The sequence below is a fragment of the Carex rostrata genome, chromosome 23, assembly GCF_964058835.1.
Source record: "Carex rostrata chromosome 23, lpCarRost1.2, whole genome shotgun sequence".
NCBI lineage: Eukaryota > Viridiplantae > Streptophyta > Magnoliopsida > Poales > Cyperaceae > Carex > Carex rostrata.
The window spans coordinates 5851514-5923602 of record NC_135940.1 but is presented as its reverse complement, the minus strand read 5'-3'; the positions used below and the strand labels follow the sequence as shown (position 1 = coordinate 5923602).

The 72089-nt window shown below is 33.8% G+C and overlaps 3 protein-coding genes, 1 long non-coding RNA gene, 1 other non-coding gene and 1 pseudogene across 8 annotated transcripts; 2 read left to right on the top strand and 4 right to left on the bottom strand.

The window, feature by feature from the left end:
• The first annotated feature begins 16714 nt into the window (after positions 1 to 16714).
• LOC144575094 (flavanone 3-dioxygenase F3H2-like) lies at positions 16715 to 19783 on the top strand. Its single transcript, XM_078325213.1, has 4 exons — positions 16715 to 17080; positions 18326 to 18631; positions 19130 to 19234; positions 19382 to 19783. Exons 1-4 carry the CDS (start codon positions 16715 to 16717, stop codon positions 19679 to 19681), a joined length of 1077 nt encoding a protein of 358 aa, XP_078181339.1. The 3' UTR covers positions 19682 to 19783.
• Positions 19784 to 19938: 155 nt separating this feature from the next.
• LOC144575093 (DEAD-box ATP-dependent RNA helicase 1-like) lies at positions 19939 to 31513 on the bottom strand (annotated as a pseudogene). Its single transcript, XR_013518353.1, has 8 exons — positions 31302 to 31513; positions 22694 to 22951; positions 22421 to 22574; positions 22156 to 22333; positions 21223 to 21418; positions 20905 to 21109; positions 20531 to 20636; positions 19939 to 20238 (listed from the first exon to the last, which is right to left on the bottom strand). The product of XR_013518353.1 is annotated as a DEAD-box ATP-dependent RNA helicase 1-like (transcript).
• LOC144575095 (uncharacterized) lies at positions 23736 to 26012 on the bottom strand. Its single transcript, XR_013518354.1, has 5 exons — positions 25797 to 26012; positions 25485 to 25541; positions 25194 to 25245; positions 23967 to 24447; positions 23736 to 23879 (listed from the first exon to the last, which is right to left on the bottom strand). It is a non-coding gene; the product is annotated as an uncharacterized LOC144575095 (long non-coding RNA).
• A 7682-nt stretch (positions 31514 to 39195) lies between the features above and the next one.
• LOC144574716 (putative protein phosphatase 2C 62) lies at positions 39196 to 42435 on the bottom strand. Its single transcript, XM_078324755.1, has 5 exons — positions 42278 to 42435; positions 41712 to 41963; positions 41022 to 41298; positions 40245 to 40399; positions 39196 to 39593 (listed from the first exon to the last, which is right to left on the bottom strand). Exons 1-5 carry the CDS (start codon positions 42311 to 42313, stop codon positions 39456 to 39458), a joined length of 858 nt encoding a protein of 285 aa, XP_078180881.1. The 5' UTR covers positions 42314 to 42435; the 3' UTR covers positions 39196 to 39455.
• Positions 42436 to 49199: 6764 nt separating this feature from the next.
• LOC144574961 (uncharacterized) lies at positions 49200 to 63002 on the top strand. 3 transcript variants are annotated; one of them, XM_078325074.1, is made up of 5 exons: positions 60618 to 60671; positions 61431 to 61773; positions 62315 to 62434; positions 62557 to 62596; positions 62657 to 63002. In XM_078325074.1, the coding sequence occupies exons 2-5, from the start codon at positions 61435 to 61437 to the stop codon at positions 62752 to 62754; spliced, it is 597 nt and encodes a 198-aa protein (XP_078181200.1). In that variant the 5' UTR covers positions 60618 to 60671; positions 61431 to 61434; the 3' UTR covers positions 62755 to 63002. The 3 variants fall into 3 exon arrangements, with proteins under 3 accessions (XP_078181198.1, XP_078181199.1, XP_078181200.1); XM_078325072.1 differs by lacking the exons at positions 60618 to 60671; positions 61431 to 61773; positions 62315 to 62434 and adding exons at positions 49200 to 49690; positions 52117 to 52456; positions 52929 to 53048 and having other exon boundaries at positions 62557 to 63002; XM_078325073.1 differs by having other exon boundaries at positions 60612 to 60671; positions 62557 to 63002.
• Positions 63003 to 70985: 7983 nt separating this feature from the next.
• On the bottom strand, positions 70986 to 71182 carry LOC144575246 (U2 spliceosomal RNA). The gene has a single exon (XR_013518383.1). It is a non-coding gene; the product is annotated as a U2 spliceosomal RNA (small nuclear RNA).
• Between the last annotated feature and the right edge of the window lie 907 nt (positions 71183 to 72089).

Below are 72089 nucleotides of genomic sequence, written 5' to 3'. Positions count from 1 at the left end.
ACTGGGTTGAATCTTGCATACTGTAAAATTGAAATTTGTATACTGTAAAATTGTATCTTGTATACTGTAAAATTGAACCTTGTATACTGCAAAATTGAATCTTGTATACTGTAAAATTGAATTTTGTACACAGTAAAATTTTCATTTGAAACTTGTATACTGCAAAATTGAATCTTCTATACAGTAAAATATTCAATTGTATCTTGTATACTGTAAAATTGAATCTAACCAGTAAAATTTATCATTGAATCTTGTATACTGTAAAATTTAATTAGTACAACTGTAAAATTGCATATTGTATAAAGTAGAATTTTCAATTAAATCTTGTATATCGCAAAAATGATAAAATAAAATGTAAACAAAATACTGCAACAATTCAGCTTAAACAACAACCTGGAAAAGAATCCTGAATACTGTAAACTTTCTACTTCTAAGCCATAAGATAATACCATGTATGCTGTAAAACGTCTAAAATTATACATCCATTCATCATCTGTTCAACAATCACCACACACGAGAACTGTTCGAAACAAACAATAATATCCACCTCAAAATCATCCAATACAAACCCCAACCCCAATATTCACCACAAAAATACAATACAAAACTATATCATTCAACATTCAGACTAAAAACTTTCGGTGTGCATTGTTGGGATGAGTAAGAAGCCTCATCACAAGAACCACGCGCTCTTTTGATATATCATCTTGCATAACAATAAAATAAAATAAACAATTAAACAAAAAGAAATTGCATTTGTCATCAAATAAGAATTAGAAAATAATATTACAAGTTATTTACCTGGGTAAAAATCATATGACTGTTTCTGATAATGTTGTACACAAAACGCAACACGAAGATAACACAATCCTTTGAATTTTCTCCCTGTTTTGGGCACTCCTTAGAATCCACACAAACATCTACCCAGTCAGGTTTGGCTGAAAGATAAATTAATATCAGCAATATTGTAAAAAGTTCAATTATTAAAACTGCAGTTAATTCCCACAAATAAAGGAAAACTAGTACAACAATACTGTAAAATTTAAGAAGAAGAAAGTATAATAAAATAAAAAACACTCACAAGTTCTCCATGCAAGAAAAGTCTTGAGCCAACTGATCGTATGCCAATGAAATTCCATATAAGCCCCATCTTCACCAGCAGCCTCGTTATTTCCATCCGCCTCCTCTTCTACCTGAATGTTTCCAGCAGCCTCGTCATCTTCCTCATTCTGCTCTTGACTTACAATCAAGCTTCTAAATAGCGTTTATAGCGGTGTAGCGGGGAGACAAAAAAAAGCTTTAGCGAATAGCGGAGCTATAGCGAAAGCTATTATAAATAGCGTTTTTTTATTTCAAAAATTATATTTTATATTTCTACTAATAGTAAAAAGAGTGATGCTTCTATGGACATAAGGGCCTATTTGTAAAATGAATATATTTTTATTTTCAAAGTTCAAACAGCCGATCCGAACCGTTCATCTTGTTCTCCGTATTAATATATCTCTGGAGACCAAATTTTACATTTTTCTGAATTTATTTACTATTTATTAAGATGGGTATAAAAAATATCAAATTCAGACCATTGAATTTTGTACCCATCTTAATAAATAGTAAAAAAAATCAGAAAAATGTAAAATTTGGTCTCCAAGCACATATTAATATGGAGAACAAGATGAACGGTTCGGATCGACTGTTTGAACTTTAAAAATAAAAATATGTTCATTTTACAAATAGGTCCTTATGTCCATAGAAGGCTTTGCCTAGTAAAAATGTCTCATCAAGAAAAAAAATATCAAATTAATTAAGAAGTTCTAATATTATTCATATTAAACCAATACAAAGTTCAAATTGTCATTCAAAATATCCCTAATTCAAAAACTATCGATATATTTTATATTCAAAATATACCACTACCATATATTAATGCATGATACAAAATTTAATTGATATAGCGGTATAGCCCGCACATGTTCCATTGTATTGATATAGCTTAATAAAGTAAAAAAAAAAAATCAATCTAGATATTAAGGCCCATTAAAATTGCAAAATCATGTTTTCAGAAAAAAAAAATTGCAAAATTATAACCCATGTAGCATAGCGGACCGCTATTGCCGCTATTGCCGCTACGCGCTACGCGCTATAGCGGACCGCTATTACCGCTATAGCGGTCGTAGCTTAATTAGCGCAGTTTTAGCCCGTAGCTTAGCTTTTTGGGTCCAAAACCGCTATAGCTTAGCTATAGCTAGCTATTTAGAAGCTTGCTTACAATAATTTGCTGCTCTTCACCTTGCTCCTCTTCCTCTTCCTCATCCTCATCCTGTGTAAGTCCGATCCCAAGGCTAAAAGAAGGATGCAATGCATCATTATCTTTCTTTGATCGCTTCTCTCTTATTCTGCCTTCTTTTGTAATTGCACTATCTTCAAGGACCAACTTCCTTTTACTTGCTGAATACATAAACAACTCATATCAGAAAGTCAATACTATATACTAAGTAGTTTAATACTGTAAATTAAGTAACTTAATGCTGCACAAATACAGATGAACTTTCATATATATATATCTATCCCATGAAAATGACAGTAAAAAAAACTGCAAAATAACTAAAAAAATCATGTAACACTTACAATAATCCACAGCAACAAATTTTTTTTATAGAATAGCATAATAGCAACAAAAAAACTATGAACAAATAACTTTTACATTAGAAACCTCTTGTGTTCATTATTCGGATGAGTAAAAAGCGTCTCTATCTTCTCTTTTCTCCAGATTTTCACAAGATGAATAATGTAAAATTACAAGATGAATACTGTAAAATTACAAGATAAATACTGTCAAATTAACAAATCATCTCTTTCTTTCAGATTTTCTCAAGATGAATGCTGTAAAATGACAAGATGAATACTGTAAAATTAACAAGGTAATACTGTAAAATTAACAGATTAATACTCCATATCGTCTCTCTATCATCTATTTCCTCCAAATTTCCACAAGATGAATACTGTAAAATGACAAGATGAATACTGTAAAATTAACGGGGCAATATAGTAAAATTAATAGATCAATACTCCATGTCGCCTCTCTATCATCTCTTTCATCCAGATTTCATTTGAAATGCTAGATCTGTTACTGCATACAACGAAAACAACAAATTCAATAGAAAACTTACTAGATTTGAATTTTGTCGTGCTCTTCAATAAAAACAACTTCTATTCGATCGCGCTCCACGATTGAAGGTTCCATTGCGATCATGTATAAAAAATGAGATCGAGTCAGTAATCTCAATTAAAATCGACATTGCAAAGGAAAAATGAATCAGAGAAGGTAAATCCAGTAAAATTCCTAATTCAAAACTGTAACTTATGTAAAATAATCTAATAACAATTTTCAAACATAAAGAAAAAGTGTCATTTCACTTGCACCAATCCTGTAAAATTCATCATTCAATGCTGTAACTTAAATAACAAATCTTATAAAAAATGTCATTCAAATTTTCAAACATCCAGAAACTTTCAATATGCACCAATACTATAAAATTCATCATTCAATGATGTAACTTAAATAACAAATCCTACAAAAAATGTACTTCACATTTTTAAAAATATCAAAATCGCAAATCTAAACTGGAAAAGGGGAAGGAGAGATCGGAAAGGAAAAATGAATCAGAGAAGGTAAATCGACATTGTAAAAAAAGAAAATCAACATATATAGAAGAGACGACATGGTTCATATTTCATACAAAATAACTTCAAACAAGTCAAAGTGTCAAGTAAGATCAAATTTCAACATTTATTTTTACAAAAACCAGTTACTTAAAGTACGACAATGTGAATCTATTGAACAAAGATTGAATCAAGTTGATTTTACCTTTGACATTATGCCAAGGGAAGCACGAGTCTCCATAGAAGGGGGTTGGATCTGTCACTTGCCCAGTTCTAGTGGCACAGATTCAAGGGGTCGGATCTGGCACTCAAGTAAAAGAGATACACAAGGGAATCATGCTCGATCATGTCATACGGCGATATATTACAGATTGTCTCTCTCCACTAGGTCGCGGCCGTCGCTGTCGTCGCTGCCGTTGCCGCTGTCACGACCGTCGCTGCCGTTGCGGCCGTCGCTACCGTCGCTGCCGGAGCAGAAGAGAAGAGAGAGAGAGAGCCTCGCCAGGATTTTCACAAGAGAGAGAGAGAAAAGCTGCTAGAGTGAGAGACAGAGCCTCACCAGGATTTTCAAAAGAGAGAAAAAAAATAGAAAGACGAAGGATTGAGAAAGAGGGATCTGATTTATAAAAGGAAAGTAAAGTTGTTAAAATCAGTTAGAGTGGATAAGGTGGTGGACAATTTGTGGACAAACATTAGTGGACAAAGAACATTTCTCTAAATTTTATTCAAGTTGTAATTTATTTAAGTTTTATTTATTAGTGACAATGTTCTAAATAGCGCGCTATAGCGTTTTTGGACCCTAAATGCTAATCTATGGCATCAAAACGCGTTATTTGAGCTACGGACGCTATAGCGATAATAGCGGTCTGCTATAGCGCATAGTGTGTAGTGCAAATAGTGCGCGCTATGCAACATGAGCTCTTTTATTTTTCTTTTCAATTTATATGAGCTTTAAATAAAGACTCAAATTGGATTTTAACTGTGATTTTTTTTTTTTTGCAATTGACGTACTAAGTTTTATATTAAACTATTAATTATTAAATGAGAGATTCATCAAACGAAATCAAATAAGGAAGCTATAACGCGCTATACAACATGAGCTGTTTTTTTTTTTCAATTTATATGAGCTTTAAATAAAGGCTCAGATTGAATATATTAAGATATTTCTTGAAGTAACAAAATGATACTTACTATATGGTAGTTTGAATATTTTGAATAGATTAAGATAGTTAATCATGCCATGATGTTTAGGTTATTTTAAAATTTAAATAGAAAAAAAGATAGATTATGTCATGATATTAAATATATTTTGAATAAAAAAATATCAATAGTTTATGATATTAGTATTAATATGGATATTTTGAGTCGCAATTTGGACTTTGTATTGGTTCAATATGAATATTATAATTTTTTAATCAATTTGATGTTATTTATTGTTCTATGAAACTTATATAATGTTGATATTTAGTACAAATATATGATTTTATAAAAATAAAAAATGTTATGTAGCATAGCTTTCGCTATAGCGACGCTATTCACTATAGTTTTTTTTGCAGGCTTCCCGCTATGACGCGATAAACGCTATTTAGAACCTTGATTAGCGATGATGTTGTAGTTTACTTATCATATTGTGGCATGCTCTATTTACTTAATTTTAATTTTAATTAAGAGAGTGCTATTTTGAGCTAGGGTATTACAATATTGAGCGGTGAGAGAAATATTTGTCACCAAATACCTATTTTATATAGTGAATAAAGGAAGGTATTAATGTGCCATATTTAGAAATTCACTATGCTAGGTTTTGCTCAAGTTATACTAATGCAATTCTTACAGTAGCCAAATTTGGATGAAAAATTAATATTTTATACACAACATTTAGAATTTTTTTTTAATCATTAATGCCCTTAGGCATTCCTTTCATTTGAACCTGTAAGTAATTTATATGGTACATAAATTTCAAGTGAAAACCTATTCCTGCAATTTCCCTAAGAAATAAATAAATACCAGTAAAAAATAACAGTATTCACTTAATAGATTTTTATCCTGATACACTGGCACCTTTTTAGTTTTCAAGTACATAACTCTTTTTCAATCTATTTATTATGAATACATGTAATCCTTTAATATATTCTACCTAGGTTTCTAATTAATTCTTTTAAGACCCATATACCCCTTACATCATATACGCCTTGCATACTTTATAATTGTGCGCACATGACTACCACTTATTATGAGCTTTTTGCTTGAATCATATCAATGATGATAATTCTTAAAATTCTTAAATTTGATCAAAAAAAAAGATGAGAATTCTTAAATATATAAAAAAAAAGTAATAATTATTCAGAACAACATTAATTGTAGGTAGTGACAGAGCTTGTCTTTAGTCAACCTTTTCATCTTGTTCCCTCGCTTAAAGAATGATATTTTAAACTTATTTGCATCGAGAATTTTAGCGTAAGTGAAAATCGTATAATTTGATTTGGGATATGAGAATTGGGAAGGAGCAGCAGAAAGATAAGGAGATGTACGCACTGGTTGAATCATTATACCCTTTTAAACTTATTTGATACTGGAGAGATATGTGTACTGGTTGAATCACTTATTTTCTATGATATGTATACTAATTGAATAGAAAGGGAATATGAAAAGGAGTAGGAAGATACGAAGATAGACAGAGATGTTTGATTCATACACATATATATTTTCTTATCTATGAGTAGTTCTTTCCTTTATTAATATTTTTTTTATTAACTTTGTATTAATTGAGGTAGATAATGAAGAGGGAATAGAAGGGTAAAATAGATATTTGGTGACAAAAATTTATCTCAGCTCTCAATATTGTAATACCCTAGCTTAAAATAGCACTCCCCTTTTAATTAAGCTGGATTTTTTATTAAATTGAACATGTACGTTGTCTATTTACTGAATTAGTTTTCTACAACAAAAATTATAAGGTTCTATAATTTCGTTATTTTGTTCATTTTTTCACAACTAATAAAAATCGTTTAGAACATATCAAAATCTAAAATAAAATACACAACCTATACAGCCTACATACAGCCTACACAGCCTGGAGCTGCGTGAGTGGTATAATTTAAATTTTTTATGTTTCAATGATAAGATCAGAATTTTGAAATATCTAATTGGTAACTAAATAATTTTGGTATTTTTAGATAGTCTGCAAATTCCGTATTTAAAGATTTTGGACGAAAGTAGTTATTTTGTACATATTTAGAAAATAGTATTTTTTTCCCTCTAAAAATATAAAAAATTGATCGATAAATATGAATATTATGTTCAATGGATCAGATTGAGTTGTATTTTGAAAACGAAAACATAAATTCATATTACTGACCGTTCTGCATATTGCAATTTACCATTATAATCTCACTCGTTGACGTGCTTTGCATAGACCTTAGAGAACAAATCTATAGAAAATTTGTCTCTAATGCGCAGGGAGTAAACGAATAAAGGAGAAAAGAACTTTATTAAGTTTTTTTTTTCTATGGTAAACACTTTATTAAGTTTGCTTTTGTCTTCTACTATGGGACCCAATAATCCAGCAAATCTGTTTCATTCTCTCCATTTTTTTATCATTGGAGAGGTCCTACAGCACCAGAAGAGACTGTCGGATCTAATGCTACCATTTTTTTGTTTTATTTTAATTCATTTATATTTTGTTAGCAAACTGATAATGATAATACAATTCTTTTCTATACAAAATACATGATTGAATATTAATATAATATTTTTTGAGCAGCAGCAGAACTAGAGAATAACAAATTGAAGAGGCTGAAATATAAAATATATAACTTGTGGCATGTGAGAGATTTGACTCAACTATCTGCTTTATGAAGCTCTAACTGCTAAACTACGTTCACATATTTAATATTTTATGAGAAATACGTTCAACTAGGAGTGGCACGTTCACATATTTAATATTTTATGAGAAATACGCAAGGCCGGTCCTAAAGATTTTGGGGTCCGGGGCGGAAGAAAATTTGGGACCCTTTATATATACAAAATTTTTATGAGACCGGCCAATACATTTCGATAAGTACTTCAACACTATATGCTTTAAGTCATTTTTGTATTTTTAAAATTCAAATAGTCGATCCGAACCGTTCAATATGATATCCATATTAAAACGTGCTTGGAGACCAAATTTTACATTTTTTTTGGATCTTTTTTACTTTTTTTAAGGTAGGTAGAAAATCCATTAATTTAGAAGATTCTGAACCATAAAAAAAATTCTACTTACCTTAAAAAATAATAAAATTTAAAAAAAAAAATGTAAAATTAGGTCTCCAAGCACGTTTTAATATGGATATTAGGTTGAATGGTTTGGATCGACTATTTGAACTTTTAAAACACAAAAACTACTTATAAACATATGGTGTTGAAGTACTTATGGAAGCAATTAGGGGTGTTCATCGGTTCGGTTCGGTTTCAATTGAACCAAACTAGGCAACCAAAGTTATAATTTGGTTTTAAAAATAGAACCGAACTGAACCGAACCGAACTGAACTAAAGTTTTATTTCGGTTTCTTCAGTTTCTTCGGTTCAAATCGAAAGATATTAATTTTTTTATTTAAAGCAATTGATTTATAATAAACCAAAGTATATTAAGAAATAAACCAGGGTATTAAGAAATAAACCAAAATATTTAAAGCAATTGATTAAGAAATAAACTGGGGGTAGTCCGGACCAAATTCATAATATATAAAAATTCGACCGGTTCGGTTTTTTCGATTTTGAAAATTTCCAAACCGAACCGAACCGAAGTTATAATTCGATTTTAAAAAGCAAACTGAACCAAATCATTAAACCGAATAAATCAAACTGTTTAGTCCAAACTAATTTGATTTGGTTCAAAACCGACTAAACCAGACCCAATAAACACCCCTAGAAGCAATTAGCCGATCAGATTTTTTTATTGATATGCCAATAAATCATATTTATTTATAGAAAAATTTGAACCATTTATATATACAAAATTTGAGCTCTAATAGTTTATTTATTTTTAATATATACAATTTTTTTATATATATACAAACTAATTTTTTTTTTTGAGGCCCCTAGAATTTTGGGGCCTGGGGCTGTCGCCCTGGTTGCACAGCCCCAGGGCCGGGCCTGGAAATACATTCAACTAGGAGTGGTAACGAGCTGTTAATGAGCGAGTTAGATTTCACTCGTAATCAATTAGTTTATGGATTAAGCTGAGCAAGTGAGTTTGAATTTTAGATCCCGAGCTGAAACTGCTACTTAAGACTAACTCGTGACTTGTCCGAACGAGCCGAGCTAGCTCGTTACTAGCTTGATAGATTTATGAATTTATATATTTTCTTTTCAGCTATATCTTAAATTTTCATAGCACATCTTATTAATTATGGTTAAAACAAGATAACATTTACATGACTAATTATTGAGGAATATTCTTAATTCTAGTGCAATAAAGCAAATCAACTATTATAAATTAAGATTGCAGCTAAATTCATACATATAAAAATATCAAATCTCTAAATTGATACAAACATAGCTCACAGAATAAATTCATTCATATCAAATCAAACAAATTCATACAAATTAACTTAATTAGTTGCTTATAATTAATTCACACATATTTCATACAAAATTACCAATCAACTTAAGTACAGTCCAAAGTGCAATTATCATAACATTGGCTATAACATCCATAGCATAGTGTCCCCAACATGAATTGAACATATCCGATTAAACTATTAAACTATGTGTATTAAATAAGTTGTTAATGACAGAGCTGGCTCGTGTCGAGCCAGGCCAAACTCAAACTCATTAATTCTGGCTCGAGTCTGTAGTGAGCGAGCTAATTTTAACTCGATCTACTAACGAACAAGTTGTTACCGATCGAGCCACGGACGAATACCAAGCGGGCCAGGAGCCACGAGCTTTTTTGCCAGTCCTATGTTAAACTATATAATCATTTTCATAAATTATTGAACCTGCGCGGATGATCTAGACTCGTGTTTAGTGCAAAAATCCGACATTAATTTGTTAAGATTTGAAACTTGCGTTCACTGATCAGTGATTGTCGAAGGTTTCGAAAATGGTAGAAAAATTTCCGATTCTACTGTTTGCTCATGCAAACTGTAGTTTTTTCTATAACTGAAGTCTTAACGGATAAAAACGGATACCGTTACTAGTTAATTTGCTGATAAAATATATATGAGTTACTAATAAAAAAAAGAAGCTAGTGTTTGGACAGGATATGTCAGTGATTATTTTTGTTTTCCTTTTCATACTTTAATAATAGGATATTAATTTAGTGTATTAGATCAACTGATTTGTATGCTATTTTTTTACTGAGGAAATCTTTATTTTTTTTACTTCCATCGTACTTTCATTTTTTTTTAAATTTCAATAAAAGATTTCTAATTCAAGTATCTTACTAAAACCGTTAGATGTTAGATGTAATCTATATTTTTCGATTTTATTTTTATACAACCAATAAGTTGAAAAATTGAAGTCCATAAACTTTTAACAAAAAATATTATCATTTTGTTTTTACTTGTAATTTTATCGATGTCAATTAAAATTAAGTCAAAATACCGTAATTGATAAAATTATGGTTGGTTAGTGGTTACTCCCACCGTCCCACGCTTTCTCATGGGATTCCATAAAAACATACCTAATGAAATAAAAGGCCACATAAAATTATTGTCCTAGTCTTATAGACTGGGCCTATAGCTAATATAGGGATGGACAATCCTATACTTGCTCATAGATGTTGTCACATATGGGCCATGAATCAGACAGAGCCTGTGCTGGTATTCTTGCCAAAAGGAGGGGGTTACTTTTTAGAGGAATTAAGTTTTTTTTTTTTTGTGTGTAAATATACTCTTTAAACTTTTAATAAAACAGGTTAAAAAATTCTTATAGCAAAATATAATCGTTAGATTGATCTAGCTTGCATGCAAACTTGGGTAGAATTTTGACTCTGGTTTTTCAACGAGCTTGAAGAACTCTGTTAACATCATTAACTTTGACGGGTTTTATTATTATGGGGCTCTCCGTAATAGTAATAATAGCAAGTACAGAAACAAATATGCGCTAAAATATAATATTAATTATTGTGGGTCTATTTGTCCTTTTACAAATAAGTGTTTCAAATTTTAGATATATATGATTTTGTATATATATATATATTTTTTATATCAATATATTTGTTAACGGTAAAACCGTCAACCGTAAAAAAAAATATTATGATGATGGAAACACATATATCATAAGAAAATTAATTAACAAGGAGAACACAGCAAGCAAGAACTCTTCATTTGATTGCACACAACTTGCAAGTATTGATTTGTTATGTATTATCAATGCATGTCTATCAAAATAAACTAAAATGCCAAAATATTTTTTGCATTCATGTAAAAAAAAATAGGCATAAATATAAAAAGTACTAACTGTTTTGTTTTTTTATGATTCTTTTTTGTTACTAGGAATCTAAAAATTTAGAGGCATGAAGAAACATGAAAAATAAAAAATAAAAATTTAACCATCCCAATTTTTGAAACAACGTTAAAGTTAACCGAATATATACCTTATCGATCAATGCCTAACATACAGATCTTTTGTATGTTTAATTGCTGATGATGTTTTTCAAATACTGAAACAGTCAATTTCTAGCCCCACACATCTTTTGTCTTTGATTTTTAAAGCCTCCATTTGTTCACGTGCAGACTGTCCGATTGTCTCAAAAAGAAAAGAAAAAGGAGGATAAAAACAGTAAAGCGACAATACAGAGAGGGTTCAAATGCCTTAATTTTTTGTGCCTTCATCGTGCTTTTATTTTTTAAAACTTTAATTACTCAAAATTTAAAACTTAAAAATTAAAATAAAACTGTTAGATGTGATCTATGTTATTTTCTGTGTTTATAAAAAAATTATCACATTTCAATTTTGTTTTTATGTGAATCAATAAGTTCAAAAATTAACGTCTAGAAATCATCCAAATTAGTACATTTTTTACAAGCTCTTGAAGACAATCAAAATAAAATTGAAATGTCATAATTTTTTAGATGTGCATAGATAAAATGATGTAGATCATATCCAACGGTTTTATTTTGATTTTTAAGTTTTAAATTTTGAATTATTAAAGTTTTAAAAAATGGAAGCATAGTGGAGGCACAAAAAATGAAGGTATTTGAACCCTCCTCTTTATATATATACAGAACGACAGAATTAAGCAGATTTAATGATTTAAACATAAAATAGTAAGCAAGCAAAAAAGAACAATTAATGTTTGCATTTTGCTCATTCAAATTGATCTATTGTGCCACTCCTCCATGTGGAAAAAAGCATAAAAGATCCTAATTGTTTAAATTGGGGTCCGATAGATATATCAGGTATGTACATAAAAAAGCATAAAAGATCCTAACTGTTTAAATGGATGAATTGGGATTTGTATCAAGTGAACCAATGAAGCTGTTTTGGGATAACAAAGCTGCCATTAGTATTTCACATATTCCAGTTCAGCACGATCGGACAAAATATGTGGAGATAGATCGACATTTCATAAAGGAGAAGATTGAGTCAAGAGTTATTCGGATTCCACATGTACGATATGAAGAATAGTTGGCTGATATACTCACAAAGGCTGTTTCAAGCAAAGACTTCATTGCCATACTTGACAAGTTGGCCATGACAAATTTGTATTTGCCAACTTGAGAGGGAGTATTGGCGTATATGGCAATAAGGTCTGGCTGTATCTCTGATATCTCCAGAAGAAGAAGGATATCTTAGGCTAGCTGTGTGTGATATTACTTGTACTAATTAGAAATATGAATATAGTATGAAATATAGAAGAATAGAGAAAGATAGCATTTGAGATATTATGCTAGGGCTATTTAGAGAGCACCTCCCCGTTGTAACAGTGCTGGAAAATTAGAATTGTAAAAGTGTTTCACCAGATGAAATATATTCTGGGGGGAAAGGAGTTTTCTTAGGAGTCGTGTGTTTTTATCCTTTGATTTTATATCTCTATTATTTGATTTCATGGTATCAGAGCATGGTTCGAATCTTGATCAGATAGTTGGGTGAAACAAAGTCTTCCTCCTCTCCAATGATTACATTGTTTTCTCAGCAATGAAAGAACCCGAAAAAATTGAGAAGAATAATGGAGAGAAATATGTTCCTCCTGAATTCATTAAAGAACTGACAGTTACACTAACCGAATTGTTTTTACATAAACAATAGAGATCTCAACCGAGTAGCCCTGCAGTTGCAGATGGATCAAACTCACCGATCATTGTGAAGTTTGATGGACGGAACTACGGGCTGTGGTCTCAGATGGTGGAAGTCCACTTCAAGTCCAAGAACAAACTCGGCCATGTGTCGGGTAGCCGAATTGCCCCTCAACCAGAAGCGCCTGGGTACAAACAGTGGGAAATAGACGATAACACAGTAAAAGCCTGGATTCTCAAATCTCAACTCTCTTGATTCCAGTTTGATCGGTAATTTTATGTTCTTTCCTACTACGTACTAAGGAGGTGTGGGATGCCATTAAAATCATTATTTTTATGAGAGTGATGGTACCCAAGTTTATATTGTTGCCAAGATGACATAGTCAATAATATAAAGATTTATATTATTGCCAAGATGACATAGATCCTCTATACGGTCACACCAACTGAAGAGAAACAACAAGTATTTTACATTTCATAATGATGTATAAGATAAAATACATGTGATGAAATGCTAAAATAAAATGTCATAATATGACATGCTTAGACTATAAATAAATTTATGAAGTTATGCAAATATTATTTGGTATAATGTTTGAATACATTATAAGAATAATATAAATATTGTATAATAGAATAATATGAATAATATTATTTGCTCATAAATTAATTTATTAAACCAACCATAAGATGAGATTAAAGAGAGCATGAGATGGCTAAACAAGGCTAGTGGCATTTGTGTAATTGATTCAAACCTTACACAAAGGGTTGCCCTAACCCTTGCCTATTTAAGGGGGGCTCATTTGGGAGAAAAATAAGCTAATTTTCTGCCTATAACACTTGCCAAAATCAGCCCCTTTGTGCAGCCACGTTTTTCCTTTCCCTTTGGCCGAAACTTTGAAGGGAGGCTTTCATCTCTCATCTCTTATTGCTAGGTGGTTGAATCTAAGCTCTAAACTTCACATCCATATATCTAAGAGGTGTGCTAGTTTGTTGTTTAGGTTTAAGGTGAACCAAGAGGTGGAGAGGCGCTTCAATCGAAGAGGTTGTTTCCAAGAGATCTAGAAGGGAAATCGACTTCCCTCTAATCAAGAGATTTGACAATCTCTTTAGGTATAAATTATTATCTCCTCTTGTATAAGAAATGAATAAATTTATTTATTTTTATTTAGTACACATTAGGTGCTTAATGAAACTATTAAGAAGTTTCTTGTTTGCTATTGTCATATAAATAACGTCATTTGTGTATTGAGTCAAGTGGTGATAGGAAAAATTTTAAATTCTCACCACATAGGCATACACATGAAATCCCTACAGTCACCCCCGTGCATTCGAAACATCAAAATTTCAAAAAAACCTGAAAATATCTTAGCATTACTAAAACTTCAAAATATCTTAGCATTATTAAAACCTAAAAATCTGATTAAACCACAGGTCTCAACAAAACAACTGGTATGAGTTCAGCGCCATTCATAACTGAAAGGTACTAAAAACTGGTGTTTAAATTGAGTGTACCTGCAAAGCAAGGTCACGAGTAGGCAGCACAACTAAGGCGCGCAGGCATATGATTTTACGAGTGCACAGCGATTGCACGATAGGTAAAGCATAAGCTAGGGTCTTGCCACTTCAAGTAGGAGAATTCACACAGATGTCTCTCTCGAAGCCACCTAGACCAATTGTTTCAAGCAATACTGCCAGCTGTATCGGTAATAGGGATTCAATTTGCATCGTACGCAATGCCTCCACAATCTATAAGTCCATGCGGAATGGTAAGGAAATAAATTCAATGCAAATTTGCTCTTGTGAGGAAACTTAATCGAAGGGTACAAAGGTTACCTGGGATCGAGATAGTTAACATGATCGAGGGATTCTTCTTCAAATTGGTCGATGTCGACCGGATATCTCATCCATGGCAGATGTTCAACTCTCTTTTGAGCCACCTCCATTTCTCTCCAGTTGGAAGATGGTTAGGGTTCAGAGGGTTTTAGTGTTTTTCAGAAAGAGAAAGGAAGGGGTGGAAAGAGGGAGACTGGACTCCAGCCGTGCCCGTCTAATCTGACGGAACCCGAACCTGAACGCGCTGAGTCTGAAGTGAACTATTTTCTGGGTGCTACTTTACCCCGTTAGGACGTTACACGGTCACCCAAACTGTGCAGAGTTGCGAACTCGAGAAGTGGGATCCAAATCTGCTCCTCCATGCTTGTCCCGCTCTTATTCTCTCGTTTCTCTCTCTCTCTAAAAGCAAGGCCTGCTGATCTGGATCCAGAGAAGAGAAAGAGCGGAACAATTTTGGGTTATTGGGTATCGCTTATCGGAGTCGGCTACGCAAGAAAAGAATAAAATTAATTGGGCTACGCGAAAAGAATAGGCAACAAATAACCTTGAGTAGGACGAAATTCAAAATATACATTATTTAATTATATTTTTCAAAATTTTCTCTGTCTACTTATGAATTCATGTAGCTCTCTGCACTAAATAGTTTAGGATATTGAGATCAAACTGCAGAAGTGATTACACCAGCATGTAGAGCATTCAAAAATACATAGAAATGACACAAATTTCAATTTATTTGAATTTTTCTATAACTAGTTATGAATTTTCAAAGTTCAGCTTTTGAAAAAACTTTAAACAGCCATAACTTTGGCTAAGAAAGTCGGATTTGCGCGTATGACCACTTTTCGGAAAGGGTAAGATGAGACGAATCTGAATATCGCCTAGGGGTCACCCGCCGGGCATCCGAAGCATCAGAATTAAAAAAAACCTGAAAATATCTTAGCATTACTAAAACCTGAAAATACCTTATCATTACTAAAATATGAAAATATGATTAAATCACAGGTCTCAACAAAACAACTGGTATGAGTTCAGCGCCATTCATAACTGAAAGGTACTAAAAACTAGTGTTTAAATTGAGTGTACCTGCAAAGCAAGGTCACGAGTAGGCAGCACAACTAAGGTGCGGAGGCATCTGATTTTGCGGGAGCACAGGGATTGCACGATAAGTAAAGCATAAGCTAGGGTCATGCCACTTCCAGTAGGAGAATTCACACAGATGTCTCTCTCGAAGCTACCTGGACCAATTGTTTCAAGTAATACTGCCAGTTGTACCAGGAATAGGGACTCAATTTGCATCGTACACAATGCCTCCACCAATCTACAAATCCATGCGAAATCGTAAGGAAATAAATTCAATGCAAATTTGCTCCTGTCAGGAAACATAATCGAAGGGTACAAAGGTTACCTGGGATCGAGACAGTTAACATGGTCGAGGGATTCTTCTTCGAATTGGTCAATGTCAACCGGATATCTCATCCATGGTAGATGAGCAACTCTCTTTCGAGCCACCTCCATTTCACTCCAGTTGGAAGATGGTTAGGGTTCAGAGTGTTGTAGTGTTTTTCAGAAAGAGAAAGGAAGGGGTGGAAAGAGGGAGACTGGACTCCATCCCTGCCCGTCTAATTTGACGGAATCCGAACCCGAACGCGCCAAGTCTGAAGTGAACTGTTTTCTGGGTACTACCCTGTTAGGACGTTACACGATCACCCGAACCGTGCAAAGTTGCAGACTCCAGAAGTGGGATCCAAATCCGCTCCTCCGTGCTTCTCTCTCTCTCTCTCTCTCTAAAAGCAAGGACTGCTAATCTGGATCCGAAGAAGAGAGAGCGGAACAATTTTGGGTTATTGGGTATCGCTTATCGGACTCGGCTGTGCAAAAAAAGAATAAACTTAATTGGGCTACGCGAAAAGAATAGGCAACAAATAACCTTGAGTAGGACGAAATTCAAAATCTGCATTATTTAATTATATTTTTCAAAATTCTCTGTCTACCAAATGGCTCCAGGTACACCTTTTGTCCCCACAATTTCAGACGAAAAGACACTGAGGGATTTATTTGTGCGTGACGAAGATGAGAGGCCGAAGGTAGCATACAACCAGTTCAGCAATGACATCCCTGTCATTTCTCTCGAGGGAATAGACCAAGAGGGTGAAGCAAGCGGCGAAATATGCAAGAAGATCGTGGAGGCGTGCGAAGACGGGGGCATTTTTCAGGTGGTTGATCATGGGGTCGACACCGCGCTGATTTATGATATGACTCGCTATGCCAGAGAGTTCTTTACACTGCCTCCAGAGGAGAAGTTGAGGTTTGATATGACCAGTGGAAAGAAGGGCAGGTTCATCATGTCTAGCCACCTTCAGGTATAGCTTTCATTTTTCATCTTATTTGTTTTTTCTAGCTCTTCTTTCGAGCTTAAATAATATTAGAGTACATATAATGTATCAAATCCCTTTTAAGTGTCTCCGCCACACGATGAGATGAGGGAAATAAATCTGCTGTTATTGCAAAGGGATAACAGGACCCTGTTATTCCGATCCCAAATCTTTGTCGAGATTCAGGTTCGAATTTCTTTTCCTTGAGATTCGTGCATGAAAAACTTTGAAAGGTTGAAATAGAAATAACAGGGTCTGTAATCCCTTTGGAATAACGGTTGAGATGAGTTCAATTTTGCGTTTACAAGTTCCCTACTGATACTTTTAGAGACATTTTGTTGAAGTCCTACTTAAATTATAAATTTTCCATTTTCATTTTTTTTCACCTGATATGGTTAAAACTTCAGATTGATCTCAATAGCTCTAAACTTATTGAATCAAACCACATTTTGATGTAATTGTAATGAAATAAGTAACCTTTGGGCATATAGCTATCCATTAGTACAAAGAAAATTAAACAAGAAATATTAATTTTCTCACTATTGAGTCCACTTTTTCTCTGAATAATTAAACAAGAAGTATTAATATTTTAAGTTCAATAAAATATTTGGTATTGTTGGTTCTTAATATATCATGTATGTTATAAACTTGCTTTTATAAATCAAATTTAGTTTGACTAGAGCAGATTGAAATCACAGTTGAATACAAAGTATAGACTGACTGCTAAATAATAATATAAAAAAAAACATAACATTGTTTCTTTGTAATTATAATTAACTGCCCTAGCCCTGTCATTGCAGCATTGATTTTGTGAATTAAATTTGGATTCAAGAAACAACACATAATTGGAATTCCTTCAAAAATTAAAGCAGAATAAACAGAGACATATACCAACTCCTCCCTGTGTAAATTTTCAATTTCAAGTTTTGAATCACCTTTTGCTCTACTTATAGACAAAAACCAACCATGACTCCATGAGTAGACCGGAAGAAAGAAACATATATATCTTCATGTTGTTATATTTGGATAACATTCAATCTCTCCTTTTCTCATCTATTAATGAAGTCAGCCCTCCCATGTTTCAGTTCAGAGCATCACCTATCTCTGTCATTATTTCCTGACACGCCTAGACATGCAAGTAATAACTCACGTGGGTGTCTAATTCAACATGTTTATTGTATCTCAGATTTTTGAGTAGATGATAATTTGACCACCTCAAATTTGGAAATGCAGGGTGAGGCAGTGCAAGACTGGAGGGAGATAGTAACCTACTTCTCGTGCCCACTTGCAGCCCGTGACTACAGCCGCTGGTCCGACAAGCCTGAGAGCTGGAGGTCTGTTGTGGAGAGCTACAGTGAGAAGCTCATGGGCCTGGCCAACAAGCTACTCGGGGTCTTGTCAGAGGCCTTGACCAAGGCCTGTGTCGACATGGACCAGAAAGTTGTTGTCAACTTCTACCCCAAGTGCCCCCAGCCTGACCTAGCGCTTGGGCTGAAGAGGCACACCGATCCCGGCACGATCACTTTGCTTTTGTGCAGCGTTCTCAATTCACAGCCAAACAATCACAGAAATGAGCAAACAAACAAGCTCAATTTTACTGGTAAAAGCGAAATAATCGCTGAAGATACAATGGAAAATAAGCAAAACTCATTCAAAATTGTTCAGATATTCGATAAATTGGATTCGCAGATCCCTTTGCCTTATATAGGCGATACTAAATTAGAGAGTACCAAATAAAAACACTCCTTGTTTACTACTAATTCTTACTGGTATGACACCTCAGCTGTTGAGACAAAGCGGCCGCTTTAGCCAACTAATTCTCTAACCGCTTGCAGAATTGTCGCTCTCCTCTTCTCCATTTAGTAACATCTGCATTTAGTCCAGTTATGACTTCTGGGCCCTCTCTTCAGACACACATGTAAAATACTCGGGCTGCCCATATTCTCTGACTGCCCCATCTTCTCTTCTTCTTCAAATACAAATTGAGTTGCCCCAACGGTAACTCCCAAATCAAAAGGACCTCGTTGCATTTTGCAGGATCAGGTTGGAGGGCTTCAGGCAACCAAGGATGGTGGGAAGACGCGGATCACTGTACAACCCGTTGAGGGGGCCTTTGTGGTTAACCTCGGTGACCATAGCCATGTGAGTGTTGTTTTTCGAGTTCTGCTGATGTTGTTTGATTGTCAAAATTTCGACTTAATTCCTTTACTTTTTTTAATTGGTATAATAATATTTGCTTTTAAAGACATTTTTATTTAAAATAATAATACGGTGGATTGCATAATGCAGTATCTCAGCAATGGGCGATTCAAGAACGCAGATCACCAGGCCATGGTGAACTCCAGCACCAGCAAGCTTTCAATTGCAACCTTCCAAAACCCCGCACCAGATGCTGTCATGTACCCGTTGGCCATTCGGGAAGGTGAGAAGCCCATTTTGGATGAGCCGATAACCTTCACTGAGATGTACCGGAGCAAGATGGCTCGTGACCTGGAGCTAGCTAAGAAGAAAAAATTGGCCAAGACTGAGCAGAAGGTCACTGAAATGGCAATTGACAAGCCCAAATCTCTCACCGAAATCTTGGCTTAAGTATTGGGTTAACAGATGTTGGAGTTATAGTTGTATTTCTTGGTTGTTTACTTAATTTTATATCATTAGAATGGCTTCTAAATAAATCAGGTCATCAGTGGAGCTTTCGATTGTGTTGTAGATTCTGGGAGTCAATGTACCTTTTCAAGTTCTCAAAATCTGTTATTATGAGAGTGTTTGCTAATAATTAGCCTAGTTTACTTCAGTCGAAATGCATGTGAATAAAGTGAACAAAGGAAAAAGAAAGTATCTCCAAATTTTCATATTGAACATATCTCCAAATATGGATAAATACCGTCCCACTGGCTCGTTACCTTTAACTAAGCAATTGAATTGAAAAAATAAAATATTACATAAAAAACAAATGTAACAGAGAATCAACAAATGTAAGAACAATTCTTACTACATATGACAGGAACAAAAATACTCGTGTCTTCTTATTTCCCCTTCTTGTGTGGTTTTCTTTCTTTTACTCTATTTTGCTGCGGACTTAATACCTCTTCCATATTTTCTCCTTGTAGCCTCTGACTGGATCTTTTCTTTTAATTTCTCCAAAGCTGTGTTCATCAGAAAGCAAAAAAAAAAAAAAGACTCAATCAGAAACAGGACAGCATGGCTAAATGCGTTTGGAATAAACAAGTAATAGAGCAAGAATAGAGCTAATTCCAAGTTTGAGAATAGTAGCTAACCCAACTTTTAGTTGGATTAGTAGAATAGTGAGCTAATCCATATAAAACAAACAAATAATAGTGGATTAGTGCTATTCTTGCTCCATCCAAACATCGAATAGCTCAAAAGAATAGTGTTATTCTTGCTTCATCCATTATAGGAAGGTCCAAGAATATATACCAATAGAATAAACTGGAAGAAGGCTGTCTATAGACTGCTTGGGCAGCATGCGAAGAGTGCAAGTTTTATTCTCAGCTTTTTGAAGCACCGAGTCAAAATGCTTCACCTAGAGATATTTGTCCGAAATTAAATAAAGCTCAACTGTAAAAACTGTTTTTATGTTTATTAAATACTAATGCAAACAAAACCCTTCAAAAATTAAGCAAGCTAATAAACCAGAATAAAATGGGCAGGAGGGAACAAAGGGAAGCAAATGACGAGATTCCTTTATTAAGCAGCAGTACAGATCAAATGTAAACCACTACTAATTTTACTGGACACTTATGGTAAGAGAGAGAGAGAGCACACTCATTAACAATATATCATGTCATTACCTCATGCTTGCGAAGCATAGTAAAACATGAACCAGAGAGACCAGCCCGAGCAGTATGGCCAGCACGGTGTATGTACGTCTTAACATAAGATGGCATGTCATAATTTATTACATTTCTAATCCCTTCTACATCCATTCCTCGAGTCATTGCATCTGTTGCTATAAGCACTTGGATTGTACCTTCTCTAAATGCTTTAAGTGTTTTGCTTCATTTATTAAAGAAAAAACTATGTATTAAGAAAAAATAAAATTATGAAACGAAAGCAAGACTTCCTTGTGTAACCAATGATCAAAAGCAGGGAGTCATCGAAAGACGTACCTTCTCACAGATTGTCTTTGTAAGCGTGAGTATTCACTGAACTGAAAAGGCAGATCTCCAAAACAATTCAGCAGTGTGCTTAGCCTGTGACCCTGTGTGTTGATTCAACAGATGAAGTGAACACAATGCATTTCTCCCCTTGTAGTTCTCCAAGCAATGCAACTAAATGAAGAGGCTTCAATTTCGAGTTACATGTCTACAACAAATATACAAAACACTAGGATCAGAGGAAAAAGAAAGAACAACTAATTTTGTTGGGAGACTGCTTTTAACTTTGCTGGTTGTAATTTAACCTTTTGGTTTCATTAATATGAAACGGGCTCAATGCCTTTTATCCAAAAAAACTAATGTCCAAACAATACAAGGATTACGGCAGGAGCCCTCGGATAATTGAGTAATAATTAACAGATCTGAAAATCACAACCTATAGGTCGGTGCTAATACCGGAAAGAGTGGAAACATACCATTAAGGCGCACTAATGGCACACACCAGTACCAGTTAAAATAAATCCTATTTAAAAAAAAAAAAAAAAAAACCTAGCAGTAATGTTCAAGATTTGCTCCTCAAGCTTGACTAGTATGGTGGCACAATGAGGCTTGAGTGATGTTGTGAAGTGTTTTTCTTTTCTTTTTGTTGACGGGGTGTTACTTTGGATTTAAGCTCCTCTTTGTGTAGGTCTGATGTTTTCCCAGATTAACGTCATGGGTTAGTAGGGGTGTTTGGACGGCTACTATTTAGTCATCCTACCAGACCGCTTAATACCATTTATAGTTTCTCCTTTAAAAAAATACCATTTATAAGTCTCTTTTTAATACTTTTATTAACAAAAAAAATGAGGGAGGGGAGGAATAGATATTTTAATGGAATTATACTTGGCAGCTACTGCCAAGGTTTCAGAAAAAAAAAAATGAGAGGGAGAGAGGGACGTGTACCAGCTTAAAAGACTGTAATTTCTCAGGCAGCCTGTACCGTTTCATACCACTAGTGAGCAAAATGGGGTGATGTAAGTCAAGTTGAGAGAGCTTGCTTGGGTCTTGAGTGAGAGTAGCTGAAAGAATTATCTTCATCAATTGGGGGGAGCATCTACCTTTAAACCCCCTTTCTACACCTCTGTGAAAAGCGAAAGAACAGACAACATTAATATATTTAAAATATTAACACAATATCTTCTTTTGCGAGTGTGGGGAGAGAAGTTACGATCTCCTAATTGTAGCCAACGAACGAGGCATTGAGACTCCAGAAAAACTTTCACAAGTAAACAATCCTGATTAGTGGAACTAGTGAGTTCAAGCAAAGTAGGAAGCCAAGATTGGTACGCCTCTCTCAACAGCCTGTCCGTCTCATCCACCACCTGAACCACCAGAAAATAGTAATATATCAGAAGATATACTTTTAATTCCAATCATGTCATGCAAACGAAGTACATGGAAATATAAAATAAATCAAATCAAAATGGTACAATTAAAATACCAAAAAACGAAGATGCTCCAAGCTGAATCCCTTGGTCATGGTAATGTGATCCATTAATCTCCCGGGAGTTGCCACCAAAATATCAACTGAAGTCTGTGGTTCAATTTGGGTAACATATTCTAGGTCAAGGCTTGAATATCTCTCTAACCTGGGCCTTTTTATAAGTGACGAAATTTCATCAGCAATCGATGATTGACCAACTGCCGACCCAACAGTTAAGCCCACAGCTGACGCAATTGCCTCAAATACCTCTTTCACCTAAAACATTGAGAAAACAAAGAGGTGGTAAACATGTGTTTTAAGGAAAATGGTCAATTTTCATTTGGGTTTCAGACAAGTCGGGGTGTGGAGTTCAAGTCATTTCAGGTTGTAACCACAATAAACCTTATTAGAAGTAATACACTAATACTTAAAAGTTCATCTTTATTCATTCATTCTTTCCATTCCGTGAAGATTGGGTTACTTTTTCATAAACACCGGCTAATTTAGCATTCCTAATGCAAACTTTGTTCATTACTTGGCTGTATCTGTGGAAAGATAAGGAGACTTAAATTCACCATTTGTCTGCATTTCCTTGACGACAAATTTTTGGTTGGTGTCAACTTCTTCTTCCAATAACCTTGGATTTCTGTTCACAGGTTTATGGTAAACTATTTGTCAGTTGCTTTGGTTCAGGTACCTAATAATTACCAGTTAAGCATTGATTCAGGTTGGTCATTGGATATTCATATTCCTAAGAAAAAGAAATGGTCCCTTCAGATTGGACTATGTCACAGAGTTGTGCCTTTTCGAGCTCTATTAATACCAGGCTTCACGGGATTGATACAGTTTCATCCGTATAGAGAGGTGTATAACTAAGGAGTACCACATGGCTGGTACCAAACTGGTACAGTACAGAAAGAAAATATCTTAGCATTACTAAAACCTGAAAATCTGATTAAACCACAGGTCTCAACAAAACAACTGGTACGAGTTCAGTGCCATTCATAACTGAAAGGTACTAAAAACTGGTATTTAAACTGGTATTTAAAAACTGAAAGCATAAGCTAGGGTCTTGCCACTTCCAGTAGGAGAATTCACACAGATGTCTCTCTCGAAGCCACCTTGACCAATTGTTTCAAGCAATACTGCCAGCTGTACCGGGAATAGGGATTCAATTTGCATCGTACGCAATGCCTCCACCAATCTACAAATCCATGCAGAATGGTAAGGAAATAAATTCAATGCAAATTTGCTCCTGTCAGGAAATAGAATTGAAGGGTACAAAGGTTACCTGGGATCGAGACAGTTAACATGATCGAGGGATTCTTCTTCGAATTGGTCGATGTCGACCGGATATCTCATCCATGGCAGATGAGCAACTCTCTTTTGAGGTACCTCCATTTCTCTCCAGTTGGAAGATGGTTAGGGTTTAGAGGGTTTTAGTGTTTTTCAAAAAGAGAAAGGGGTGGAAAGAGGGAGACTGGACTCCAGCCCTGCCCGTCTAATCTGACGGAACCTGAACCCGAACGCGCCAATTCTGAAGTGAACTATTTTCTGGGTGCTACTTTACCCTGTTAGGACGTTACACAGTCACCCGAACCGTGCAGAGTTGCGGACTCGAGAAGTGGAATCCAAATCCGCTCCTCCGTGCTTCTCTCTCTCTCCTTCTCTCGTTTCTCTCTCTCTCTAAAAGGAAGGCCTGCTGATCTGGATCCAGAGAAGAGAGAGAGCGGAACAATTTTGGGTTATTGGGTATCGCTTATCGAACTCGGCTGCGCAAAAAAAAGAATAAACTTAATTGGGCTGCGCGAAAAGAATAGGCAACAAATAACCTTGGGTAAATTCAAAATATACATTATTTAATTATATTTTTCAAAATTCTCTCTGTCTACCTATGAATTCATGTAGCTCTGTCCTTGCACTAAACAGTTTAGGATATTGGGTATCTTAAACTTTTTTTCTCGAAATGAGGTGAAAGAAATTTATTTTTAAAAAGTATTAAACATGAATAAAATACAAGTAAAGGATATCTAAAAGGAATTATATAATGTTCTTTTAAATTTGAGAGGAAAGAAGAGTGCTTCCAAAAATTCTAATCCTTCCACTTTTTATTACTAAATTGTCATACATTTTTTTCCTTTAATCTTTTAAATATTTGTAGTAGCTATTTTCTAATAATAATAATAACAATATATCATATTTCATATTTTATTTTATTTATTGTATTGTTTTCATTAGTATAATAATAATAATAATAATAATAATAATAATATATAAGTTCAATTATGCCATCTATATAGATGGCATGAATATCTATATTGCTGGCATGAATATATAAGAACCATGTGATATAGATGGCATGAATATCTATATTACTGGTATTGTAGAATATATTACTGATCTGAAACCTACCAGTACCATGGGTAACAAAAAATTAAAAACCTATATATGTCATTTATTCCCTACAACCACGATAGGATATAAACAAACAATTAAATTGGTAAAAGTAAAAGATCACCTTTTAGTAAGTCTTCAGCCCACCACCTTACACTAATTGACTGATCCCAACACTGAAATGCATTCATCAAAAAGCAAAAAAAAAAAAAAGAGAAATCAAATAAAATTAAGGATGGCAAAAAAGGGTACAGTGTCATCTTAGTTCATCTCAAAAAAGGGTACATGGCATGGCAACGTAATTTGGGCTAAATCCAGCACAATTGTAGCCTAAATCACCAAAACAGCAATTCAATCCAGCATAATTAGTATAGCAGCATAATTAGTAATAAAGTAAAATACATTGGATACTCACTCCACAATTTCAACTTCACAGCCAAACTCAGCTATTGGTCATAGGATCAATTGCAACCTATAACAAAGTAAAAAATCAAATCACAGAGAGCTATATGAACCTAAATTTAAATCCATTTTGCATAGTGACGCAAAAGGGGCAGCTTCTTGTTTGAGCTACATCAACAGTTCAATTCTAAACAAGGTATAATACCGCACATTACAAATTTGTGCAAATTTTGTGTTCAACACCAAACTTCAAACTCTTAACTCAGACCCAAAACCCGTTAACCCATGAGAGAGAACGAGGGAGAGCAAGGAAGGGGGCACTTACCAAGAATGGCGAGGAGCAGGGAAAGGGTCTGAAAGAGGGGTCAAGGTCGTCTGGGAGAGGCGAAGTGATGGTGAAGAGAGGTCGCGAAGAGAGGCGTCAGGGTCGTCTGGGAGGTCGCAAAGAGAGAGGAGGACTGACGGTGAAGAGAGGCGGAGTGGCAGAGATGCTGTGAAGAGAGAGGCTGAAGCCTGAAAGATAGATGAAGAGGCGGCTAAGGAGCTCAAATGGGAGAGAGAGGCGTAACCTGTTCAGATCCGTTCAAACAAGTTAGAGTCTGATCTTTTCGTTACCTGTTCAACGGGCTGTCCAACGGGCTGTTTGTTACCTGTTCAGATTCGGTTCATATTTAAGAATTAATATGAACGTGAACAGAACTTTGGGCCTTGTTCGTATTATAGTCCGTTCAATATTAGTTTGCTAAATGTTCAGCCCATCTGTTCATGAACAGCCCGGTTCAGTTCTGAACGGGCATGATACAGCCAATAACAATTTTAATAGCTTTAGTTACCATTATTTTTTGGCAGCCAGAAATTGTCATCATCTAGACAAGTTCATATTTTGCAAATTCATCAAATTCGAATTAAAGAAAGAGCGGGATAATAATTTACCAAGGAACAAACAGAATGACCCGATTTTTTTTTTTTTTTTCAGGATGGGGGGCTGCAGTCCCATGCCCGCTTAGAACTGTTTAATTCGTTTTGTGATTTGTGTATGATGTTTCAATATTTGTGCGGATTACGCACATGCAAATCATGAAGTGAATCTGATGTGATAGTTTCAAACGGATATATGACGAATTCGGATTTGATGCCATGTGGGAGGGGATTTATATCACCTAAAGTAACTTAAATTTTTAGATACGGATTGTAAGATCTATTTTAGCACAAATATTATACTCAAAATTTCAGGTAATTCAGAAGATCCGGACTGTTTTTTTTTTTTTTTTTTTTTTACGAATATAAAAATCAGATAAGTGTTTGTATTCAGTACTGCTTTAAATTTTTGGAACAACTGATTTGCTGATATGATGTCAAAATAAAAAATATAAGTCCAAATCTAATCAATAATAATTATATACACGATCGAGATTCCTCACCATAAGGAAAATGTTAAGAATACAAAATTTTCTATAATTTTTTCCTTCAAAAATGTAGTTGGCATTATCAATCATGAGCTATGAGTTGTGCATAATTTAACAAAATTAATATGTTTAGTGTTTTTAGCATAAAATAGTCTTTATTTTAAATCACCGCTCTATAAACACTGAAACGGTAATTTATCTATTCCCCTTTAATTTTTTCCTTTTCAAATTTCAGTGAGATTTATAAATTTTAATATATTTTTTAATGAAGATTTGCTATATATTGAATTTGACTCTCATTTTTTTAGATGAAAAATTTCACTCTGACCTCATACATATAAATGATAAATAAATTTCAATGTATAACTATGTAATATATACTGAAAAAAATTGTACATCCGCCATGCATATGAGACCATATATATATTTTTTTATAAAATTATTAAGAGCAAGCAAAGCATGACTGACATGATTTTGCAATAGAGATTACTTGCATGTGCAATTGTCATATTCGAGTTGGGTATCTTCATTCTTATATTATGCACGTAGATGTTCTGATCCGTCAATGGCTACGATTGAAAGATGAAATTTCAGATTTAATATCAGCCCTCGAATCAAATAATCTTTCTACTTTTGATTAAATGCATTTTTTTTATGTATAGAAGTTTAAATTTAGTTAGAAACATACCTGCCACACGTACTGTCATACGATATGTTACAATTAAAATAGAATAAGAAACAAAATTGAAGAAAAAATCAATTTCTCTGTTTCCTTATTTATTTCTCCTTTCCTTATTTCTCTTCACCTCTAAATTGAAGCCAATTATAGTAAGACTTAACAATGAATTATTCTTTAGAACTTCACCTCTAACTTATTGATTAAAATTTATGCTGCTGATGCGATGGTGAACAGATGATAGGAGGCTTCGGATTACCTCCTATAATTTTTGTGTAAAATACTTTCTAACATTTTTTTTCTTGATGCAATTTTTCTTAATTTTTGCAATTATTTAAAAATTGCAGTTGATTAATAGGGAGAATATAATCGAGATTATTAGACACACAATCAATGTGCTTTACTTTTTAATACTAAATTTCCTACTACGAGTATTTGTCAAATTAATTTACATCTTATTTCTTGAAAGAGGTGTTCTTATTTCCTTTTTTTTAAACTAATGATTAAAAAATGCTAATTTGTTTTCAATTCATGTAGGATGACATCTCGGGCACATGAGAATGACAGATGGGCATCATACGCATGACCCTGATGATAATTTCCACTCAAATCAAATTTTACTAACTTGTGGGCTTCTGTGCATTTCTTTTAAAAAATTGAGTAAATCTTTTTAGTATTTTTCATCAATTATTTTCAGATCCTCATATGCTTGAGGTGGATAATAGTGGTATGAATGTAACTACTGAAGAGTACCGGTCACATTTTAACATCTTGTTTCAAGGTACTTAAAATCTCAAATCAACAAAATCATCAACAAAAAATGTATGAAATTTCACCTATGTAGGCCTCACTTTTGACTGGGTGTGATCTCCATTCTATGAGCCAGGACACCAAGGATCGATATGCTCGACAATTCAGCAGTTATTGCAGTAAATAGAGGTAACAAGATAATTACATTTGTTTAATTTTGAATTTGGATATGGTTTCTGATACATTTTGACGTGTAATTACAAAAATAGATTCACTTGATGTTTAAGGAAAGAAGGTTCAATCATATTGTGGTTTAGATTGGTTATGAATTATTTCTATTTTTTAATAAATGTTATTTAAGGAATTTTTGAATTGATTGATAATTATTTGATCATGTCTTCATTTATTTATTATTTTTATATCATTTAAGGAATATTATTTATCATTTAATATGTCATTTTATTTGAGATGTTTTTTAAAAATAAGTCAAAAAATAATAAAAAAAAATATATATATGTCATTTAAGAAATGTTATTGACGTGTAGATGTCATTTAAAAATATTATTTGTCATTTACTCTATTTTTTACGAAAATATGCCATTTTGTATAACACCTTTTTTCTCTTATAATTTGTTTGCGTTGCAACGCACGGGCACCATACTAGTATTTGTTTTGATTCCTAGTTTCTTGCCACGTATAGCTTCAGGCTGGCGGTGCATCTATTTAATTAATCACTAAGCGCAATTATCTTTAATTTATAATTAATTAGTAACTATTAAGGCACTACGAGCTAATCACTGCATGCCTGATTTTTTTTTCATTTGAATGTACCATCCATAAAAAATGCTTTGTTAAAAATGGTTTCATAAGATACCTACTAGGATGAATCTGACAATGGGTTGCAATTTAAGTCGGCGTATTTGGTAATGGCTTGAAGATTTTCAAAATTAATGTTTTAGCTAAAACGAAAAATAGTAAAATGTCTGTCAATTTTATTTATTTTTTCCAATTGAAAAAAAATCATAATCATAATTCAATGAAACAATTCAATTTTGATCCTTGAGAATGAACTTAATTAAACCTTAAAGAATTATTTACAAAAACAATTTAAATTCCCTCAAACACTCTTACAAAATTATGTCGACCGGATATCTCATCCATGGCAGATGAGCAACTCTCTTTTGAGACACCTCCATTTCTCTCTGGTTGGAAGATGGTTAGGGTTCAGAAGGTTTTAGTATTTTTTAGAAAGAGAAAGGAAGGGGTGGAAAGACTCCAGCCCTACCCGTCTAATCTGACGAAACCCGAACCCGAACGCGCCAAGTCTGAAGTGAACTGTTTTCTGGGTGCTACTTTACCCCGTTAGGACGTTACACGATCACCTGAACCGTGCAGAGTTGCGGACTCGAGAAATGGGATCCAAATCCGCTCCTCCATGCTTCTCTCTCTCCTTCTCTCATTTCTCTCTCTCTCTAAAAGCAAGGCCTGCTGATCTGGATCCAGAGCAGAGAGAGAGCGGAACAATTTTGGGTTATTGAGTATGGCTTATTGGACTAGGTTACGCAAAAAAAGAATAAACTTAATTAGGCTGCGTGAAAAGAATAGGCAACAAATAACCTTGAGTAGGCCGAAATTCAAAATATACATTATTTAATTATATTTTTCAAAATTCTCTCTGTCTACCTATGAATTCATGTAGCTCTGTCCCTGCACTAAACAGTTTAGGATATTGGGATCAAACTGCAGAAGTGATTATACCAGCATGTAGAGCATTAAAAAATACACAGAATTGACACAAATTTCAATTTATTTGGATTTTTCTATGATTAGTTATGAATATTCAAAGTTCAGCTTTTGAAAAAACATTAAACAGGCATAACTTTGACTAGGAAAGTCAAATTTGTGCGTATTTCCACTTTTCGAAAAGGGAAGAACGAGACGGATCCGAATATCACCCAGGGGGGCACCCACAGGCATCCGAAGCTCGATGTCGACCGGATATCTCATCCACGGCAGATGAGTAACTCTCTTTTGAGCCACCTACATTTATCTCTAATTGGAAGATGGTTAGGGTTTAGAGGGTTTAAGTGTTTTTCAGAAAAAGAAAGGAAGGGGTGGAAAGAGGGAGACTGTACTCCAACCCTACCCGTCTAATCTGACAGAACCCAAACCCGAATGTGCCAAGTCTGAAGCGAACTATTTTATGGGTGCTACTTTACCCCGTTAGGACGTTACACGTCACCCGAACCGTGTAGAGTTGCAGACTCGAGAAGTGGGATCCAAATCTGCTCCAACGTGCTTCTCTCTCTTTCTCCTTCTTTAATTTCTCTCTCTCTCTCTGAAAGCAAGGCCTGCTGATCTGGATCCGGAGAAGAGAGAGAGAGGAACAATTTTAGGTTATTGGGTATCGCTTATCGGACTCGGCTGCGCAAGAAAAGAATAAAATTAATTGGGCTGCGCGAAAAGAACAGGCAACAAATAACCTTGAGTAGGCCAAAATTCAAAATATACATTATTTAATTATATTTTTCAAAATTATTTCTCTCTACCTATAAATTCATGTAGCTCTGTCCTTGCACTAAACAGTTTAGGATATTGGGATCAAACTGCAGAAGTGATTACACCAGCATGTAGAGCATTAAAAAATACACAGAATTGCCACAAATTTCAATTTATTTGGATTTTTCTATAATTAGTTATGAATTTTCAAAGTTCAGCTTATGAAAAAACTTTAAACAGCCATAACTTTGGCAAGGAAATTCGGATTTGCACGTATGACAACTTTTCAGGAATGGGAGGACGAGACGAATCCGAATAATGCCTAGGGTTCACCCCTGGACATCCAAAGCATCAGAATTTCAAAAAAACCTGAAAATATCTTAGCATTACTAAAACCTGAAAATCAGATTAAACCACAGGTCTCAACAAAACAACTAGTATGAGTTCAGCGCCATTCATAACTGAAAGGTACTAAAACTGGTGTTTAAATTGAGTGTACCTGCAAAGCAAGGTCAAGAGTAGGCAACACAACTAAGGCGTGGAGGAATCTGATTTTGCGGGTGCATAGCGATTGCACGATAGATAAAGCATAAGCTAGGGTCTTGCCACTTCCGGTAGGAGAATTCACACAGATGTCTCTCTCGAAACCACCGGACCAATTCTTTCAAGCCATACTACCAGCTGTACCGGGAATAGGGATTCAATTTGCATCGTACGAAATGCCTCCACCAATCTACAAATCCATGCGGAATGGTAAGGAAATAAATTCAATGCAAATTTGCTCCTGTCAGGAAACATAATCGAAGGGTACAAAGGTTACCTGGGATCGAGATAGTTAACATGATCGAGGGATTCTTCTTCGAATTGGTCGATGTCGACCGGATATCTCATCCATGGCAGATGTGCAACTCTCTTTTAAGCCACCTCCATTTCTCTCTAGTTAGAATATGGTTTCAGTTCAGAGGGTTTTAGTGTTTTTCAGAAAGAGAAAGGAAGGGGTGGAAAGAGGGAGACTGGACTCCAGCCCTGCCCGTCTAATCTGTCAGAACCTGGACCCGAATGCGCAAAGTCTGAAGTGAACTGTTTTCTGGGTGCTACTTTACCTCGTTAAGACGTTACACGGTCACCTGAACCGTGCAGAGTTGCGGACTCGAGAAATGGGATCCAAATCCGCTCCTCCATGCTTCTCTCTCTCCTTCTCTCGTTTCTCTCTCTCTTTAAAAGCAACGCCTGCTGATCTGGATCCGGAGCAGAGAGAGAGCGGAACAATTTTGGGTTATTGGGTATCGCTTATCGAACTCAGTTGCACAAAAAAAGAATAAACTTAATTGGGATGCGCTAAAAGAATAGGCAACAAATAACCTTGAGTAGGCCGAAATTCAAAATACACATTATTTAATTATATTTTTCAAATTTCTCTCTATCTACCTATGAATTCATGTAGCTTTGTCCCTGCACTAAACAGTTTAGGATATTGGGATCAAACTGCAGAAGTGATTACATTGCTCAAAGGAGGGACAACCCAAATTTAAAACAAACTTTAATTCATTTGATAGGTCAAAGTCAGTTTAGGGGGGGGTCATTAAATGAGGATCTCCACTAGCACTTTGCAATTTTTTAGGAACACTGTGCCATTTTTGCACCGGTTGGGCGCTTTAGATGCCCTAAAATTGAAATGCTTTCATCTGTCTCTAAAGGACACTACTAGGTCTTGGTTGAGAACCCTAAATGAAAGAACCACCGGTAATTGGGATGAATTGCAAAGGGTCTTTTTGGGTAAGTAATTCCCTCCATCAAAAACCCAATATTTTAGGACCAAAATCACCACATTCAAGCAAGGTAAGTATGAATCTCTGACTGACGCTTGGGATAGATGGCAGGATCTTTTGATGATGTGTTCTCATCATGGGATAGATTGGTGGTTACTTTTTCAGTTTTTCTATGGTGGTCTAAATTATCCTACTAAAACTCAACTAAATTCAGCTGCAGGTGGCAATCTTGCAAACAAGGACTCCGTGGAAGCCATGGAGATGATAGAAGACATGGCCACTAGTCAAAGGGAATGGACAGCAGCTGACAGGGAAGGAAGACGGGGTGGCGTACACAAAGTTGATGATGTGACGGCTCTGCAAGCAAAGGTAGAGGCCCTGCAAATGCAACTTGCTATGTTGCATCAGGTAAAATCTGTCACTACACAACAATGTGGAATTTGTGGTGGGACTGACCATGACATTGTTTCATGACAAAGTCCTGGTGAAATTGGGGATCAATTGATTGAGCAGGTAAATGGGTTGTTTTATGATGTGGGGGACAAGAGAAACCCTGATTACAAACAGAACTATTCCAACAATTACAACCCAGCCAACATATGGAATCACCCCAATTTTAGATGAAAAAATGACTCAGATGACCAAGGTGTCCAAAACCAATACTAGAACCGATCAAACCAATACCAAAACCAAGGTCCTGATGCAAAACTTGAACGGTTCGAAAAACGAGTGGAAAAATTCATGGAGGATCAAGAGGAAAAAACAAAAGGCAAAGGAATTTCAACACTGACACATCTGATCAATTGAGGAACATAAATCTCAACCTCCAAACTTTAATCGCTGGAAATAAATCACTAGAGACTCAAATTGCTCAACAAGCCACCTCATTTCCTTGCCCACAAGAGATGCTATTTGGCAAGTCGGAGAACAATCCGCGTGAGCACATCAATGCAATGGTGGCAGCTGATCAGCAGAACACACAAGAGGGTGCCAGTCGCAGAAAATCTGAGAGAATCTGAGGGATCGCCACAAAAGGAAGGTGAATCTCCAAAAGTGGAAAAATCAATTGCAGATCCACAATAGGAAGGTGAATCCTCAGAAAAGGTAAAAACTGCAAGGTATATCCCTTCTGATAAATATTTTCCTTTCTCAACACAAATGATCAAATTAGGAGTAGATGGTCAATTTGGCAGTTTAATGGAGCAAATCAATCAATTGATTCTTGAGAAAATCTTACAAATGCCAAATCTAACCAAATTCTTATTTAGTCGGACCCGAATTGTTAAAGAAAAGAAAAAAAAATAATTTAAGGAAGGTAACAAATTAAATGACAACCCTCTTAAGATTTTACCTTCAAAATTGAATGATCCTGGTGTCTTTTTTGTACCATGTTCAATAGGAAAGACCAATATTCCTACTGCCTTGTGTGACCTTGGTGCAAGTGTTAGTCTTATGTCCAAATCTGTTTTTGACCAGCTTGATTCATGCAAGTTGGAGCCAACCAATGTTAGGTTATATTTTGCTGATGGTTCATCAAGGGCTCCACTTGGCATGTTGAAAAATGTCATTCTAAAAATTGGGAAACTAAAGATTCCTGCTGATTTTGTAGTTAGTGAGACTGATAAGAATACGCAATCAAGCGTGATCTTAGGTCGAGCTATTTTGGCAACAGCAGGTGTAGACATAAATGTCAAGGAGAGACAAATTTCCTTTTTCCGTTGGAGGAGAAAAATAATATTTTCACCATCAAAGTTTTTTTATCTCTCTTTTAATAAGTTTCCAAAAGTTGTGCAAGAATATTTGCAGGTGCATGCGAAATCTTAGAAAGGAAAGTCAGTGGCAAGCTCTGAGACCGATCTATTATGATAGGTGAACAAGGAAGAGTTGAAGGATCTGTTGTTTAGGAAACAAATCAGCGCGCATAATCCGAGCGCAAGGAGAAGTGAAGGGATGCCGCCCGATCAGCATCCCTCTTGATCAATGAAATAGGGTCGATCCATTGACCTAAAACCAAGCGCTTCTTAGGAGGCAACCCAAGGATGAACAAACTTTTATTTTTGCACTAATTTACTTTTTTTAGTCGTACTTTACTTACTAAAAAAAATCGAAAAACAGAAAACCAAAATAGCAATACCAACTCAGAGCTGCTATGCGGCTAACTGTGCGGCCAGCCTAAGCCGCACAACTTCAAATTTCACAATTCTCGTTTTGTTTCAATTTTCGCAGGAAACTGACTGTGCGACTAGACATGCGGGCACCCCTAGCCACATCCCAGCTCGCACCAACGCCCTCTCCAGCCGTTATGTGCAGTCAACAAACAAGTGTGACTTTCCGTGCAGCCAGCCTACCCGCACCCTCACCCGCATAAATTCAAACGACTGCCTGTTGCAATTAATTGGTGCGTGAATCTTGACACCCTTTCTTCTTCTTCTTCTTTCCTTTCACACACACCTCTATCTTTATAAACACAACTCCACTCTTCTTTATTTTCCAACATTCATACACCCTCAAACCTAGCCAAAACTCGCTCAAACCACAAATTCTTCTTCTCCTCGATCATTCCGATCACTTCATCTTCTCGGTTTTGCTTCGTTCATTCAACTCAAGAACAACCCGAGCAATCAAACGCGATCTTCGCTTCAATCGAGTTTTTCTTCTTCTCTCTTCTCTTTTCATTGTTTTTCTAGATTAATCTTGTTTAGAATTGTTTTAGATTGGTACCAACAATCTCGTTTTTGGTTTTATACCATCATTTCGGCCAAGAACAAAAATCCATAATTTTTAAGGTTTATTTTCGTAGTATTAAAACCCTTAGTTTTGATCCATTTTTACTGTTTAGAAACTGTCCAGACTTGTTTGTGCGGCCTGGTGTGCGGCCCCCCCTACTCGCACAAAAATTCACATGTTCCGATTGACTAACTCTCTGTGAGGCTTGCTGTGCGGGCATCCATATCCGCACAGCCCTGTAATAGTGCACCATACCCTTTGTGCAGCATGACTGGCCCGCACCCTAACCCGCACCAACCCCTTGACTTCTCGAATCATTGTCTGGACCGTGTGGCTTGCTTATCCCGCACTCCTTGCCGCACCAGCCTCTGTTTCGCCCGTTTTTATTTCTGTTTTACTTGTTTATTTTTCTTTCTGCACTTCTAGGCACACGTTGGTACCGTGTCTCCCTTCTAGTTTTTTCTAAGTTTTTTCAAGAATAATAGTGTGCTCAAATCATCAAGGAACACAAGAAGTGTTGGGTTTCGAGGAACGGTTCAAACCCATTTAATTAGCTTAAGCTGCGGAAAGAGTAAAACAAAAATTTTTACATCTAACTTAAGCTACGGATTAAATGAATCAAGAAGATTCGTTTAATCCTATTTACAGATCTACTCCATAATTGATTTCCTAAAGCATTAAATCTATTTACAAATTAAATAGATTAATATAACAATTTATACCTTGATTCCAAATCTTAGTTGGAATGCAGACCGAGCGAGTAGAGCCTCACCAGGGATGGAATCGACTCGCAGTATCACACGTGTAATACCTCTATTGGTTATCCACCAGGACTAACCGGAGAGCGATTTACTTCTTCTGCCAGAAATACCGTAAACCGCGGAATTCTGCAGAAACACTATTCACCGAAATAGGGACAGATTAAATATATTTAAGACTCCAAGTTATTCAGTTTCACTTAAAAAGCAAAACACGAAATACCGCAGAGTTTGCAAAAATATATTTTTCCGAATCTCGTAATAACCGAAATCAGGGAAGAGAGAAAAACCGATTAACAAAGTAATCAGATTAACATGTGAATTAACAAATTTTCTCTCTACCCTCACCCCTCTATTTATAGTGTTTTGAGGAGGTTCGCAAAAGACCAAAATACCCCTCAAAACAAATCTATTTACCAAAAGCCCTTGACACCTCATCCTTTAATATGTGAAAAGACCAAAATACCCCTTCCACACCCTTCCACACTCTTCTCCATGTTTCTACACCCCTAAGGTGTCATGCAAGGTGGCATAGGTGTGAAATGACCATTTTTCCCTTGGCCCATTAAGGCATGAATAGTAAAAGGCTTTGATTTTGGGCTTTGACTTTGGGCCTTTAATTTTAATTAAGGCTTTGATTATTTTGGGCTTTTAAATCCATAATTCAAATCCATAATTAACAATTAAAATTCCAAATCATATATATATAATTGTCATGTACAATTATATTTCTTTTCGATTATTGTTCGGTAACTTTTATACAACGTAACGTGTACGTTTATAAATTAACCGTTGTTTCTGCTTGTCATTCTAAATGACATTTATAATTTAATTATATCACGTATAATTAATTATAACCATCTTAATATTAATTATAATCAATTTATAATTAATCAGTAAGATTCTCCGAGTAGCTCCTATATGGTGTGACCCAATAGGATCTGTGTTATGTTGGTAAACAGAGTTAAAACTGTTTTAACTTCTGTTAGTCATGGGTGGCATCTGGCAACACATCATGACCATCCAATTACACAGATGATGCTGTACTGTACAATATCACGATCCAGTAAACAATTTACTTGTGTCAGTTCTTCTGTCTCATAGCTATCAGATCAGTTTTAAGGTAGCTGTGTGTCATCCTTGGTAACTGTATCTTTTCTTGATCTTGAGTAGATTATCAAATATAATTACTCTTGTAATTATACCGCATGCAGATAATCTAACTCTATCAAGGGGCCCAGTGATGCTATAGCTCGTATAGAGATACGAGGGACAAGTAGTATTCTTGGTAGACTATCACTTCCTCAGCTAAGTTATACATATGGGAATGCTATCGTTATGGCTGCTTTTTACGGACAGCGTTAGATAACACTCACTCATATATATTTCTTAGTGGGAACGATAAATACCTCATACTGTAGAACTTTGACACTGAATGAAAACATAAATGACACGAACACAATTCTATTTAATGTTTCATTCGGGGTCTGTCAAATACCATGTTCCTAGAACATGTATCCATGTGATTAAAATGACATCTCGTGTCAGGTGGTTTGTAAAACTTAACCATCTTTTAATCCACATGCTAACTTTATTGCGGTAATTAGTGTTCCTGCTAATTACCTTGGTCAGTGACTTTTAAGAGTATATATTATCTATATTATGGAGTTTCACAATTTCAGTCATGAACTCGAAATGATCCATAATTTCAATAATACTCAAGGCAACAAAATGATATATAAATAAACATTCAATTCATGAACAAAGCTTTATGATTAATTTATCGTATTATTGACTTCTAGATTATTACAAACTAACAAGAAGGACGCGCTCAAAAAAGGCGAGTCTAGCCGCTGTGTCAAGCGCAAGCACTCGCGCCGACAAGAGCAAGAGGAGGAAGAAATTTCCAATCTCTTGAACCCTACCCCAGCACCAGTCATGAGCTTCGCACATGCTCAACGACGTAATTCCATCAAGTACAATCGCTTGCTTATCTCCTCTCGATGGATCGATGTCCATGCCATCAATGAACTAGGGATTGGCAACTCTGTGGAATTCCTCACCTCACGCATCGTCTTGTGGAACTTTCTCTCTGAAGTGGTCCCAACATACACCAACATCACCATCGAATTTCTCTCTACTGTTGAGTTCGACCGCGCCAGTGGCATCATCTCCTTCGACTTAGGTGGCTTCCATTTCCAGCACACATCAACCGAAATCATGCAACTCCTCAATCTGCCTTGTGACAATCCGGCCTCCATGAATGACACATGCATATACGACCCCGCCATGTCCAAGCATGCATTCAAAACCGCCATCTGTCAAATCGGGGTGCTCTCCTGCCAGATGAACAGGGCCATTCTGCACCCTACTCTCCGCTATATTCAGCGAGTCCTGCCTTACACCCTTTTTGGGCGACGTGAGACAATGGCTAAATTTAATGAGGCCGAAACTTTTTATTTGTATTGCATGTTGCGCAGGAACAATGATGAGCCACACCTTCTGCCACACTTCGGCTACTACCTCTGCCGACATCTCTATCAAGTCACCACTGAGCACCGCCCGAATGGCCAGATCACTGTGGGTGGCATCATCACCAAGCCGGCTAATGCTCTCAACATAGATGGAGCCTTGCCTCAGTGAAGGTTGGAATTCAAGCCTTGCCTCTCTTGCCACCAATGTCACTTCTCAGTTCACTGCTCTCAACCTCCGCCTCGACGGCATGCAGACTGAGATTGACAATGCCGAGGATGATGCCTACTATGCCCACTGGTATAGCTCTCAAGCATATGAGGCCAATGTCCGTGATGAGGATGAGCGTGAGGACCCCCCTACACCATCTCGCGCAAGATGGACTAGGCAAGCAGCAGCAGCGGCGGCAACAGCACGCCAAGATCCACCCTCCGTAGAATCTGAGCATTGAGTTTTATTGAATGAGCTAAGCATGAGCTAGAGAATCTAGACCAGGCGTTATTACCAATTGAAAAGTTTTATGCTTGAGCACCCTTTTACTTATAAAATTGCGCATGAGGGTAAATTTAGGTTACTTTCTGATCAAAGTCCAACCCAGCCTCTAAATGGCACAGCTCCGAGCAGGAATTATGATACAATGTTCAATGAGTTTATGGCTCTAAACAAGTTTAAAAAACTCAAATTTCTACAACATTTCAGAAGTTACAAGAGTACATAAAGGCCTATTTCTTCACAAAAATACAAAATAAATATAACAAAAGCAGCACCCAAACATTCCTACTTAAACTACAAGTTATAAACTCGGCCGTAGAACTCAAGTCTTACTGTTGAAATCAATTGCATTTCATACATACATTTGCACACTTGTAGAAGCAACTAAAACATTTCAAAATGTATTCCCAGGTAAAATTTCAAAAGAGATTCTAATCATTCAAACTTGACAACAATACAAGAGATATCATCTTTGCTTTTCTTAACCACAGCCTCATCCGCCAGGTGCTTGGCAGCTGTTCGCGGATCCTTGATATCTTTGATCGCATCAACTGCTTCTTGGTTCGACATGACCTATCAAATTTGAAATTATCGATTGTATCAAAGAAGATTACATCTATGGTTTCTAAATAAGTGATTATGCAAATGGAGAATGGAACATTTTTGAGTGAATTGCATCTAGTAACCACCAATAAAAAAATTGGATATTAAAGCAAGGACCATATCATTACCATAAAAGAGAAACAATATAAGTTAAAATATGTAAGAAAGTCATGCTGTGACCCGATCTCTGTGACGGAACCGTATCGTGATGGAACCGTGCCGTTAATATGTAAATATTAAAGAAGGTTACATCTGTGGTTTCCACATAAGTGATTGTGTAAAAGGCGAATGGAACAATTTTGACTGAATCACAACTGATAACCATCCATTAAAAAAAATGGATATTAAAGCAAGGACGACATCGTTACCGTGAAAGAGATAAAAATATAAGTTAGCTATTCAACATCAGCTACCTAGTATTTTTATGCTTTATTCTTATTAAATTTGAGTTCACTCTAATGCTGAAAAGAGATATCATTTTAACATAGGAAAAGTATAACAGTAAATATGTTATTGGAAAACAACTCCTAGACTAAAACAACAGAAAACCTTCAACATAAATATCACTATTAAGCTTTATTTTTGTATTATTTTTTTATTTTCAGATGCAACAAAATTTACCTTCCACAATCCATCGCTTGCAAGAATTAAAAAATCAGTATTTTCATCAATTATTTCATCTGTAATGTCAGGCTCTGAACTAAGATGCTTTTTCAAGCTCCTGTCACCAAATGCCCTTGCTACGGCCAATTGACCATCGACACGTGGAACATCCCCTAAAATTATAAAGGTGCAAAGAAATTACAAGAAGCAAGAAAAATTAGAAGAGAAGGGTAAGATTATACTAATCGCAAACTAAACAGTTTCATTAAAAATGTGTATAATCATAGGTCAACTGATATGTGTTATCATACCAGTTTAACAAATGGTAAAAACAATGGCATAAAGGTAATAAATTTTTGTACCATGCACACACTTTGAGATGCAATGTTTTTGAACATCTTGTTACTTGTTCCTAATTACTTAACTATTCACTATTTCATAGCTAGGGGTGTTCAAAGAGTATTTTCAGTTAAAATCGAATTAAAATAGTCAAAACAAAATTCTATTCAGTTTTCAAAAATCTAACGGCTGAACCAAAAAAACTGAAGTAAATTTCAGTTTGTTTGGTTCAACTGAAATAAGAGAGATTAAATTTCAAATTGTCAAAACTCAATACATGCACAAATACATTTAATAATCTTAGAAATTAATATCAAGATATATATTAGTCGGAACCCAAATAAGAGATTTAACCGAACCAAATATAAAAAACCAAAGTAATTAAAAAATTGAACTGAACCAAACCAATTAACCCAAAAATTTGCCAGTTCGGTTGTAAACTATTAGAAGTTGTACCCGGGAAATTTGAAACAAAACCGCCTTTTTCTTCAATATACTTCCTCTCACTGTTCGGTTCATGATCCACGGACAGCTGTTTTGCCTCTCCATTTTTGCATATCACTGCCCTTGAATCCCCGACATTTGCAACCACCAACTGGATACCATTGATGAGTATAGCGGTAACTGAAGTGGACCCCCCTCGACCCAGTTCAACCGCCTTTTCGAGTATCTTTTCATCAGTCAATATGTATGCCTTTTTTATTGCACTATCCATGTTGGTCCAGAAATCAGGCTATGGAAAAGAAACAATGAAATTTTGAATAAATTAAAAAATTGTGTGTTTTCATGCCATAAGAGATCATTTTGGAGTTTCATCCATGCACATAAATCTATACTGTAATTAACCTTTCTGCCAGGTACTTGTTTAACCAAACTATTGTATCTTGTCTTTATTTATTGTTTGTGGGGAAATTACGTATCTCCCCTTATAAATTCATAATATCATAAATACCCTTCTAAATTTCAAAAACTCACATATTTATCCAATTTATTGACTTTTGTATTCAAACTCATTTTAAATTTGTTAAGTACCCATTTGACCCTTTATTGAAAAACACCAGTGCGCATCATTCTTATACTGTACTGGTGCACAACTATGTAATAGCCAGATTAATATCTTTGACAAAATATAGGCAGATTTATTACCTCTTTTAATATGTTGTCAAACAAATTTTTTTGCAAGAAGTCAGGTACGTCATGTCCCAAGTGGCCATCAAAAATTGCAAAAAGCCCCAAATCGTTATCCCCAACTTGCCTATACTCTGCCACCAAGTAATCCTCCATTGGATGGTTTGATTTTCCCTTTAGAAGGTAATATCCATGCCTAACTTTCCTTTCTGCCATTTTGCTCTTTCCCTTACCGGTTTCAGATCCTGACGGTGCCAGACCCGCTTTGACCTGAACATAATAGAGTTAATGCTATGAACTCCAACATTCATCAGATTTAAACAACCAATTGCTAAGTTGGATCCCAGTAACACAAAATTTAACAGGTAATGTTGCATTTACAACCTCATATAAGAGGAATTTGTATTTTCTGACAAGATCACTGGTTGGACTCTGAGAAAAAAGAGTACCAGCCAGCCATTTTGAACAAAACCACACAGCAATTGTGTTATTTCAATGCCAATCTGACATCTTTATCAAAGAGTTACGATTTCAGATAGCTGACGCTTCTCAATTGAGGGTTAAATAAAATAGTTTAAAATTACTTTCATCTTGTGAAAGATCTCGCTGCCTCCCAACATGCTTTGATCGATCTTCGTTGTCTAATTTAGGAAAGAAATGAAATGACGAAATTGCAAATCGATGAAGTAAATAAACTATAGTATGTATTGGAGAGTGGGAGAGAATAGAAATAGAGAAAAGGGCCGAAGAAAATAAATGAATTTAGAGAGTAGGTGAAGTAAGGGTTCGATTCCCAAAAGTAACTCAAATTTTGAGTTTAGCTTCCTACCGTCCGATCAGATTCCGGGCCTCAATCCGGTCCGAGACGGGATGCCTGGAGATGCTTTTACTCGTGCAGATTCTGATCGGACGTTCCAGATCTAAACAGAAATATTATGTTACCTTCGGTGATTTGAAAACGGTGAAGTGATGGGATCCGTTGACTCGGCTAAGTCGTGGAAACAAAACTATTGACTAGATCGCCGCTTTCGCCTTTTCTTTTAATAATGAGAAATCGATTTGCGTATCCAGAACGCACCCCAACTATGGACGGATAGCTTCACTTTTTCTTAATTAGATCTTTGCATATTGATCCGTATTATAAATTAATATTTTTTTGAAGTCAAACAATTGATTTCAATAATTTAACATGATAAAATTTACTTACAGACCAAATTTTTATATTTTTAAATTATTTAACTATTTTTTAGATAAATAAAGATTATGTTGAATGATTCAAATCAAAATTGTTCAAAATTTGGTCTGGAATCTAATTCATAAGAGATAACTCGATGTTTATTTACACGTCACTGTTGTACTTTAACTATAACAAGTTAACGAGAACGAGAACGGTGTAGGTCCAATAAGTATTGGATTTATTTTTGGATCTAATGAACTCTAACATCATCTGATAAGCATTAAGATATGTGCGTACGAAAATTGTAGTAGGTTATAGGTACACACAAAATTTAAAGTGGAGTGCATATATCTTAATACAGATCGTGTGGTGATTGAATCCATCAAATCAAGTATGAATTTCAAGTTAAAACCTATCTTAAGTAGAAATTGTTTTCTTGATTTTTAATTTGTGTGGACCCGCTTCGAACTGATACAGGTCAAGAATATTAGGCCTGTTACATCCGACAATTTTTTAATCACGGGTACGTCAATCCGATCTACTGATCTTCACGGAAATTTTTTATTCATAGAAATTGAAAAAAAAGATAGAGAGAGAAATAGAAAGAGAGCATATTTTGTGATATTGATAGAAAGATTGGTACAGATTTTACCGATTCTAACAATCAAAACACTTAGAATAGACAGAATTTCTACATATCCTAACTTATCTTGGATCTTCTGTGAGAACAGTGCTTGAGAAGATTAAGAATTGATCTGTTGTTATTTCTGTTTTGAAGACGGTGTCACAGAAAATCCAAAATATATTAGGATGGGTAGAGATTCTGTCTATCCTAACTGTTTTGATTGTTATGATCGGTAAAATCTGTACCGATCTTTCTACCAATATTACAAAACCTACCCTCTTTCTATTTCTCTCTCTATCTTTTTTTCAATTTCTATAAATAAAAAATTTCCGATCTTCACCATATAACTTGAATTCTTTTTACAATAAAAGGAAAAAAAAAAAAAACTTGAAGACCTCACCGGTTTCTATTAAAATCAAGTGTACAAGACCTGATATCAAACAGCTGGTATAAGACTTTAGAACATGAACCTTTCTTAATTATAAAAAAAAAATTACTAATAATGAAAGGGTGTGGTGTGTATTGGTTTGAATATTACCGTTGACTTGACTACTTTTGCACCTTTTATTTTACATGTTTACTTTGGTGATGAGAGCAAATAGGCCGAATTTTTTATTAATATCCAAATTTTATATTAAATTTAAAAAAATATCCGAATCGGTTGGTTTTTTCGAAATCTACCCATTCCGGAAAAAAAAATTTCCGGAAACTCGGTTCTAACTCCGGAAAAAAAATTTCCGGATTTAGGATTTCTTTTTTTTTTTTTTTTTGCTAAATCCGGAAAAAAAATTTCCGGATTTAGGATTTTTTTTTTTTTTAGGAAATTTTTTTTTTCAGTTTTTATTTATAATTTATTTATTTTTTGAATTGAAGTATTACAAATATTTAATATATTTTTTAAAAAATAGATGGAATACTATATAATTTGATTTATTCGAATGACTGCTACAAATAATCCGGATCAACATTTTTCATGCCGAATTTTTTACGGCCGTAAAAAAATATAATATAATATATGTATATGTATATATAATATAATATATGTATATGTATATATATGTATATATAATATAATATATATGAAAATGAAGATATAAAATATGAGGTATGATGAGGTATAAAAAATATGAGGTATTGGAACCCTCGGTTAGTGCCTCAAAAATTCAGTTTAAGTTTTCGTTCAACGGTAGGCATTCAACGATCGGTATTTTCAAAGTTTTCAAAGTCCAAACAGATCGTTGACTGTCTATCGTTGAAACGAAAACTTAAACTGAATTTTTGAGGCACTAAACGAGGGTACCAATACCTCATATTTTTTATACCTCATCATACCTCATATTTTATATCTTCATTTTCATATATATTATATTATATATACATATATATACATATACATATATTATATTATATATACATATACACATATTATATTATATATACATATACATATACATATACATATACATATACATATACATATATTATATTTTTTTTTTTTACGGCCGTAAAAAATCCGACATGAAAAATGTTGATCCGGATTATTTGTAGCAGTCTTTCGAATAAATCAAATTATATAGTATTCCATCTATTTTTTAAAAAATATATTAAATATTTGTAATACTTCAATACAAAAAATAAATAAATTATAAATAAAAACTGAAAAAAAAAAATCCTAAATCCGGAAAAAAAATTTCCGGAGTTAGAACCGAGTTTCCGGAAATTTTTTTTCCGGATTTAGAGTTTAATTCCGGAAAAAAAATTTCCGGAATGGGTAGATTTCGAAAAAAACCAACCGATTCGGATATTTTTTTAAATTTAATATAAAATTTGGATATTAATAAAAAATTCGGGCAAATAGGCATACTACACGTGCTGATTGGACAATTTGGTTTTGATGTTCATCGAACGGCCACGCTGCTTTAATTTTATCCTAAGGTAATTGCAACACAATTTAATATTATTTAACATTGCGCAAATCCAACTACCATATTGCAATCTATCGTAAGTTTCAATGTGGTTTCATTTAATAAACAAATTAATTAATTAATAAATTAATAAAAAGCTAACGTAGCTGTTTAGTATTGACCGTGAATTAGATAACCATTCTAAATACAAAACTAATTTTGATGGATTAAACCATCCGAGCTTTACTGCTTGAATGAACAAACAAACAAATGTGCAATTCTCGAACATGCTGTTCATAAATCAAAGTAGTTATTTCAATGCAACATTGTGTTTGATTTTATCGCTCCAAGTACATAAATACATATGACCTCCAAATCTAAACAAAACACATTTATAATCTCAAACGAGAAAAAGAATCATCCCTTGAAAACAGTTAACTTCAGTTAAAAAAATTAGTTTACAAATTTCTTGAACAATTTTGAAACAGTAAGTACTGGCTTTATGAGTCCAGGCTGCGTATTTCCCATAGTTTAGCTGCAAAATGATACAGTTTATGGCACCACTGACGAACTAATGATTATCCATTCGTTCATATGAAAAATGCAGCTGTAATTTTTTAAATTGAAGATGCATGATGATGAGGTATGTAATTCCGTTATTTACCAGTAAAACGTGGAGGAAGATTGATGCTTGTGTGAACTAATCACTATGTATCTCTGTGAAAGGCAGCAAGAGTAATAAAACATGATTCATTAATTAGATAATGTATAAATGCATCGTATCAGACATTATTATTTATAAGATCAAAAAATTGTTCATCTAACTTTTCCCAACATAATTTTCACTGTAAATGAAAACAGTTCGTATGCGCCTTGGTTGAATGCTACAAGAACGATACTTTTTTTTGAGATAAGCTGACAGAAGCTGCCAGAACTTTTTAAAGCAAGGCTACCAAAGAGGGAGGGATGGTAAATTTAAATTCTGCCGTATTAGCCATTCTGACATCTGGGTTTTTTTTTTTTCTTTTTGACTTTTTTTCGGCAGTTCGTTCTCCAGACGACCCAATATAGGAGGGGTACTAGACAAAAAACAATGTTTTTTAATGCTATGAATTCTAATTTTCAATATTTTAACTTCTAATTCTAATTATCAATCTGAATTCAAAAAATTTATTTTAATTTTAATCCTAAATTTAATTCAAATTACATATCATAATTTCAAAGGAGACAAAAACTTAAAAGAGCCAAAGTTAATCCAAACCTATATATCTCCATAAAATTTCAAAATTCAAAAGAAGCAGTTGCCCTCCCTCGGGCTCTACCTGGGTCCACCCTTGCAACAAAACAACATAAAGTTTTATTTGTTTTGTTCTTTTCGAACTTCTTCTGAAGTACCAAATCTGTATCTTTTGCTAGCTTTGTTATTATTTTCAGTTGAGTAATAACATATCATCCATCCATTAATTGTTATTGTATACACTTGATTAACGTGATGCTCTCTAATATGTTGCTTCTCCTGGATTATGCACAACTTTAGCTCGAGTATCAAAGGTTTTTTTTATATTACAGACATTAACAATTGCATTCCTTCTAGTACCTCTAGTAGGTGTATAGAATTTCGAAAATGGCCATGGATTGAAATATATCTTCATTCTATTATTAAGCACGTTGGGTGTCCGATCCGCCAACGACTACGATTGAAAGTTGAAATTTCAGATTTAATCTTAGCCATTCAATTACATAATATGTTTTTTTTTATTAAATGCATATGAATAATGTGTAGAAGTCTAAATTTAACTAAAAATATACTCGCCACACGTACCGCCACATGATGCATTACAATTAAAATTAAATAAACTCTAAAATTTAGCAATATAATATATTTTCTTATTTCTTCCTCTCCAATTTAGCGATATAATTATGTTTCCTTATTTCTCTTCTATGTTTCTATAGCTATTGCCGTGAAAAATCTAGAAATGTTATCAATTTTGTTTCTATACATATCAGGATATTTGATAACAAGTTATCCGGCTTTTAGCGATTTTTTTTCTTTGTTTCCTTGTTTCTCCTCTTTAGATATCTACATGCATCTCTTGCATCTTTTATTTGTATGAGAATACGTTAGCATATTCTTTTATTGTTAAATAATTATTTTTATTAGTCTATTTTTCATGAAAATATGTTATTTTGTATGAAATTTTTTTTCTCTTATAATGTATTCCGTTGCAACGCACGGGAATGATACTAGTTATATATATATGAACACAAAAAAATGCAGAACATGTGACACTTCTTTAATTGACTCCAAAATAAATCTAATGATTCTGATTAATTGTAGACAAATTAGTCAATTTTCTAAAGTAATCTCATTACAATATTCTAGCAACATACATATAAAATGTAACTACAAACTAAATAAAATAATTCTTTAACATGAAAATAAGAAATATACATATTGAAATACATGAAAATGTACCTTTTGACATATGTGTGAAGTTCATGACTGTCAAAACAGGTAAACACATATAGGAACCAAACCATCAACCATGTACTACTTTTTTTTTCCTTTTTTTTTTGTTGTTGTGAAAGTTTGGCAACGACTACCAAGATCATGGGAGTTCCCATGTACTTAAGGCATCTATTTCACACCAACGTGATTATAGTTTATCTAATATTTATCCGCGAGGAATCATACTGAATATTGGTCTATATAAAAAAGGTGTTAACCTTCTTGATGTTTATTTGCGTAAATCCTAGCCGCAATCTTCTATTTTATTTGCCAAACACATCATTTTTCTTCTCTTGGATAAATAAACCTTTTCCATTTCCTCCATAGCTAAATTTCTTCTCTTGAAATTCTTCTCAATTGCTGGATGTCATTCCTCTACCAGTTTTTTCCTCCGTGTGGTTGATCTCCTCCACCTGGTTTCCTCTTTAAAAGATAAGTTGATGAAGATCTACTCTTATTTACCTTTTTTTTAATTTTACAAACCTTACATATATTTACCTTGCACCATTGAAAATATGTCTATTATCTTGTAAATTTTGCATCTTGATTATTTTCTTTTCCAATTGCTTTGGAAAGAATATTGACCTAGTTAATTTTACTGTCCTCTAAAATAGCTCACAAGTTATAGAATTAGCACTGCATAGGAAAAAGAAACAAATTAAAGCAATTAGGAAGCAGAGACAACTCTCTTTTGATAAGTCCCCTGGGCCAGTTTGTAATTTCATTACAATAACTTAATGCCTTTGGGAAGTGAGACCAATTGGTATATCTTCTAACATTGGAGGACAGAATGTTTTAACTAGGAATATCAAACTAAATTATGCTCAAAGCTCTTAGGATCATAGTTATGTATTGAGGTTTCCTTAGGTTGCTCAGAAAAACAAGTGATATAAACAAGAAAAAATTAAAAAAAAAAAAACAAACTGAAATAAAAATAAGGGAAGATCGGAAGTGGGGATGGAGAGGGAAGCACCGCCAGAATAGGTGCTTGCTGCCTTAGCGGGTTTCCAGAGAAAAAAGGCGGATCCTCTTCGACAAACACATAAATGTCATGATATGTAACTGTGCGATCCTCGTCAGCAGGGAGGGATCACAAATCTATCTAGAACGTCAATTTTAATTCAAAGAATCTCGAAATCAAAACAATCAAATAACTGGTGGCCAGTAACAATCCAAAAAACCCCAGAGATTCTCAGCTAAACGCTTAACTTCGCCTGGACACCACAAATCTTGGGGTAAACCCAATATATTAATCCAAAATGTCTAAGGCCGATATCCCTTTGAAAAATAAGCGAAAGAGTAAGGCTCCAGAGTAAAAATCACATTACCAAGGGAAATCATCCTTTCCTGAATTGCTATTTCTCGCCAGGCATCATCTGGAGGGTCTATCAAAAAGAATTGGGGAGCTAACTTGCGAGGAATCCATGGCCAATCTTTCATAGTTTCAAAATGCACCTTTTGATGAGACTGAATAAACTGGGCTCCCCTATTCTGATGATCAAACAATACAATGCCTCGAGCAAGGGTAGCATGTAGACTACAAGTGTCCTTGTTCGAATAGAACTTCATAGAGTTGATGTAGGGCACTGAGAGTTGCACTGTGCGGGTTAGGTTTTTGTTCTAACGAGTGTGGGGGAATAACCCAAACACTATTACCGTTGCTACCTTCTCTTACCTCCTTCATTTTCTTCCCCTCTCATCCCTCTTCTGTCATATTGTATCTACACACGGGACATGATCTATGCATATATAACCACTTATCTATGCACTCCTCATGATACTGTAAGTTTCTATGCATTAACATAGAACAAACATAATTTTTATGATCTTAAACAATAATTGTCACAAACATAAAAGTACATGATGTGAAAGATGCAATCATGCTACTTCAACTTGATGTATAAACGGTTTATCTTAATGTTACAAACTTTTGAAATGAAAATATTTGTGTATAACCTCTAATGTAAAAGGATAAGACCTATTTATACTTGTTTAGCTTTAATCTACATCCATCAAATATCCAATAAATATATTAGATTTAGTGTGCCATTAAAAGTAGAAAATTAAAATAATTGAAACTCTCAATATTGATAACACTAAGAGTTACAAAATTTATTTAGTGACCTTAAGAAATAAAACTCTCAATACATTTACATCCATTATCTAGATCACTTAATTGGAATTAATCTAACAAATACTTGTGCCCACTTGAAATCTCCAGTACCACCTCTTCTTTGAGACAAACAGTTTCTTGAAACAAACAATCTGCTTCTTCTTCGTTAACATTTTTTAGTGTTTCGATAGACACCTTAGACTCTAGAGGAAGCCCTCAAGTGACAGATCCGGTGATCGACATCGCTCACAACAAGCTCCGGTTATTTATGCACTGAGTAAGGAAGGCGAAGAAGGAATTTTTGGTCGCAGAAACTGGAGATTTACGATTTTTTTTTTTCTATTTTTTTGGGAGTTTGATATAAAAAATGAGCAACAGAGAAAAATATGATTTATACTTGGGGCGAAGGAAATTGAACTCTGTGGAAGAATTAAGAAGCTCCACAATTTATCTCTGTTTTTTTTTTTTCTCATCTATGAAAATGGTCCAGAAGGAAGAAGGGAAGAGATTAAATAGTTAATTATAATTTATAGAATATTAAGTCTAATTAATTTCAGTTATTAGTTATTTGAACAAAATAGAGTATTAATTATACCCTTAACGGGTATACCCTACCTACCCGCCCGTGCCCGTGCCCGAGCCCGGGTATGGGTCGGGTACTCGGGTACGCGGGTATGGACAAAAAACGGACCGGACGGGGTTTTTTGGACCCATACCCGACCATACCCTATCCGACCATACCCGTACCCGACCTTACCCGTACCCGACTTTACCCTACCCGGATACCCGTCTACCCTTACCCGTACCCGTACCCTTATACCCGACCCACTTTAATTCAAATTCAAACCCAAAATTTGATTTTTCCCCCACCCGGTTCAAAAAAAAAAGAAAAAACAGAAAAAAAAGAAAACAGAAAAAAAAACAGAAAAAAATAACAGAAAAAATAAAATAAAATACCCGTACCCGTACCCGCCCTACCCGTCAAGGGTACACGGGTACGGGTATAGGACGGGTAGGGTATGGTTTTTGAAAAAAATAACCGACATACCCGTACCCGTATACCCTAGTACCCGTCCTACCCGTACCCGAGACGTACCCGTACCCGTCCCGGGTATACCCGGGGTACCCGTACCTGCCTGGCCATTAATACCCTAGAACAAATACGTGAGTTATTCGAATTTGAAAGGGTAAATATGGTATTATAGAATTTAGAGGGGAAAATATGTAATTTCTAAGTTTTTGAGGGGTATACACTAAACAATTGGGGAGAGAAACTCCATTGCTCGCTGAGATAAAAATTAGAAAACTGCCCTTCTCATCTCCTTCTCTTCTCCTCCGCCCATCCTCTCTATCTCTCGAGGAGCTTTGCTTTCCAGGCATCTCTCTCTTTTGCTCTGTTGTGGTTTTTATTTATATTTTGTAGGGAAAATTCTAGATAGTTAGTGAAGAAAAATAGAATATTTTGTTAAACGCTATTGTTGGTTTTGACTAATTTGAGGTCGTAAAGCTCCTATGCTGCACCAAAATTTAGCTTGATCTAATCTTAGATTTGGTGCCTTCATTAATAAATAGTAATTTTTTCAGATTTTTTCATGTGAATTCAAGTTTATATTGATTACGTGATATATATGTAGACGGGAACTGATGGAAATAGTTCTTGAAACCAAATTTCTAAATTTTACCTTTTAGAACCAAAATTTGAAGGGATCTATTCATTTATTGTTGGTCAAGTGGACAGTTAGATTATATTTTCATACGATAGTCTTTTTCCTTCTTCAAATATGCTATAATTGGAGTAAATTTGGGGAACTTTAGTCAATTCCCAGTTTAGTCATTTCTTAATTGGATTTATTTAGTACAATTTTGGCCTAAATTTATTAGACGGCATTTACAAAACCCCAATTTTACAAAAAAATCTTTATTTGACAGTTACTATAATTCAGATTTGTGCTAATCTTATTATAATAAGGCTAAGATTAGGGTTACATATCTGATATATGCTTCGGGTTAGGTTTTTTATAACCTATAAAACATGGAGAAAAAGTAATGAAAGGTGATTTTTATTGTTCTTAATTCTACATGCAATTTAATACAGAGCAATGGCAGCTTCCTCTCATCCAGGAGTTGTATTGAACCCAGTCCCGATATCATTTGCGCCTCCTGACACTAAAGGAGTCCCCATCGGGACTGCTAATCCAACTCCATCTGTTGGAGAATCTCCAAACAACGCAAAAGAAGTCAAGAAGAGTAAGAGATCCAAAGTGAATGAGGAATCACCCTCTGTCTCGACTGAATCAAAAAAGGCAAAGAAGCCGAAAATCGACGAGGACGCACCATCCATTTCAGCTGAGTTCAAGCGGCCGGATTGGCTTCCGGAAGGATGGAGTATCATAGAGCACATCAGAGGAGGCAAAAAGGCTGGCTTGAAGGACAAGGTTTATTTCATATCAGTATATAGTGATTTATGTTTCAATTATCTCTCTGTCTGAATTTATATTTTTCAAGGACTTAAAATGTTTGATATAACTTCCTTTGTAATGATTTTGGTTTCTGTTTTTTAATGTAGTAAAAATTGATTATGTTGGTTATTCTATGTTTCATTAGAAAATTTGACATCCTTGTGATTCTTTCAAATTGAATATCATATAAGGGGTACAAAGGACATTATATTATATGTTGGTTCCAAATTGTCTGTGTACTCCCTCCTTTTATACAGATAGCACTATGTGTGCATCGAACAAGGGTTTTGCAAATTTTGTCTGTGAACTTCTTAGTTCTAAAAATTGGAATTTCAGATTCCATTACAGTCCCTCGTTTCCATATTACTAAATTAGTATTGTTATTGACAAAAAATGCCATTCCTAACATTTCTATCTTCTTCTTTTTTTTTACCTTTTGCAATTTCAGTATTATATTGAGCCAGGTACTGGCAAAAAGTTCAGGTCACAAGTAGAGGTGCGCCGCCACCTTGGGTTGTTAGATGATCCTCCTAAGCCAAATGAGAAAAACAATTCTCCTAAAGCAAAGGTTAGTTATAAAATTTCACAAATCTTATTTTTGTAATGAAACATACTTTGCCCATCCAAAACCATACCAATTTCTTCAGAATTTTCGTTCTTATGTTATATTTGTTTTCTACATTGATCGGTCCAGTGGTTCCAGCAATAAAAAGGAGAGCAATAATAGGATGGCAGACAAAGAAACAGGTGCCAATGGTCAATACCGAGTTGAAAAGATCATGCTTTGTAAGACTAGCACCATTATGGTCAATACCGAGTTGGAGCCCCAGCTCCAGGGCATGTTATGTAGAGTCGGTCGGCCTCCTAGAGGAGGTGTTACTGGTCTCATCGACAGATAGTATTGAGAATATTGATTTCCAACAGATCTCAGAAATTATTCATCATTGATCCTAAATTATGAACAGAGGCAACCTACAGCTGACTTCTATCAATTAGTACCCAGCCTTTATTTTATATCATACTTAGCATTATGTAATTAGGCAACATAGCAACGGTCACTAGATGACAAGGGTCTATAAATAGACTGTAAAGAATCAGAATTGGTTTATCCTCTCAATTGGTGGCTTTAAATTTTGAAATGCTGCTAAGGAACTAAATTGATAAAATTTATTGGGCATTATTGTGCAGAAAGTCTGGGAAGTCCCCGTAGGCACTATTGAAAAATGAGAAGCATAGACATTTTACTGATTGGAGGCGTCTAATTGTCCACAGTCTTTTGTCCACCATTTGTCCACAGCTTTGACTTGCGCGAATACTGTAAAATTACTTCTACATGCTGTATAATTATACAATATATCACATAAAATATATTACTTAATCATAAAACATCCAGCAACTATTTGAAGTGGTCTCATGATAGTTAGAAAAAAAATTGCAACTTGCACAACAAGACAAAATAAATGTACTTTCAAACTGTACTTTCGGAAATTACAGTTATAGAAAGTTAGAGTTAGTTATTAGCGGTTATTAGCACTGGGTTGAATCTTGTATACTGTAAAATTGAATATTGTATACTGTAAAATTGAATCTTGTATACAGTAAAATTTTCAATTGAATCTTGTATACTGTAAAATTGAATTTTCTACACAGTAAAATTTACAATTGAATCTTGTATACTGTAAAATTGAATCAGCAAAACTGTAAAATTGAATCTTGTATACATTAGAATTTTCAATTGAATATTGTTCGGATGAGTAAGAAGCATTTCTATCATCTTTTTCTTTCAGATTTTCACAAGATGAATACTGTAAAATTACAATATGAATACTGTAAAATTACAAGATAAATACTGTAAAATTAACAAATCAATACTCCATATCGCCTTTCTATCATCTCTTTCCTTCAGATTTCCACAAGATGAATACTATAAAATGACAAGATGAATACTGTAAAATTAACGGGGCAATACTATAAAATTAACAGATTAATACTCCATATCGCATCTCTATCATCTCTTTCTTCCAGATTTCTACAAGATGAATCCTGTAAAATGACAAGATGAATACTGTAAAATTAACAAGGAAATACTGTAAAATTAACAGATTAATACTCCATATCGCCTCTCTATCATCTATTTCTTCCAGATTTCCACAAAATGAATACTGTAAAATGACAAGATGAATACTGTAAAATTAACGGGGCAATACAGTAAAAATTAACAGATCAATATTCCATATCGCCTCTCTATCATCTCTTTCCTCCAGATTTCATTTGAAATGCTAGATCTGTTACTGCATACAACGAAAACAACAAATTCAACAGAAATAACTTACTAGATTTGAATTTTGTCGTGCTCTTCAACAAAAACAACTCCTATTCGATCGCGCTCCACGATTGAAGGTTCCATTGCGATCATGTATAAAAAATGAGATCGAGTCAGTAATCTCAATTAAAATCGACATTGCAAAGGAATGAATCAGAGAAGGTAAATACAAAAAAACAACAATTACGATTTCGTTGCCGTCGCGGCCGATCCAGATTTTTTTTCCGATCCGATCAAAGATGAAAAATGTCATAAGGAGATTATATAAGAAAAAATAAATAAAAAAGTTACAGATTATTATAGGAAAAAGAAAAAAGTTACAAATTGAAGAAAGCGGACAAATTGAAAAATCGGAGTAAATATTAGTTCCAATCCTTTTTTGAGTAAAGAATAAGAGATCGGAGCAAATTGAAGAAAAAAGTTCCAATCCTTTTTTGAGTAAAGAATAAGAGATCGGAGAAAAAAGTTACCAATTGAAATCGCCTTAGAAAGGAAATCGCCTCAGAATTGAAATCGCCTCAGAAAGGAAATCGCCTCAGAATTGAAATCGCCTCAGCTTTACGGAGAAGAAATCGCCTCAGAAATTTAAGATATCGGAGAAGAAATCCTTTTTCAGATATCGATTTTTAGATTCAGAAATTTTTATCTCTGTAAAGTAAAAAAGTAATATCGGAAAGAAATCGCCTCAGTTGATCGGAGAAGAAATATTTTGAAAATGAGATTCAAAAGGGAATAGAGGCACGGAAGGAAGGTTAAATAGGCGGAGTAAGTGGTTAGAAGTGGGGACCGGTGTCCGTTAAAATTAGTTAAACACGGGGTGGATAACACTGTGGACAAATGGTGGACAGAAGGCTGTGGACAAAAACCTTTTCTCTATATATATATATATAGATGGGCTATGGTGCATTGCAATGCATGGAGGAGTTTGTGCATTGGACCATAAATCTAAAATTCAAAATTCAAATGGCCGATCCTTATCGTTCATCTTGTTCTCCATATTAATATGTGCTTGGAGACCAAATTTTACATTTTTCTGAATTTTTTTTACTATTCATTAAGTATTTTACAAAATTGTTGATCCAACGGTGGCTTAGCAAAACAGTAAAATCAGCCGCCACCGTTGGATCAACAATTTTGTAAAATACTTAATAAATAGTAAAAGAATTCAGAAAAATGTAAAATTTGGTCTACAAGCACATATTAATATGCAGAACAAGATGAACGGTTTGGATCGGCCATTTGGATTTTGAATTTTAGATTTATGGTTCAATGCACAAACCCCTCCATGCATTGTAATGCACCATAGCCCATCTCTCTCTCTCTCTCTATATATATATTTTTTGGATTTGGCTAATATTCTATGGGTTGCATATATATATAAGAGAAAAGGTTTTTGTCCACAGCCTTCTGTCCACCATTTGTCCACAGCGCTATCCACCCCGTGTTTAACTAATTTTAACGGACACTGGTCCCCACTTCTAACCACTTACTCCGCCTATTTAACCTTCCTTCCGTGCCTCTATTCCCTTTTGAATCTCATTTTCAAAATATTTCTTCTCCGATCAACTGAGGCGATTTCTTTCCGATATTATTTTTTTACTTTACAGAGATAAAAATTTATGAATCTAAAAATCGATATCTGAAAAAGGATTTCTTCTCCGATATCTTAAATTTCTGAGGCGATTTCTTCTCCATAAAGCTGAGGCGATTTCTTTTCTGAGGCGATTTCAATTCTGAGGCGATTTCCTTTCTGAGGCGATTTCAATCGGTAACTTTTTTCTCCGATCTCTTATTCTTTACTCAAAAAAGGATTGGAACTAATATTTGCTCCGATTTTTCAATTTGTCCGCTTTCTTCAATTTGTAACTTTTTTCTTTTTCCTATAATAATCTGTAACTTTTTTATTTATTTTTTCTTATATAATCTGCTTATGACATTTTTCATCTTTGATCGGATCGGATCGGATCGGAAAAAAAATCTGGATCGGCCGCGACAGCAACGAAATCGTAATTGTTGTTTTTTTGTATTTACCTTCTCTGATTCATTTTTCCTTTGCAATGTCGATTTTAATTGAGATTACTGACTCGATCTCGTTTTTTATACATGATCGCAATGGAACCTTCAATCGTGGAGCGCGATCGAATAGAAGTTGTTTTTGTTGAAGAGCACGACAAAATTCAAATCTAGTAAGTTATTTCTGTTGAATTTGTTGTTTTCGTTGTATGCAGTAACAGATCTAGCATTTCAAATGAAATCTGGAGGAAAGAGATGATAGAGAGGCGATATGGAGTATTGATCTGTTAATTTTACTGTATTGCCCCGTTAATTTTACAGTATTCATCTTGCCATTTTACAGTATTCATCTTGTGGAAATCTGGAAGAAATAGATGATAGAGAGGCGATATGGAGTATTAATCTGTTAATTTTACAGTATTTCCTTGTTAATTTTACAGTATTCATCTTGTCATTTTACAGTATTCATCTTGTGGAAATATGGAAGAAAGAGATGATAGAGATGCGATATGGAGTATTAATCTGTTAATTTTATAGTATTGCCCCGTTAATTTTACAGTATTCATCTTGTCATTTTATAGTATTCATCTTGTGGAAATCTGAAGGAAAGAGATGATAGAAAAGGCGATATGGAGTATTGATTTGTTAATTTTACAGTATTTATCTTGTAATTTTACAGTATTCATATTGTAATTTTACAGTATTCATCTTGTGAAAATCTGAAAGAAAAAGATGATAGAAATGCTTCTTACTCATCCGAACAATATTCAATTGAAAATTCTACTGTATACAAGATTCAATTTTACAGGTCTGCTGATTCAATTTTACAGTATACAAGATTCAATTGTAAATTTTACTGAGATTCAATTTTACAGTATACAAGATTCAATTGAAAATTTTACTGTATACAAGATTTAATTTTACAGTATACAAGATTCAATTTTACAGTATACAATATTCAATTTTACAGTATACAATATTCAATTTTACAGTATACAAGATTCAACCCAGTGCTAATAACCGCTAATAACTAACTCTAACTGCCAATAACTTCCTATAACTGTAATTTCCGAAAGTACAGTTTGAAAGTACATTTATTTTGTTCTGTTGTGCAAGTTGCAATCTTTTTCTAACTATCATGGGACCACTTCAAATAGTTGCTGGATGTTTTGTGATTGAGTGATATATTTTATGTGATATATTGTATAATTATACAGCATGTAGAAGTAATTTTACAGTATTCGCGTAAGTCAAAGCTGTGGACAAATGGTGGACAAAAGACTGGGGACAATTAGACGCCTCCATATATATATATTATTGACATTTGTTCATTGTATCAAATTAAAGGGTTGTACATAATTTAATTGGATCTAACCCACTAATAGTTACGACGTGACATTTTTCACTGTATCTTTTTTTTTTTTTCTATTAATATTTGTTTATTGTATCAAAATGAAGGGTTGTACATAAATTAATTGGATCCGACTGTCAAATGGTTGTGATGTGGCATTGACATTTGTTCATTGTACATAATTTAATTGGATCTGATTTACTAAGGGTTGCAACATGCATGTATTGTTTACTGTATTTTTTTTTTTTTTCTATCGATGTTTGTTCATTGTATTAAATTGAAAGGTTGTACATAATTTAATTAGAACCAATTCACTAATGGTTGTGACGTTGCATTGCTCACTATATATTTTTTTTTCTTTTGATATTTGTTCATCGTATCAAGTTGAAGAATTATACAGAATTTAATTGGATCCGACTCATAAATGGTTGTGAGATGGCATCATTCATTGTATCATTTTTTTAGTTTTTACTGACATTTGTTCACTGCATCAAATTGAAGGATTGTATAGAATTTAATTGAATTCAACCCACTAATAGTTGCTATATGACATTGTTCACTGTATTTCTATTGACATTTTTGTTCACCATATCAAATTAAAGGATTGTACAAAATTTAATTGAATCCGACCCATTAATAGTTGTTACTAGCATTGTTCACTGTATCCTTTTTTTTTTCTATTGACATTTGTTCACCGTATCAAATTGAATAATTGTACGTAATTTAATTGGATCAAATCCACTAATAGTTGCTACGTGGCATTATTCACTGTATCCTTTTTTTCTATTAATATTTATTCATTGTATCATATTGAAGGGTTGTACTGTACATAATTAATTTGGATCTGATCCAATAATAGTTGTTACGTGCCATTGTTCAATGTATTTTTTTTTCTATTGATATGTATTCATTGTATCATATTAAGAATTGTATATAATTTAATTGAATTTGACTCAGTAATAATTATGATGTGCCATTGTTCAATGCTGTTTTTTCCTATTAACAAATATTCATTGTATCAAATTGAAAAATGGTACAAAATTTAATTGAATTCGACCCACTAATAATTAGGGATCCGTATCCTCCCAGATACCTCACTCAACCCAATTAAAACTGACGGTTCAGATTTACTCTCAACCGATGCATGAGATTCGAATCGAACTGGTTTAATTTGTTTCAAAACGAACTAATTTTGAATTAAATTAATTGCGAACTACAAATTTTTCGAATTGAAGTCAATCGAATTACGAACTACCATTTTTTTTGGCAGCCCTAGTTATACCGGTAATTTATGCATTAATTTTCTTCTCGTGGAACAAAATTCACACAGTTTCCTTTTACCTTTCACGAATTCATACTAATGGATTATGGGCCAGTTCAAGATTTCCTTACATTTTATGCTGCTGGATTGATTAAAATCAAGGCATGAACCTAGTCAAATGAAACTTATTCCATTGTTAATTTGTTACGCTGCTAAAACATTTTCCTATTATAAGTTATCATTATATTAATAATTTTGAGCTATAATATAAGTTGGTTCCTGCATTATTAAAGATTAATGGTTGAATCCATTTGTTGCATTATTTAAGATTGGAACCTAAATAGTTCGCGAATTAATTTCGAACAAATTATATTCAGTTTGAGTTTGATTTGAATAAGATTCGAACCGAACTGGTTTGATTTGTTTCAAAATGAACTAATTTCGAATCGGATTAAACTCAAATCGAATCACAAACTACAAATTTTTTTGCCACTCGGGGGCAGTACTATTTGTGCTTTGAGATTCGTGTCAGTTTTAAAAGAATAATTTTGAGCCATCCGATTCAATTATACTTAGGGCCTGTTCGGATGTAATCCCGAAAATACTGTTCATGTGGGAAAAAAAAAATTCACTCAGACTGAATTTTTTTTTTCCCATGTGAACAGTAAATTTTAGTTCAAACTTTTTCTATTCCCGTTCCTATTCTCATTCCCACTGTGCAGCCAAACAGGGCTTAGTGAGGTAGGGAATGTGAATTTAATAATTAGTACGTGACATTGTTCACTGTAATTATTTTATTAATATTTATTCTTCAATTTATTTTTCTTATAGATATGTTCAATGCATCAAATTGAAAAGGTACAAGTACAACACTACTTGAGAAAGGAAAAAAAAAAAAAAAAAAAAATTGAATACGGATACAAAATTAATTTGATCCGACCCCCTATTTTCAGCGACGTCGCATTGTTCACCGTACCTATATTATTTTCTTTCCTTTTTTACATTTGTTTACTGGATCGAATTAAAAGCGTTACTAAGAGAGGCCATTCTTCGCTGAGAAAGTACTTATAAAAATTGCTTCTCGTCTTCTTCCGAAGCAACCTTTGAGGCTTTCACTGCGCGTTGGTATCTCTCTTTTTCTCTCTCGCTCGATTCTCTCTCCGCGTCTGCTCGCGCCACCCACCCCCCCCCCCCCCCCCCCCCCCCCTCTCTCTCTCTCTTTCAAGCAAGCTTTGCTTTTAAGGTATCTTTTTCTTTTGCCCTGTCGTGGATTTTTTTTTTTTTTATATTTTGTAGGGAAGACTCTAGAGATTATTGGAGAAAATATAATATTTTGTTAAACTGAAGTTGTTGTATTGTTGGTTCTGTCTAATTTGATGTCGTTAAACTCTTGGGTTACCTTTTTTAGACCAAAATTTAGCTTGATCTAATCGTAGATTTGTTTCCTTCTTTAATAAATATTAAAATTTTCAGGTTTTTCGTGATCGTTTTTATGTGAATTGCTGGTTTTATACTGATTAAGTGATATATATAGACGGAAATTGATGGAAATAGGAGGAAGAACCAAATTTCTAAATTTTTACCTTTGTTGGTTTAATGAACGGTTCCGTAGGTTGCAACCAAGATTTTGTTTCCATACGAAATTCTTTTCCTGGCTCATATATGTTATATTTGTATTGAAACTCTAAATAACTTTTAATATTAGACGATTTCCAATTTGGTCATTCCTAATTTGATTTATTCGGTATTTGGCCTACAATTATTAGTGAGTATTTACAAAAACTCAATTTTGCAAAAAACCATTTATTTGACGGTTATTATAATTAACATTTGTACTAATCTTAGTCAGAAGGCTAGGGTTAGAATTCTGTATATGGTTTTTGCTGCAGGTTAAGTTTTCCATAACCTAGAGTCCCATTTTTTGGTTCAACAAATAAAAGGAGTAGAAAATATAGTGAAAAATGGTTTTACTGTTCTTAATTCTACATGCAATTTAATACAGATCGATGGCAGCTTCATCGAATCCAGAAGTCGTATTGAATCCGGTCCCAATCTCCTTTGCGCCACCTAAAACTAAAGGGGTGCCCATTGGGAGTGTTAATCCAACTCCATCTGTTGGAGAAACTCCAAACAGCACGAAAAGAGTCAAAAAGAGTAAAAGATCCAAAGTGAACGAGGAATCACCCTCTGTCTCGACTGAATCGAAAAAGGCGAAGAAGTCAAAAACTGACGAGGATGCACCATCCGTTTCATCTGAGTTCAAACGACCGGATTGGCTTCCGGAAGGATGGACTGTTTTAGAGCGTGTCAGGGAACTAGGCAAAACTGCTGGCTCCAAGGACAAGGTTTAATTCCCTTTCAATAGTGGATTATATGGTGATTTATGTTTCAATTATCTCTGTCTGAATTTAGATTTCTTTTTTTTCTTGAAAAGCCCTGGTAGTTGCTACCAGGTTCTGAATTTAGATTTTTTCAAGGACAAGGTTTAATACCTTTTTAATAACAAAGTGTGTGGTGATTTATGTTTCAATTATCTCTGTCTGAAAAAAATTCGGTTATTCTTTGTTTCATTAGAAAATTTGTGCAGACATTTAGATATTCTGTGTATTCTTTCAAATTGAATATCACATCATGGTACTAAGGTCATTTTATCATATGGTAATTCCAAATTGTCTGTGAACCTCCCTCCATTTACACAATATAACACTATATGTCTGCACCGAACAAGGGTTTCGCAAATATAATCTGCGAACTTACCAAGTTCTAAAAATTTGAAATTTCAGATTCCATTTCAGTCCCTCCTCTTCATATTACTAAATTAGTATTGTTACTGACAAAAAATGCCATTCTAACATTTCCATCTTTTTTTCCCTTCTGAAATTTCAGTATTATATCGAGCCAGGTACTGGCAAAAAGTTCAGGTCACAAGTAGAAGTGCGCCGCCACCTTGGGTTGTTAGATGATCCTCCTAAACCAAATGAGAAAAATAATTCTCCTAAAATAAAGGTGAATTATAGAACTTCACAAATATTATTTTTGTAGCGAAATGTATTTTGTTCCATTCGAAAGCATACATATTTCTTCAAAAAAATTCATTTTGATATATTTTCTTATTCTACATTGATCAGCCTAGTGGTTTCAGCAAGAAACAGAAGGATGACAAAGAAAAAGTCGCCACCAGCGGCAATGACAAAGAAACAGCGGCCACCAGTGGCAATGACAAAGTAACAGCCGCCGCCAGTGGTGATGACAATAAGGAAACCAAATTAGAAGATGATGTTAAAATAAGTGGGGAGGAAAGTGCAAAAAAGCCAGAAGAGGTATGAGATAAGCAAAAGAAGTTGAGAAAGAGATGTTTGTCAATTCTCTTTGTTTGTTATCTTATTACTCATTATATGCTTTTGTGGACACCATCCCAGTATTAGGAGAGCATTGATTGTAGACTTGTAGTTGGCTGTGGAATTTTTATTCAAATATAATTGTTATCTTATTTAGGAAATATTTATTGAATTTGTGGTCAGATTAGTTGAAATGTTATTCTTTATTCTTTCACTATCTAGTTAAAGAATTTGATATAGGCATGCATATGTTTTCCCCACTGTTTTTTTTTTTTTTTTTTTTTTGTGCCTGGAAGTTACTTGAGTGCGGATCCTCCGAGGTAATTCAAACTTTGAGTCTCGATTCGGACCGTCCGATCAGAATTCGGGCCAATCTGGTTTGAGATAGAATGCACGGGGTTCCTTTAATATTTGTGCCAAAGCAGATTGGATGGTCCGGATCTAACTCAAAATTTGAGTTAACCTTCGGTGATATGAATTCAAGTTACTTGGGCGATTAATTATTTGTTCCGATTAATTATTTTATCTGAAATAGGGTTGTAATAATTACCCTGTTCCGTTGCCATAATTAATCTGAAATAGGGGGTGTGATAATTATCTGTTCCAGTTATACCCCTATCAGCGTAGTTATCTTTTGAAATCGGGCAGAGGCTGCCAAATGATATTCATTAAAATTACCAGTAGGTACATCATCCTTTAGCTAATTAGAAATAAATCCCTGTCATGGGGTCCTATCTAAACGCCACTTTTTAACAAACAATCCTTATCTAAGAACCCAAAGTAAAAACCAACTCCCAGTTTCTAAAAATTAATTTATAATTTATAATTTCTATCAGCGTAGTTATCTGTGAGTATATTATTATCAGTAGAATTTATACACAAATTGTTTGGCATTCATATATAAATACGAATAATTTATACTTCCATAGAGATGTAAGTATCTAAATACGAATAAACTATCTCAAACTTGTAATTTAATTTTGTTTTTTTGTTAATATAAAATTGCGTTTTTTTTATACTTGCTATATATTATTATAATTTTAATAATTATTTAATTAAATAATATATAGCATGTCAAGTATTTCTTTTGTTATTTAATACTTTTGTTTCGATATTTTGAATTATCTATTCTCTTATACTGCATATTTGTTAAAATTATTTGAGAGTTATTCGTTTTAAATCTATATCTACGAATTATCTGTTTTATATCTACATTTAGTTAGGCGTGAATTTGGTTCTAAATTTTACAATTGTCTAAGATTCATATACGCATTTGTATCTATATCCGTTTAATAAATTACGTTATTAGCACTATCGATAACGAATTGATTTTTTTTTTTTTTTTGGAAATCGAAAATTGTTATGAACCTTTCTGAAGTCTGGTTAATCATAAAAAGTGACATGTGAAATGCATTATTCTCCGGGTGTACAAATTATAGGGGACTTCAGCATTATCAATTGCAAAATTGGGAGTAAAATTGTGCAAATTTAGCCCTTGGTATCCGATGCGGCAATATATCAGGTCGATCAAAAACAAAAGAAAAATGCTAATAGACGTATGAATGAATCGGCTGTGTCTTATCAATTTGAAGTAGTGAAACAAATTAGTCACGACATATTAATTTTGCCATAAAATATTGGATCCTGATAACAATTTTCGCAAAAAAATCCGTACAAATTGTCAAAAAAATCATAGAGAAAAAACTCAGTCATTAATAAGCGTTTAGTAAACTCTTAGTATTTAACTTGAAGCATCAAAATATTTATATTGAATTTGCAAAGTATTAATCCCTATGTAATGATCTCTATTTATGAAAGAATAAATCAATCCATCAATTGTCCCTGCACAAAATTTGTTTTTTTTTTTTTTTGAATCGTCCCCGCACAACTAGGGACCATTAAATAAACAATCCCCTTACAAATACTTGTCAGTTATCCCCCGCACAAAATTTCCTTTTTCTTCTGGATTGTCCCTGCACAATTGGGGACCATTAAATAAACAATTCTCTCACCCAATGATAAATACTTCTCAGACATAATGATAAATATTTTATGTTACATAAATAAATACTTTTCAAACATAATTACAACTTTCAGTAAAACATCAATAATAAATACTTCTCAGACATAATAATAAATATTTTATGTTACATGGATAAATACTTTATATTATATGGATAAATATTTCTCAGACATAACTGCAACTTTTAGTAAAACATCAATGATAAATATTTTTCAAGTATAATGATAAATACTTTATGTTACATGGATAATACTTCTCAGACATAATTGCAATTTTCAGTAAAACATATGTACGTCAAAGACAATGATAAATACTTGTCAAAAATAATGATAAATACTTTCTTGAACTTGTTAATAAGTAATATTTAATCAAATTAAAGTATCGTCATGTCAGAGATAATGATATATACTTCTTAGACATTGTGATAAATACTTGTTAGCAATAATGATAAATATTTTTTTGAACATCAATAAACAAATAAACATTTATTAGCGGGAATTGTTATTAAAGAAAAATATAATTAATTCAGGGATTGTTATTTTAGGGCAGTATAATTAATGCGGGGATTGTTATTAAATGACAGTAAAATTTAATGCGGGGATAAATGAAAATTATGAGCGAAATAATTGAGGGGATTAATGACAGTTAAGGAAAAAAATGAGATAGAGAGTGCGGGAATAAATGAGAGACATGGATGGGAAAATTAGTATAATTATTCTAAAATATTACATCATGTTTGTCAATCACGTAATATAACTTGTGTGTAGTGTGACATATTTTTTTCGATTATAAATAGTATGTAATATGATGTAAATAATTTTTTAACATTATTTTTTATTAATTTTATTTTGTAAAAGTTTCTTAATTTTTTAGTATATTTTGTTATTATTTTGTGTGAATTAATCTAAAATCTGAAAAAAAAAAAAAAAAAAAGAAGAAGCTAAACATGACAATTGACAAGTAATATTATGTTTGATGACGTTATGTATGGTCACTGTGACATGACTGTATTTTATAATTGTCATCACGTCACGTATTCCATTCACTGTTTTGGAGTACAGCTGATCGCTGTGTCGGATCTAGTTGTCCCTTTTGCTTTAGTTTTTAATGTGTAGAACTTCTATGTAGCGGGTATAGTGTGCTACACGGAGACTCGTTACCTTTTGGCTATGGAATTCCGACATATAGAATGAGGGGCGTTGGAACTCTAGAAGGCATGAATTCGCATCCTCTCAGATATCAGACTTTTTGGAAAATCTCAATCGTTAAAATACGTGCTGCACGAATCTCGAATCTCAAGTAATACTCCCCCTGCGCTGTCTCCGAATAGGCACCAGACACGTCGGTCACGCAAAATATGAGATATCTGAGGTAGCACTCGAAGGCATGAATTCGTATCCTCTGAGATATCTCAAACTTTGCGTGACTTTATGGAAAATCCTAACCGTTTAAATACGTTCTACGCGAATCTCAAAGCACACGTAATACAGACCCTACATCACCCCCGAATAGGCACCGGACACGTCGGTCACGCAAAAGTTGAGATATCTCAGAGGATACGCACTCCGAACTCCGAAGGCATGGGGGGTAAATCTTCACGAGTGTATTTCTGTACTCGTTCTTCTGTATTAATCGTGTTTGGAGTGTGATTTTTAATTGTCTTCGTATATGAGCTTTGTAACACCCGGCAAATTTAACAATAATATTTTTCAATAATTTCAATACTATTTTGAAATATATTTTTCTTGTTTTACTTATAAAATTAAATATATTTGAGGACTAACATAAAAAAAAGAGTGAGGCTATATAATAGTGTGGAGGGTTCAAATGCCTCCATGTTTTTATGCCTCCATCATGTCTTCATCTCTCTTCATTATTTTCAAAGTGCAAACAGTCGATCCGAACCGCTCAATCTAACCTCCATACTAAAATATGTTTGGAGACCAAATTTTATATTTTTAGGAATTTTTTGACTATTTTTTTAGATAGGTACAAAAATACTGTTTTAGATGGTTCAGATTTATTGATTTTGTACCTATCTAAAAAAATAGTCAAAAAATTCCTAAAAATATAAAATTTGGTCTCCAAACATATTTTAGTATGGAGGTTAGATTGAGCGGTTCGGATCGACTGTTTGAACTTTGAAAATGATGAAGAGAGATGGAGGCATGATGGAGGCACAAAAACATGGAGGCATTTGAACCCTCCTCTATAATAGTACATTAAAATTTAAGAATCGGTCTGTGCATTGAATTCATATCTCTGTTTTAAATTCAAATAATCAATCCAAACAGTTCATTATTATTATCATACTAAAATATAGTTGAATATCAATTTTTTTTTTTTTTTACTATTTTTAAGTAGATAGAAAACTACTACTCTCGGATTGTCCATAATTTTTTTATCAAGTGATTTTCTAATTGTCTAGAAAAATAGTAAAAAAAATTAAATTTTGACTTCCAAGTATATTTTCATATTATAATAATATTAAACAACTCAAGATTGATTATTTAAATTAAAAAAATAAAAATATAAATCCAATAAACAGGCCCATCCGCACATTGCGCTGTACGAAGGCGCCATACCTTCAACCCTCTCCATTTTCTTCAACCATCTCATTTCGTAATTTTTTTTATAAAAATCTTCTCTAAAGAGAAAAAGTAAGGAAAAAAAAACAAATAAGGGGTGCAAACGGATTGGATAATATTCGACAATAACTGGATCCGTATTCAAAAATTTAATATGAATATCCGATATTCGAATATCCATGCAGATACGGATACGGTTTTTAATTTTAATTATTCCTATCCGAATAGTAGATATATACCATATAGTTTAATATATATTATGAAAATATTTATGTATATATCTACAGATATTCAATCCTGGTTTTACCACTATCTGATCCGTATCCGATCCGTTTGCACTGCGTTTGGATGAAACAAAGAATAGCTCGGAATAGCTCGCTAACTCCAATTTCGGAATAGCTACTAACCCGATATTTTAATGGAATAGCGGAATAGCAGCTAACCTGAGCTATTCCTTGTGTTGAGAATAACGTTTTTTTTTTCACCCAAACGTGAAATAGTCAGAATAGCTCGCTAAGAATAGCAGTTATTCCTGAGTTAGCGCTATTCCTGTGTCATCCAAACGTACTCATGAGAATAGACTATTCTAATAAGACAAAATACTTGGATTCCCTATTCTAGTTATTCAACTCCAACCAAACATAGAACAAGCTATTCCGAATAACCTTATTTAAAAAATAGTCTATTCTCACTCCAATCAAATATACCGTAAAGTAATAATTCTCTTTTTAAGTCCCATTGTAATTCTCTATTTTCGTTATAACTCCCATTATGACTCTCCATTTTCTCTATAACTCCCTTTTGTAACTCTCATCGTAACTCTCCATTTTCTTTATAACTCCTATTGTAAAACAGAAAAAAAACAAATAAAATTGGAAAGAAAAGTAAAATAAGATAAAGCAAAGAAAAAAATACACAAAAAATAACGGTTAGTCAAAATTATCGTATAAACTTTAAACTTCGATCTAAATAGCTTTTTAAATTATTTATATAATGAACTTGTCTAATACCAACATTCACTGTTTTTGAATTTTTTTACTATTTTTTATGATTTATGAAAGATGGTACAAAATGGCTTAAAAATGCCAATATTTCATGAAAGAGAACAAGAGTACATTTTCTTAGTATATGGATTCCATAGAATATCTAAGGTTTAGCTCTAGTTTGACATATATATATTTTCCCGAAATTTTTAAAAATACCATTTTCGGAAAATTAATAAATCAAAACACCATTTTCGAAATTTTTTATTAAAAACAGCATGGCCGCTTCTGTGGGAAGCGGCCACATACAATCGGGCCGCTTTGGAGGGCAGCGGCCACTGGAAAACACAAATTTTCTGAATTTTTCCTTTTTTTTTTTTTTTTTTTTAAAACAGAAATTTTTTTATTATTTTTATTTTTTGTATTAAAATATTAGAAATGTTGAATATATTTCTTTGAATATAGATGGAATGCAATATAATTTGATTTATTAGAAAGACTGCAACAAATAACCCGGATTAATATTTTTCAGGCCGGATTTTTCGCGGCTGTAAGAAAAATTAATATATTTCTTTATGTGTTATTGGAAAAAAATAAAAATGTTTAGATTCTGAGTTATTGATCCCACTTCAAAAGTCACTTCTAGATAATTCAGAAAATATTGTGATCTTTCTAATACATTTAATTTATAAAAAATTATATCTATTTTGAGAATTATTTTTTAAAAACAATCATTAAATAAATTAAAGTTTTTATTTTTTTTCAAAAATAGATACAACTTTTTATAAATTAAATGTACTAGAAGGATCATAATATTTTCTGGATTACCTAGAAGTGACTTTTGAACCGGGATCAATAACTCAGAATCTAAACATTTTTATTTTTTTTCCAATAACACATAAAGAAATATATTAATTTTTCTTACAGCCGCGAAAAATCCGGCCTGAAAAATATTGATCCGGGTTATTTGTTGCAGTCTTTCTAATAAATCAAATTATATTGCATTTCATCTATATTCAAAGAAATATATTCAACATTTCTAATATTTTAATACAAAAAATAAAAATAATAAAAAATTTTCTGTTTTCAAAAAAAAAAAAAAAAAAAAAAGGAAAAATTCAGAAAATTTGTGTTTTCCAGTGGCCGCTGCCCTCCAAAGCGGCCCGATTGTATGTGGCCGCTTCCCACAGAAGCGGCCATGCTGTTTTTAATAAAAAATTTCCAAAAGGGTGTTTTGGTTTATTAATTTTTCGAAAATGGTATTTTTAAAAATGTCGGTATATTTTCTTTGTCATATATTTTACTTACAAAATTAAAAAATATGAGTATTCAGAAGAAAAAAAATCATAAAATTCGTGAGATCAAATCACTGTTAGTGTTTATATGTAAAACATTCATTCTATACACACTAAATATCTCTTAAAAAAAAATAGCCAACTGCTCTATAGTGAGGTGGTCAGGTTATATTTTGAATATTTGAAAAATCAAGGACAGATTTGTTATTTTTTTTAGGGCATTAATAAAAAAAATGGGCTTGGAGCCTTGGACTGTTTCGGTTTGGCGCTGTCTGAATTTTCGATTTTAGACCTTAATAAGAATTTTTTTGTATGCTCTTGGTCTATATGTCCAAAACCCACCGACTCCACGAATTGATTTGCAAATCATGCTTTTATAATTTTACTCCACGAACTTGCACACCAGTTGCCAAAAATATTATCATCCACTTTTACCACGTGCCTATGCAAATGCAGGTTAAATAATAAGACGAAGTAATTTAGAAGAAAAATAATTTGAATAACAATCGAAGTGGGATAATAAGAACTCTAGCCGCACAAGGAGAGAAGATGCGTCCCCTTTCTTTGATCTGTGTTTATTTATTTATTTTGGAGAAATTCCATTTTTTTCTTTTCATTTATCTTTATTATTTTTCAATTTTTCTATCTATTTGATTTTTGTGCCTGCATAAAAGGCTGAGGAATAATGTTTTTTCTTGAGTTGTTTATCACATTTTCTTCAATAAGAAGTAAGAACTGCTCAATTTGACAACTCTTTATTATACATATTTCTTTTATTTCAAATCTTTTTTTCTCAAAAAAAAAAGTTTGGTTAGTATGACTTTCTTGGTGGAAACTTTAAGTTGAGATGGTTATAAATTTTATTTTTAGATACTTGAATTTTTGTTTCTTGTCTAAATGAGCAGTTTTTTTTTCCTAGTTTGGCGAATGAAGAAATAAATCAGAAACTAAAAAAAATAAGCGCAAATGAAGCATTAACAAATTTTTCAATGTCACACAAATATACCATCTTATTTCATCAATGTTTGATTTGCACACAAAATGTGGTGCTTTTTGCATAATTTCATTCTACTAATGCTACCTGAATTATTGTTTACAGGGTTTGTACAAAACTTGTAGCAAGTTCTGTTGACCCATTATACCACATTAAATGACTCACTACACAGAACACATATATAGTTACTGTTACAGAAGACCTTACACAATAGCAGAAATGGAAGAGATCTTCAAAGATGGTTTCTGCTCGGTCTGCTCAGGCTCATAGTGACAAGTCTAATTCCATTTGAAATTAATCCCGTTACGAAGATAAAAATTTTACAATTAGTTTTGGTAGGGGTGCGCCAGGCCCGTGAAATAGTGCAGCGCATGGGCGACGCGTAAGAGCCCCAGTAGCAAGCTACTGTGGTGGGCCCTTCCCCACAAAAAATAAATTTAATATCGTTGTGAGCACATGGCCCACATATCAGATATTAAACTGATAAGAACAGATACTACACTTGATCTTAGCCAAAAGGCCGAGAAAGGTATGAGTTGTGTTGAAGCCGGGCGTTCCGTTTAATAAGCAGTCTGAGGAGCTTGTGCAGCTTACACTTATATTGTGGGACTAATCAGGCGCTATGATATTGCGTCTTTTCAAAGGGAACGACCGGTTTAATAGCTACTAATGGACCGGGCTTATCCTGAGCTAACTGACTGGACTCAAATATGGGCTTACTTTGAAACGATTGCTATATAAATTTCTAAGGTAGATTTTTCACTACATTTATCTGGTATTTGAAGGCTACATGCTGATGGTGTTTATCCATCCATATCTTTAAAATATATATATATATAGAGGAGGGATCAATTTTTTTTTTTTTTTTTTTTTTTTTTTTTTGAGTAATAGGAGGGATCAAGTTACAACACTTGAAAGTTACAACAAAGTTACAATATCATTTTTTTTCATTTTCAAAGTCCAAATCATCGATCCAAACCGTTAGATATTCAATCTATATTAAAATGTGCTTACAGACCAAATTTTATATTTTTTGAAATTTTTTTGCTATTTATTAAGATGGGTACAAAATTGCTGTTTTTTAATGGTGCAGAATTTTAATAAAAACAGCGATTTTGTACCCATCTTAATAAATAGCAAAAAAATTTCAAAAAATGTAAAATTTGGTCTGCAAGCACATTTTAATATAGATTGAATATCTAACGGTTTGGATCGACGATTTGGATTTGGAAAATGAAAAAAAATGATGTTGTAACTTTGTTGTAACTTGATCCCTCCTCATATATATATATATATAGTACGGCTAACGCGCTTCCTCTAGTATATTAACAATATGCTTATGGTCTCTAAAATCTATCGAATCAGCTTTAAATGATAAATCTAAACCGTTCAAACCAATGTCCTTAATGAGAGCTTCGTTTCCATATAAAAAAAAAATTA

Excerpts from the sequence above, each read along its gene's own strand:
- LOC144574716 (XM_078324755.1), bottom strand. The coding sequence starts at position 42,313 with ATGTTGGGAGGCAGCGAGATCTTTCACAAGATGAAA. Across the intron at positions 41,964-42,277 it reads AGATCTTTCACAAGATGAAA|GTCAAAGCGGGTCTGGCACC; the intron begins GTAATTTTAAAC and ends TATTATGTTCAG. Across the intron at positions 41,299-41,711 it reads TTGACAACATATTAAAAGAG|CCTGATTTCTGGACCAACAT; the intron begins GTAATAAATCTG and ends TCTTTTCCATAG.
- LOC144574961 (XM_078325072.1), top strand. Across the intron at positions 52,457-52,928 it reads AGGCTGGCTTGAAGGACAAG|TATTATATTGAGCCAGGTAC; the intron begins GTTTATTTCATA and ends TTGCAATTTCAG. Across the intron at positions 53,049-62,556 it reads ACAATTCTCCTAAAGCAAAG|CCTAGTGGTTTCAGCAAGAA; the intron begins GTTAGTTATAAA and ends TACATTGATCAG.
- LOC144575094 (XM_078325213.1), top strand. The coding sequence starts at position 16,715 with ATGGCTCCAGGTACACCTTTTGTCCCCACAATTTCAGACGAAAAGACA. Across the intron at positions 17,081-18,325 it reads TCATGTCTAGCCACCTTCAG|GGTGAGGCAGTGCAAGACTG; the intron begins GTATAGCTTTCA and ends TTGGAAATGCAG. Across the intron at positions 19,235-19,381 it reads ACCTCGGTGACCATAGCCAT|TATCTCAGCAATGGGCGATT; the intron begins GTGAGTGTTGTT and ends TGCATAATGCAG.